At 46.5% G+C, this 72,089-nt stretch overlaps 1 pseudogene; it reads right to left on the minus strand.

Moving 5' to 3' along the window:
- On the minus strand, positions 20,688-48,446 carry LOC8083443 (annotated as a pseudogene).

The raw sequence follows: 72,089 nt of genomic DNA on the forward strand, positions 1-72,089 counted from the left end.
ATACCGATGGAAAAGTGGATGACTTACTTGCTTCAAGGCGATTTCCTGCCTTTGACTCAGAGAGGCCGATGGAGCTGCAGGTTGATCGGCAAATGTTGCCGATAGAGCGATATCGCCTGAAAGAAGACAGGAAGGATTATAAGAATAAATGAAAATAAGTTTATCGGTAGGAGTATTGTTGGGATATGTTACCCGGAGGAGGAACAACAGTTGTTTGAATTGAGGAAACCGCCGATGATATAACTGGACCTGCCGGGCCAGTTGTTTGTTCACCTACGTCAGCTGACGTACCTGCCGTTTGAGGTTCTTCTTGCTGAGGTTCTTCCATCTGTGGTGCTTCCTGTATTGATTGGGGAGATGGTGCCTGCTGTGCCTGGACTTCTGGAGGAGAAGGGGAAGATTCCACCGGGATTGGAGACACCGGAGGAGGAGGAGGAGTTGCCACTTTCTGACGCTTTGTTCCAGTCTTAGCACCTTGGACGCCTTTCCTCTTTGGCTGGCTAGACTGGGGGGGATCGGCACCTTGGCGTTTGGCTTTTGCCGATGCACCAGTTTGCTGCAACAACGATAAAGAGTTTATGAGCACAGATAACTGATATAAAGATAGTCAGCATAAATAAAAAAGGGTTTTAACAGATTGCCTTGAAAGCTTGCGCCAGAGTGGAAGCAGTTACCGTTGGTGATGTCTGAGTTTTCCTGGTGGTAACTTTCTTGAGACGCGCACCCCGGTGCACGATGGAAGCCAGAGTGGGAGCATTGTGGCCGATTGAGGAGATCGGGCCTGATGGGAATAAGCCGATCGGCTTGCCACTCCTGCTAACCGATGGGGGGGTGTTGTCAATCTGCAAAAAGAATACAGGGGTAAGTTACTGATGGGAATAGTATTGGAGAATGAGACATCGGTTTAAAATACTTACAGTGTCATCAGGGACTTCGTATTCGGGGTCGATCATGCCGCGGTATGAGAGGGCCGATCTGCAGAATAGATTCTCCTTCCATTCTGCCCACCATAGCTTGTATGCTTGAGTGATAAAGGCAGCTGGAACCCATTCTGACAGATCTACATCTGTATCGGCATTTGGTGGTAGCTGGGCTACTCGAGTCCACTCGAGGAGGTTAGCGATGGGTTCTCTGGGCTTTATTACATCGGCATAAGGAAGTGCGATCGGCAATTGGCCGAAAGCTAGCTGGCGAGCTAATGCCGATGGATTATAAAATTCATAGGTTTGGGGAGAGGTTTTCGTGCTGCCGAAGAAGTTCACTGGTATGGCTCTGGGAGTCACGATTGCCATCATCACCTCATTGTCCCTATCAAGAGCTTCGTCGAACGGATTGAAGGTCAGAGGGAGCATGCTATCTGGGTCGTCATAAGCCAGCCATGGTCGTTCATCTCTGGCCAGACCCTCATACAGCGTCTCGAAGAATCGGCCGATCTGATCCGGAGTGTTCCCTGAACCGGGTAAAACTATAACAGCTTCGCCAAAGTTCAGGGGGGCACGTGTTGCCGATTCCTCTTCACCCAACACATGGTTCTCGGCTATATCTCTTGGGAAGTGCTGAGAGAACAAGTTGAGATCGAGGCGCTTGTGCAGGTGCAAGTTGAGCCACATATTAATAAACCACCAAGGACCTCCCAAGTTGCCGATAGGTTGGCCGAGCAGGAGTTTCTGGGCCACCTGATGAAGAAGGTGATAAACAGCGCCGAGCAAATAGCGACCGAGAGGAAATTGACCACCGCTAGCCAGTCTTTCTGCTGCCGATAGATAGACAGAAGTCGGTCCTGCCGATCGACCACAGAATACAAACTTGTCTAGCCACATGTTCAGAAAGGTGGTTTGTTCCTTTATGGTGACAGGCCCTCTCCCGCGGTACTTCTGGATGTACCCTGACCAGCCGCCGATAGCGCGAGTCTCCACTTTGGCACTGGGGGCGGTATCAAAAAAGTGGGTGCTATCGGCAGAAGATATGTCTAACCCAGTAAGCATGGCTACATCGGCAAGAGTAGGAGAAGCAGGGCCGTGGCCAAAAACAAAAGCGTTGAGAGTGTCTGACCAAAAGTAAGATGCAGCTATCAGCAATGACTCGTTCCTGTGCATATCGGCAATGGACAGCCTAATGCATTGAGCTAATTTCCTCTCACCCCATTGAACTTCATAAGAGTTGCTGACCCTCAAGAACCAGTCTTTCCACCCTACAGTAGGGCTGGGCCAAGAGCGAAAGGTGTCCTTCCATAGATCTAGAGCGAAGTTTTCAGCTCTAAAGGGAATCCTGTTGGTTTCTGCGTTGATAAGGTCGGTTGCATCTGGATCCCCTAGAGGGCCGAGGCATTGAAGATGTGGTTGATCGGTAGGAATGACAATTTTGTTGGATAACTCCTAGTGTTTTGGGGAATAAAGATACAAAGAAAAAGGAGAAGGAAAATATTCGGTAAGGTAAATCGCAGATGAACAGGAATGCAGGAAAAAGGTACAGCAGATGAGATGGAAGTGTGACCTCAGGGACGACGAAGCCAACGGCCATCTTGTCGTGAAAGGGACGCTGGAAGACGCCGGAGTTGATGAAGAAGAATGCTTGTCGGAGATCTTGAGGATTGAGAATGGCGCCGCCGCTGGAAAAGTGAAGTTGGATGGCAGAATGATGTAATGGGGGAGGAGTACCCAAGAAGGAACTATTTATAGGGCAAGATGGACAAGGGCAAATCTGACTTATTTCTTTGCCGCATCCGAGAAATCCGAGGGTACTCAAGTGGATATGGTAACTGTTCGCACGATAATCCAGGGATTGTGCAGGTGATTTGACAGGAAGCGGTCATTATCTAAAGATATTTTACTGTGCGCGATCTCCTGGTCGGCCCATCGGTGATATTCTATAACGGTCATCCTGCCGATGGGCGGATAGAGGGGAAGTAACCGTTTTTTGCGAATCTCCTGGGCAGAGCATCGGCAGATCTTTGTAACGGTATTGTTGCCGATGTACGACTAAAAGAGATGCCCGTTTAGGAAGTTGGAGATTTCGAGGGATCTGCGGAGGATTAGGATCAGATGTGTCCAGGTTGAGGTTGATGGTTACCAGATTAGGAGCATTAATTGCGGAGGAGACATCATTACTGCAGAGAATTTCGGAGCATTAATAGTTTTATACTCCGAAACTGGGGGGCATGTGTTGACACCATTTTTGGGCGCGTGTCCAGGATGACAGGACAGGGTGGCAGTACGATGCGGGTTGCTGGTAAGGATGGTTGCCGATGAGGGAAAGGTTGAATGTGACTAAGTCCTCAGACAGTAATATGGTGCCGATGACCAAGTAAAAGGGTCTGCCAATGGCTATGGCAAGGGGATTGCCGATGACGCGAAGGAGGAGTCCGGAAGCTGCCAGTTGTCATGTGGAGGAGTTTCGGTTTGTCACGAAGGATGGTTTTATTATTTCCTTATGTTATTCGTATCGTTTTGTATACGGGTTCCGTGTAATTTGGAATTCGAATTCTAATCGTGTCTGGTCGTAGCTCTTTGAGTAGGGTATAAATATAAGCCCTAAGACCTTGTAATCAGGATATCTATCAGGAAATCAATCAAACATACGTTTTTTACTCATATTCCAACATCTACTTTTCGACGACTTCGTCATACTTTTTTTTCCTTTTATTACGAGTTCTTAGGAATTCGTCGACTTAAGCTCGGCGTGTTCTCGAGTTCCGCGTGAGTACCTCTTAGCCGTGACATCCGGGCGCATCGCTGTTGTCAGGACTAAAGTATTCGAGTTATCACCTTTGCCGATAGCAAGGTCAAATCGGCTGGCACGCCTTAACGTTTGAATCGGGTATTAGCCCTTTGTGTTTGCAGATCAATTTTGCAGAGGCGTGTTCGGTTTCAAGCCACCAAGTATGTACTCCTCGAAGATGAGTTATATTACCGAACCATTGACGGGATTCTTCTCAGATGTTTAGGTGATGATGAGGCTAGAAGTTTGATGGGAGAGATCCATGAGGGAGTGTGTGGTGCGCACCAGTCGGCTTTTAAGATGAAGTGGATGATTAGAAGAAATGGGTATTATTGGCCGACTATACTTGAGGATTGCTTTAAGTATTTCAAAGGATGTCAAGGGTGTCAGAAATTTGGCAATATTCAAAGAGCGCCCGCATCGGCTATGAATCCTATCATCAAACCTTGGCCGTTCCGAGGATGGGCTATTGATTTGATCGGCCAGATTTATCCGCCATCAAGCAAGGGGCATAAGTTCATTTTAGTTGCCACTGATTATTTCACTAAGTGGGTTGAAGCTATTCCTTTAAAGAAAGTTACATCGGCCAATATGATTGATTTCGTGAAAGAGCATATTATTTACCGATTTGGGATTCCTCAAACAATTACTACCGATCAGGGTACTATGTTCACATCGGGGGAGTTTGATGAATTCGCAATCGGTATGGGGATTAAAGTGTTAAACTCTTCTCCTTACTATGCTCAAGCTAATGGGCAGGCCGAGGCATCTAACAAAGGAATTATCAAGCATATTAAACGAAAGATTGAAGAAAACCCTAGGAGGTGGCACATATTGTTAAATGAAGCTTTATGGTCATACCGGATGGCTTGTCATGGATCGACTAAGGTTTCACCATATCAGTTGGTGTATGGGCATGATGCAGTGTTACCTTGGGAAATTAAGGCTGGGTCTAGGCGACTATCTTTTCAAGATTAGTTGGCTGCCGATGATTATGCTACTTTGATGACAGACGAGTTGGATGATCTAGCAGGGTATCGGCTAAGAGCTTTGATGAGCATAGAAGAGAATAAGAAGAGAGTTGCCAGATGGTATGATAAGAAAGTGAAAGCTAAGGAGTTTGCCGATGGAGACTTAGTATGGAAACTAATCTTACCGATCGGGACTAAAAGTTCAAAATTTGGGAAGTGGTCTCCCAATTGGGAGGGTCCCTATCGGATAAGTCGATTGGCTCCTGGCAACGCTTATATCCTAGAAACTCTCAAAGGAGTTGAATTTCCCAGAGCATTCAATGGCAAATATTTAAAGAAGTATTACCCAAGCATATGGGTCGATGCATAAAAGTTTAAGTGCCGATAACATTCCTATCGGCTGGATCAAAATGTATCTGGGGATGGACTTAATGTTTTAAAAGGTGCCGATAACAGTCCTATCAGCTAGACCAAAATACTAGGATTGTTCAAAAGAAAAAGAGCAAGTATGTTGCCGATGAAGAATTCACATGTTCAGCAATGCCTGGATCGCCGATATAGCGCAGGCGGATTTGGTTGGCTGCTTCTATCTCTTTGGTGTCTTCATCGGCAGAACCTTCCACCGGCTTCAACTTCTTCTTCATCTGCAGCGCCTTACGGCCATAGACATTGCGTTCTTGCTCGAGAAGCTTGATTGTCTCCGGCAGTTGGCTTTCTTCTTGTTGGGCTTGGGACAAGGCATCTTCTACTTGTTTGAGTTCTGCCAACAGAACTTCTCTTCTTGCCGATAGATCAGAAATCTTTTGTTTCAGTACATCTCCCGAGGATGTCAGGATGCCGATGCTCTTGTGTTTCTCATCGGCAAGCAGTTTTACCTTCATCATTTCCTCAGAAAGCTGGGCATGAGCAGCTCTATCGGCAAGACGTTGGACAGCCCTCTGGTACTGCAGCTGACGGCTCTCTAGATGTGCAGCTTGAAAGAGGATTTCTTCAGCATCGGCAGGAATTTGGCCTCTGAGGGTCTTGATCAAAGCCTTGGCTGGGTCGGAGTCATCAACCAGTTGGGCTGTGTCTTGGTGAAGGAGGGCCGATAATTCTTCCAATTTCGCCCTGATTTCTGTCGATGTGATCCCAACTGCCCGAGAGGAGCTTGCTTCTTCACCTTCGTCTTCAGAGATGTCGATGGAAAAAGAGAACAAGCTATCGAGAGAATCCTGTTCCTGAAAGAGAAATAAAGTGGGTCATTCCATGGTCAAGTATTGACAAATAATACCGATGGAGATTGGATGGCTTACTTGTTTCAAGGCAATCTCTCGCCTCTGACTAGAAGATGCCGATGGAGCTACAGGCTGATCGGCTGGGATTGCCGATGGGGCTATGTCAGCTGAAAGAATAACAGAAATAATTATAAGACGGAGAAAATAGGTTCATCGGCAGTAATTTCACAGAAAGTGTGTTACCTTGAGGGGGAGCAGTGCTTGTTTGGATGGAAGAAACCACCGATGCTATAATAGAGCCTGCTGGATCGGCAGTTTGCTCGTGTATGTCAGCCGATGTATCCTCTGGCTGAGGTCCCTCTGGTTGGAATTCTTCTACGTGAGCTTCTTCCTGCAGCTGAGGAGGAGATAGTGCCTGTTGCATCTGGACTTCTGGAGAGGAGGGAGAAGATTCCACTGGAATTGGAGACACTACGGGAGGAGGAGGTGTTGCTGTCTTCTGGCGCTTTGCTTGTGATGTGGTGCTCTTGGAGCCTTTCCTCTTCGCTTGGCTGGACTGGGGGGCATCGGCACCTGTGTTTCTGGTCCTTGCCGATGCGCCAGTGTGCTATACCAAGAATGAGAATTCGTGAGTACAAGTGTAACAGATGAAAGAATGAAATCGGTAAAGAAATTTGAAGATTTACCTTGAAGGCTTGCGCCAAAGCAGAGGCAGCTACCGATGGAGATGTCTTTGTACGCTTGGTGGTGACTTTCTTGAGGCGTACGCCTCGGTGCATTATGGCAGCCAAGGTGGTAGCATTGTTGCCGATTGAGGAGATCGGGCCTGATGGAAAAAGCTCAATCGGCTTGCCACTTCTGCTGACCGATGGTGGTGTATCGTCGACCTGTAATATAACACAGGAAGTAAGTTACCGATGAGAATGAAAATAAAAGGATTGAAATATCGGTATTGAAATACTTATAGTATTATCAGGAACTTTGTACTGCGGATCAATCATGCCACGATATGTGAGGGCCGATCTGCAAAATAAATGCTCCTTCCATTCTTCCCACCATTGCTTGTATGCCTGAGTAATGAAGAGGGCCGGGACCCACTCCGATAAATCTGCATTGGTATCGGCATTTGGTGGCAGCTGGGCTACTCGGGTCCACTCAAGAAGGCTAGTGATGGTTTCCCTGGGTTTTATCACATCGGCATAACAGAGTGCAATCGGCAGCTGACCGAAAGCTAGTTGTCGGGCTAGTGCCGATGGGTTGTAAAACTCGTAGGTCTGGTTGGAGGCTTTCCCACTACCAAAGAAATTTACTAGTATAGCTCTGGGGGTGATCAGTGCCATCATCACATCATGATCCTTATTGAGAGCATCGTTGAATGGATGGAAGACCAAAGGAAACATGGTATCTGGATCTTCATAAGGCATCCATGCCCGTTGTTCTCTGGTCAGGCCTTCGTACAGGGTTTGGAAGAATCGGCTGACCTGGTCTGCGTTACCACCTGTGCCAGGTAGGACTATGACAACCTCGCCAAAGTTTAGAGCAGGCCGAGTTGCCGATTCTTCTTCATCCAATTCATAGTCCTCGGCTATGTCTCTGGGGAAGCGCTATGCGAAGAGGTTGAACTCAAGATGCTTGTGCATGTGGAGACTGAGCCACATATTAATGAACCACCAGGGACCCCCTAAGTTGCCGATGGGCTCACCAAGCAGAAGTTTCCTAGACACTTGGTGGAGAAGATGGTAGGCAGAGCCAAGCAGGTATCGGCCGAGGGGAAATCGGCCACCATTAGCTAATCTCTCTGCTGCTGATAGGTAAACAGAGGTTGGTCCTGCCGATCGACCACAGAACACAAATTTGTCCAGCCACATGTTCAGGAAGGTGGTTTGCTCCTTTATGTTGACAGGCCCCGTTCTGCGGTACTTCTGAATGTACCCTGACCAGCTGCCGATAGCGCGGGTTTCCACTTTGGCACTAGGCGTGGTATCGAACAGGTGACTGCTATCGGCAGTGGATACATCTAAGCCGGTGAGCATAAGCACATCGGCAAGAGTGGGAGAAGCAGGGCCGTGACCAAAGACGAAGGCATTGAGTGTGTCTAACCAGAAATATGATGCAGCTATCAGCAGTGACTCATTCCTATGCATATCGGCAATGGACAACCTGATGCATTGATCCAGTTTTTGCTCACCCCACTGAACCTCATTTGAGTGGCTGACTCTCAAGAACCAATCCTTCCAACCCACAGTAGGACTAGGCCAGGAACGAAAGGTATCCTTCCATAGATCTAGAGAAAAATTCTCAGCTCTAAAGGGGATTCTGTTTGTTTCTGCGTTGATCAGATCGGTGGGATCTGGATTCCCTAGTGGACCGAGACATTGAAGGTGTGGCTGATCGGTAGGGATGACAATTTTATTGGACAGATCCTAATGGTTTTTGGGGTAAAAAGAAGAACAAAAAAAAGGAGAATGTTCAGTAAAATGAATTGCGGATGAACAAGGATATGATGAAAGTACAAGAGGTGGGGTGGTGAACTAACCTCGGGGACAGCAAAGTTGATGGCCATCTCCTCGCGGAGAAGATGATCGAAGACTTGAGGTTGGTGAAGAAAGGTCTTCGTTGGGGATCTTGGAGCTCTCAAACAGCGCCGCCGCCAAGGAAGCAGAGTTGGGGCTGTAGAATGATGAGATGGGGAAGGAGTACCCGAGAAGGAACTATTTATAGGACAAAACGGGCAAGGGCAAATTTGACTTATCTCTTTGCCGTATCCGTGAAATCCGAGGGTACTCAGATAGATATGGTATCTGTTCGCACGATGATCAAGGGATTGTGCAGATGATTTGACAGGAAGCGGTCATAATCCAGAGATATTTCACCGTGCGGGATCTCCTGGTCGGTCCATCGGCAGCGCGTTGTAACGGTAATGTTGCCGATGAGCGAATAAAGTGGATATGTCCGTTTGGGAAGTTGAGATATTTCGCTGTGCGGGATTTCCTGATCGGTCCATCGGTAGTTCCTTGTAACGGTAATATTGCCGATGGGCGATTAAAGTGGAGATGTCCGTTTGGGAACTTGAGGAATTCGAGGAATCTGCGAAAAATCGGGCCGAGACTATTCAGATTTTGGCTGTCGGTTGCCAAATTGGGAGAATTAATTGCGGAAAGGCATAATTACTGCAGAGAATTTTGGAGCATTAATGATTTCATACTCCGAAATTGGGGGGCATGTGTTGACACCATTTTTGGACACGTATCCAGGATCGGTAGAGTATAGATCGGCAAGATAGGGCGACAATAACTGGTCTGCAGGAGAGTTGCCGATGAGGGTGGTTGCCGATGAGGAGACAGCTAAACGTGGCTAAGTCCATGGGTGGTGATGTGTTTGTACCGATGGCCAGCTTTAACCTTTTGCCGATGACGCGGAAGGAAGACTTGAAGGTCGCCGATTGGTCTATGGTGGCCTCCCAGTTTGTCACGGGGGGGATAGTTTTATGTTTTCCTTAGTTATTTAAGTCATTTTGTATACGGATTCTGTTTAATTTAGGAGTTTGAGTTCTAGTCGTGTCTGGTTGTAGCTCTTTGAGCGGGGTATAAATATAGACCCTAGGGCCTTGTAATCAAGCAATCTATCAATCAATCAAACACAAGTACTTACTCATATTCCAGCATTTACTTTTCCGACGACTTCGTCATATTTTCCTTTTTATTACGAGTTCTTAGGAATTCGTCGACTTAAGCTCGACGTGTTCTCGAGTTCCGCGTGAATACCTCTAGGCCGTGGCATCCGGGCGCATCGCTATTGTCAGGACCAAAGTATTCGAGTTATCACCTTTGCCGATAGTAAGGTCAAATCGGCTGGCACGCCTTAACATTTAAATCGGGTATTAGCCCTTTGTGTTTGCAGATCAGCTTTTGCATCAACATGGATAATTGATGAAATCCTAGTACTAACCTCTATACTAAGTGTGTGTAGACTTAATGAGGTTGGTACATGCCAAGTGATGGAGCAAGTGATGATCATGGTGATGATGGTGATGACCACAAGATGATCAAGTGCTCAACTTGGAAAAGAAGAAAGAGAAAAATAAAACCCTTTGGAGATCAAGGCAAAGGTATTGCTTAGGGTTTTGGTTTTGGTGATTAAGACACCATAGAGGGTGTGATCACATTTAGGATAGATAGCCGTACTATTAAGATGGGTAATCTTGTTGTGAAAACGGTTGTCTAAGTGCCACTAGGTGATTGGATTCCTTGCATATGCATTAGGACCTAGTGAACTAATTTAAATAACCCTTGAAAAATGTTTTTGAAATATGCTAACACACGTGCACAAGTGTTGAGACACTTTGGTGTTGGCACATGGAAGCAAGGGAAGAAGTTGAGGATCTTTTCGTGCCACGCACACAGGCCGAACGCGTCCGGTATGAGGTTGGACGTGTCCAAGTTGAGGCACCGGACTCAGGAACAGTTTTCTCCTGGAGTCTGGTGTGTTTCGTCCGGTGAGTTCGCTTCTCGGTGAAAAATCTCTGAGTTTGCGTCAGGTGCACACACCGGACGCGTCCGAGTTAGCGTCCGGTGCAAACTCTTCGTGCAGAGCTCCCTGGGTTTTCGTCCGGTGCTCACCGGACGCGTCTGGTGTGACACCGGACACGTCCGGTGTGTGCGTCTGGTGTGGCGACCGGTGTTGGGTCAGTTTGCGACCCTTCCTGAGTTTTCGTCCGGTCGCTCGTGAGACTGTCCGGTGCATGTTAAAGCTAGAGTCCGGTGCCCTGTCAGTGTCAGAGGCAACGGCTACTTTCTAACGGTCAAAGAGCACCGGACACTGGTCTGGCTCATACCAGACGCGTCCGGTGTGAACTAGGACGCGTCCGGTGTGGACGTAGACAGTGGGATTTCCTGCCAACGGCTAGTTGAAGCTTGGAACTTCTATTTATATGCCTTGGCTGGTTCATGCTCACTCTCTTGACTCTCTAACTTGTTGATACACCTTGTGAGCATATTCCCACACTTCCCACTCACCTTGTTCAAGATTTGTTCATCCAAAGTGAGATTGGGAGAGATCCTAGTTGCATTTGTTTAGAGTTTGAGCATCTAGTGGCACTAGTGATCGTTGAGCAGCGGGTTTGCTTGTTACTCTTGGTGGTTGCCGCCACCTAGACGGCTTGGAGCTGCGGAGGAGCTTTGGCACGAGTTGGTGATTGTTCATGGCCATCTCCCGGTGATTGTGAGGGGTTTGTGCCTACCTCGGCGGAGAGCCGAAAGGTAACTCTAGTGGATTGCTCGTGTCATTGAGTTACCTCACTTGTGGGTAGGTTCTTGTCGTGTCCTAGTGAGGACGAGGTTCTTGCTACACCTCTTAGCCACCGAACCACCAAGTGTTGGTCGACACAACGGGGACGTAGCGTGCCGGCAAACACGTGAACCTTGGAAGAAAAATTGTTTGTCTCCATTGTGTTTGTTGCTTGGATTTCTCCCGGTGATTGGACTTCATATTATTGATTGGTTCATCCCCTCTACGCGGCGGTATAAAGATCAAACCATCTCTCTTATGTTCCCGCAAACTAGAGTAGCTTACTTACTTGTATAGAAACTTTAGGTAGCTTTCTAGTGTAGGTAGTGACATAGCTCTTCTGTGCCTAGTGATTATATCAACTAGAATTGTTAGATAGGTGGCTTGCAAACACCCCTTTAGAGCAAGAGCAAAAAGCTTCGCTTTGTTATTTACTAACCTCTTGCTCTAGTGAGTTTGTAGATTTTTTAATTAGGCTATTCACCCCCCTCTAGCCATATTAGGACCTTTCACAGAGGCATAGTCATAAAGTACGTGTCGGTAGCTCATCCTCGAGCAAACGGACAAGTCGAGCGAGCTAATGGCATGATCATAGACGCCTTAAAGAAGAGATTGTACAAGGAAAACGACAAAGCAGCAGGAAGGTGGATGAAAGAATTGCCAGCCGTGGTCTGGGGCCTCCAAACACAGCCTAGTCAGAATACTGGTGTATCCCCCTATTTCATGGTGTACGGGGCTGAGGCTATACTCCCATACGACATAATGTACGGGTCTCCAAGAGTCGAGCATTTCGATCTATCTTCAGCAGACCACGCGAGAGAACTTGAAATCAATTGCACAAAGGAAAAACGGTTAGACTCCTGCCTCCGAACAGCAAGGTACCTCGAAGCTATGTGACGATATTACAATAGGAACGTCAAAGAGTGTTCTTTCATGGTCGGAGATCTAGTACTGAAGTGGAGGACAAGCCTGGAAGGGATGCACAAACTATCCACGCCCTGGGAAGGACCCTTCATGGTCGCGGAGGTCTCACGTCCCACCTCTTACAGACTGACCTACCTGGACGGAACAAGCCTACCTAACTCTTGGCACATAGATAAACTATGGCGGTTCTACCCCTAGAAGCAGTACACCTTATTTGTATCTTTTTTCTTACGAATAATAACAAGTTTTGGTTTTTTGCTCCGTACCTTTTTATATGCAAAACATTTGACAAGAACGATTTTCTTTGTTCTCGGCATACTAAGAAACGCAATCAAGTAGGGCACTCGACAACCTCTATTCAGTGATACATCACTCTCATAAGTCATTCACAGCACTCAAAACCATGGTTTACAAATCCAAGCTTTATTACAAACTTTCCAAGCAAAGTTTACAATAAAAGCCCCTCTGGGCGGTTTCTAGTCTAAACCTACAGACTAAACTGGGGCTTGCTACTCGGGCTGCTCGCCGACACGAGCTTCTGGTGCCGTTGAAGAGGTCAGGGCCACCTGTGCCTCGTTGGTCGAGACCGCAGGTGCTGATCCCCCATCCCCTGCAGCAGACGCGTCCGACCACTCCCTGGTCGACCTCTCTGAACCCAGTTGATTAGGGGGAGTAGACGTCCCGTAGAGGTTGATGTCGCCGATCACCGTCGATGACAAGTCCAGCAAACTGACACGAAGGTCATCCGCCTCCCTTGGACCGACCTCCTTGGGGTACCCTCCCTCTAGGCGGGACAGGTCAATCAGGGGGTAGTGAGCACGTACCATACTCAGGACATGAGCTCCGGCGTACTCCCCAGCGTCCTTGACAAACTGCTGAAGCCAACTCCACGCGTTCTGCGCTTTCTCAATCGAGCTTTGCCTCTATACACGGGGCTGGTCTATGGGGAGCTTCGGACTGATGAGATCTAGCACCGGGGCCACTCCCTTCCAGATTTGGAGACAATTCCTCTTCCATGAGTCCTGGTCTTTCACCAGATCCTTGAGATGCTTCTTTGTGTTAGCTTTGAGCACTATGACAAGGTTAAAACAAGGAAAGTCAATATCGGGCAACCAAAATAAAAGAGTTTTCACTCATCCCGACAAACCTGATCTTACCAATTAGCTCCCGGTTCCTCATCTTCAGCTCTTCTCCAACCTTCCGCTCGCTCTCCAGCGTGCGAGCGCGTTCCTGGTCGAGCTGGTCCTTCTCCCTCCGAAGGCGCTCCATTTCTTCCTCTAGACCTGCAGCATCAATTGTTACACCAAAAGAACCAAACACACCGTGCATCATGGCTGGCGCCAACACCCAGCCTTACTCTTTCTCTCACGATCCTTGTCGGCTAGTCGCCAAGACAGGTCCAGCATTCGCTCCTCATGAGCAGCCCTCTCCTTGGCCTCCTTCTCGGCCTCTAGCCGAAGGCAGTCCACCTCCAATGTTAGGGCCTTGTTCTCGGCCACAATCCCTTCAATTTGGTTGAAACAACTTTTATGATATTTCGTCGTTTTCATTGCGTCCAATGGATTACAAACACATATAAACGTGTGACAAAGTTGTGATGAAACTATCTATTTTTCAAAGGTGGGAGGTCTCTTACCTTAACTTTGTTAACAAGCCGCTTGGCGGCCCGTTCCACTCTCTTCGCCTCTTCGACTTCTTCCATCTCCTGACATCGGTACTTGTTTTCTAGTTTGCCCAGGAAAAGTGGAATTGAAACCTGCCGCACGCGTTCAATAGTATGCGCAGCTGCTGGTCTTTCACTTGGAATGGAACAGGTATATCTCTTTGGTCCGGGGAATCGCGGCGATCTCCTCATGGCCAGCCCAGTGGTCCCCACGCTGACGCCAGACATAAATATGTTGGCGCCCATCGTGGGGGCGCCCCTGGATCTCCTCCACTTCATCGTTGGAGCTCGCCTGGGTCTCCTCGCCCTGGGTGCCCCTCTCCACCATAGCCGAGGACGTCATCAGGCTTTTCCCAAGACCGGGTGTGCCCTCCGGTGCTCTAGCTTCGACGGGCGGCTCTTCCACCCGAGCAGGGGATGGAGCTCTGATCTCCTCTCCTGCTCCACTGCTCCGTGGGGGAGTAGTCGTCGCGCCCTCCTCCCTAGTCGGGACAGTCGCATTGGTCTCCGCCCGGGTTGGAGTGTTTGTAGCGACTTCTTCAACGGTGGGAGCAGTTGCAGGCTGAGCAGTAGGCTGCTCTGGGGCAGTTTGGCCTACAGTGGTCTGCCCTATGGTGGTCGGCTCAGAAGGCCCCGAGCCCAAAGCGGTGCTGGGGTCAACATCCAAGGCGACACTACAAATTCCATCAAATCATAAAGTACAGGAATTCTAACATCATAAAAAATGTAGTTGTTTTTATCTTTACTTACATATTAGAGCTCCTGTGCGATGTCGAGAATACTCTCGCCTGGCGTGACCAGCCGCCGCCGCTGTTTCTGCCTTGTTCGGGCACGCCTGCTCGGCAGAGGCGTGTGCAGTGGGTGGATCTTCGGCGGCCCGTCCACCCTCTACCGGGAGCACCTCCGGGCGGCTACGCGGCTTGCGGACTAGGGTTGGGGCCGCCTCCTCTTCCTCGTCGTCATCGTCAATGACTCAGAGCAGTCATCGATGCTTCGGTGCCCGGGCCCCCAAAGCCGAGCATGTACAGTTGAGGGTCCTTGCGCCGATTCGCCCGGCGCTGCTCCAGCTCGGGATGACTCTCTGGCCATCGGTCTCTTACCGGCGTCCCTATCGTCGGTGGTCGGCGCTGGCCGACTGTCCTCGTCGTCGCTGCTGGTGTATTGGTAACACCGAGCAGCATTGTCCATGGGCGGGTCTACCTCTGCCGGGTGCTCCATGCCAGGCGCTAGTGACACATACACTAACGCTCAGTCAATATCTCCGATCTGCAAGGCGAGGGTGAAAAGATGTCAGAGGAAGAGATTGATGACTAACAAACGTTGCAAGTTGGGTAAGCTTTACCTTCGGAGCTGGTCAACCCAACTTATATGCGTGCATACGGTCATTGCTTCGCACAAAATTGCTATCCGCCAGGTTGAACAGCTCATTGATCCTGCTGGATCTCCAGCTTCTCTAGGTTATCCCGGTGCATCCTGGTCGAGTCCTGACTCCCCTGATACTCATACGGCGGATGGACTCTCCTCTAGCACGGCAGAACTCGTCGGCTGAGGAAGTTGCCGACCACGCTAGGCCCATCCAGACACGACCAGTCGATGAGGTTCATCAACTCTTCCACCTGGCCGGTGTACTATGGTCGGTCCGTCCAGCTGGCTCTCTTCTCTGGCACATTACCAACATCGCAAAACGTGGCGCTGCCAGGTTCTTCCATCATGTAGAACCACCTCTTGTACGACTCAGTCAGGGATGTGTTCCAGGGGCAGCTGAGGTAGTGGTTCTTCATCCTATCACGCAGATTGAGGTATACTCCACTTGTAATCTTGGAGCCTCCAACTGCTCCCTTCTTCCATCAGCAAAACAGGTACTGAAACAAATCGAAATGCGGTTCAATACCGACGAAGGCTTCGCAAAGATGAATGAAAGTCGCAACAAGAAGAATTGAGTTTGGGTGCAGATTGCAAATCCCAATTTCATAGTAGAGAAGAAGACCCTGAAGAAATGGATGCACCGACACCCCAAATTCTCTCTTATAGAAATCTTCAAAAGCTACGATCTCACCGGCTCGGGGGTCCGGATAGCTTTCTCCCTCTGGCGCCCTCCAGCCGCCGAGCTCCTGGTTGTGCAGCAACCCCATCTCGACAAGCTCGTTGAGGGGACTTGGGGGTGCACCGGGACTTCTTCCACTCCTTCGCCATCATTTCGGCCCTCTTCTTGGAGTCGCTCTTGGCCATTTCGCTCAGGACAGCTTCAAGCGGATCTAGCGCACTTGAGAGAGCGAGGAAGATGACGGCGAAAGGCTAGAAGGCAACTGGTGGGTGAAGTCTTATCATTACGCCTTTCGATTCTTTATAACAGAGGAACCACCTCCTCCACTTCCTGATTCCTGGGGAAACGTGCGGTTTATGCGGCAGAAACGACGTTTCGGTTTTCAATTACTATTGTAGTAAATTTGGTGCATTTTCTAATGATTAATGGGTTTCCTTTTTTGGGCCGCGTGATGAATGACTGTGCTATCAGATGGCACCCCTTTTCACGCGCCGAACTGACAAGATGGCCGGATGCCTCGTCGCGTCACCAATTAATGAAGGAATATGACATTTTCAAAATTTAAATAAGCAGATTTAATCAGGTTAAGAAGTTTGTTTGGACTCATCTAGGATCTGGGGACTGTACCGGCCACCGAGCACGGTATGCTCGGGGACTGGTCGACCAGTCTGCCCAATGAAGCTGGGGACTGTACCGACCACGGAGCACGGTATGCACGGGGACTGGTCGACCAGTCTGCCCAATGAAGCCGGGGACTGTACCGACCACCGAGCACGGTATGCTCAGGGACTGGTCGACCAGTCTACCCAATGAAACCGGAAACTGTACCGACCACTGAGTACGGTATGCTCGGGGACTGGTCGACCAGTCTGTCCAATGAAACCGGGAACTGTACCGACCATCGAGCACGGTATGCTCGGGGACTGGTCGACCAGTTTGTCCAATAAAGCCAGGGACTGCACTGATCATTGAGCATGGTATGCTCAGGGACTGGTCGACTAGTTTGCTCACGTAAGTTGGATCCCGTACAGACCAACGAGTGTGGTATGTCTGGAGACCGGTTGATCAGGCAGTTTTGGAAGCAAATGATTTATGTTGATTACTTACGAGTTGACTATACATTCAATTGGATGAGATAATTTTAATTTTTTAGACCTTGCTACAAGGCTCATACTTCGCCTTCCAGCAAGCTCGGGGACTACATCGGTACGATGCATCTGGCGATGCATCTCAGTATCAGATTCTCAGTTATGATTTTTCTTTTTGGACCCTAGCACCACGCGCCTACGTCACCTACTACCAGGCTCGGGGACTAAGTGGGCACACTTCACCTTGCGGTGAATTTGCTAGCTTTTTGCAAAGTTTTTACTTATCAGAAAAGTAAAGTGGGCACACTTCACTAGAAAAGAAATCTTTTTTGGTTAAGAGCACTATGTATTATTCAAAACAACCTGCTTCTTCGGTGTTGATATCGATCAACTATCTTTGAGTTGGTTAAAACATCGTTGTAGCTGTTCGCCCAACTCTCTCGCAGGTCGAAGACGTCAAGCCTCACTGGTCGAAGAAGCTCAAGACGGTGTGTTACATCATAATACATGGAGCTCGGGGACTAGTTGTAGGGGTATAAAACCCTATACCCTTACGGCTAGACTTGGACTAGGAGATTTGGCCCATCACGAGACACTTCAAGGCTTGATCCAACTGCTCGGAGTTTCACGCAAGGAAACAAGACGTGGAGATCAAGTAGGATTCTAGTCAGTTAGAATAGGAATTGATATCACGTTATCTATGGCAATTGTAACCGATTAGGATTAGTTTCCAGATCTGTAACTCTGCCCTCTGGACTATATAAAGAGAGGCAAGGGACTTCCCTAGGACAACTCAACACAATTCAACTCATCCCAGATCAACACAATCAGACGAAGGACGTAGGTATTACGCCCACACGGCGGCGAACCTGGGTAAAAACCTTTATTTGTGTCTTGCGTCACCATCAAGTTCGAAGCTTGCGCACCTGTCTGCCGATAAACTACTACCGTAGGTATACTCCAAGGTAGACTGCCGACTAGCTTTCGTCGACAATCCCCATCCTTATGCGTGTGCCGACGCCGCTGTCTTGGTGCCCTCCACCGCCGACAATCCTTACCTCATTAGGACTTGTTTAGATAATTTATGTCCACTTTAATCCACATGTTAGGAGTGGATTGGATTTGAAGCTACTTAAATCCACTTTAACATATGTAGATTAATATGATACAAGCACATCTAACACAAGGCCTTACTTGGTATCCATCACTTGTGCATCGCCTCCCAACCCATCATCTCTCTCTCCCTCGATTCATTCACTCTGCTTCCTCCTCACGGCACATCTAAAGAACACCGTGCAGCAGCGAGCCTCCCTCCTCTCCATCCAAGAAGCAGTCAAACGGCCACAAGTTGGTATTTTTGCCAATTTTTGTCATTTTTGCTATTCTATATATTAAAAATGATGACAAGTTCACACTTTCGTAATTCTTGCTATTACAGCCAGGCTTGATACGTGCGTTATTTTTGTTTCACTCGTTTTTTACCCAACAGTGTTACCACTGGGACGTGCTTACTGTGCAAAACGTGTCTGGTTTCCATCATTAGAATTAGTTACCACTTGGATGTGGCTACTGTGCAAAACTTATCTAGTTTCTACCATTGGAATTACCTTTTATGATGGGTGGATAGATGTGCGCCATGTAATTGCTGCATGAGTTTTGTTGATTGCTGAATAGCGTAGGGCAGGTACAACGGGTCTACAGAGCCGTTTGTGTGACGCGAGTTTTGCAAAAAAAAAAAAAAAAAGAAAAAGAAAACAAAAACACCCCACGAATACGTAGAGACGGTGCGCTCGTCTCCTGAGGAGACAACTTCGGCTCGTGCTCTGAGGTCTAGGCCCACTTTGGTTTGCATCAATAAATTTTAACTTCCGTCACGTCGAATATTTGGATATATGCATAGAGGACTAAATATAAACTAATTACAAAACTAAAAATACAGCTAAAGAGTAATTTACAAGACAGATCTTTTGAGCCTAAGTAGTCCATGTGTAGACACTAATTGTCAAATAAAAGAAGAGCTATAGTACATATTAAACTTTAACATCTCCAACCAAACACCTCCTACTTGCCGATCGAGACTATGGTGTACCATCCATTGTCGTCTCCGGGCATGGCACTAGGGTCCGGCTGCATCACGGGTTAGAAGGCAAGAAGCGCCAAAATCACATGCTCTAGGTATTATAAGTCATTTTAACTTTTTAAGAGAAATCAAAATATCTTGAGTTTGACTAATGTTATCAGAAATATTGTAAAATTTATAACATCAAATATGTATACTATAATAATATAATTAATGAAAAATCTAATATACTTTTTTTTATAAATCTTACTATCTTATTTATATAAATTTGATCAACCTTGAGATATATTAACTCTACAAAAAGCTATAATTTAAGAGGGGAAGAGGGAGACAGCTGCGGTGAAGCTCTGCCACCGTGGCTACGGCGACAGGGTCGAGCAAGCAGCGTTTGAAGGAAGAAGAGACTTTTATATGCATGTTATTATAAAAGTTGGTAATTACCTACAAGCCTTTAAAAAAATTGAGCTCTCACAAGTGTTACTGCTTCAAACTCTTTTACCCTCTACGCAACTTCCGTCAGATTTGACTCTAACAGTGTTAAAGTGCAGTTATGAAAAGTCAAAAATACCCCATGTCTAAATATCTAATTAATTTTTTGAGCATTTTAATGATCTCAAATGAAAAAACCTCAAAACTAGAAAGTCATAGATCTCATCGAGATCTACAATATTTATATAAAAAATATTTTAATTTGATTTTGTATAAAAAATATTTTTTCTAAGACATATTAATCATATCAAATCATATATTTTTTTATGAAATTCAATAAAAATAATTTTTATACAAAACTTATAGATATTGTCGAGATCACAACTTTATAGTTATAAGTTTTTTCATTTGAAGTCATTAAGATGCTCAAAAAAATTAATTACATATTTAGTCTTAAGGATATTTTTGACTTTTCATACTCACGGTTTCACACCGTTAGAGCCAAATCTGACAGAAATGACATAAAGGACAAAAGAGTTTAGAGCAATGACACTTGTGAGAGCTCAACTTTTTTAATGACTTATAAGTAATTATCAACTTTTATAATAACATACATGAAAAAGCCTCAATGAAGAACAGCCTGAGAAAGAAAGAGGACAGCCATTCGATCTAGGATGGCTGAGGTTGCCGTCTGAAAGAATGTCAAATTTTAGGCGCATGGCACATGTAAAATATCTGATTTTTTTTTCGTTTCAGACGCTTAGAACCGTAATAGCCTCGGTTCATGTACCTCAACCAGTAATTTTTTTTTTCTTTTGAAAGATTGGTATTTTTTTCTCAAAATACATGTCGCCCCTCCTGAATCTTCATTTTTAACGTGGTAAAAAAAATGTGCGTGTTGTTTGCTGATTTTCGTAAATGTTCAGGGAATATACCCTTCATTCTACCTTTCATTCCATTTCTCATTTCTATAAATACACTGTCTGCATCACATTAGCATATACATACATTCAATCGATAGCGTACACTGCGTCACTGCCTGGTCACCTGACATGCTTTGGATTTAGCATTTGACTAATTTATTAAATCTAAAACAATATCATTAGAAATATGGAAAACAATCATAATCATATTAAATTAACAAATGGTTTTGAATAGTGTACCAAATTAATTGGCTTGAAAAAAATAAGTACTAAAAGTGTTTTCCATAAGAAAAAAAATGTACAAAAATCTTGAGATTAGATGCATATTCATCGCATAGGGGACACTTTGCATATTCACACATGCATATCAGTTAATAACCATTCTGGGCATATGGAATTATGTGGAGTGCATCTCATAACAAACAAACAAAAAAATGAGTAGAATTTAGAATATACTAAAAACTCAAGTTTGGGTATATATTCATCCAGTCCACACCAAACCAGAAGCTCCAGGTCAGCTCCTTCCGGATTGAGAACCTATTGTCAGGCATGAACTTTATATAAGTTTCTATCTTTTAACAACACACGTTAGATATACTGTAACATACCAAAAATAAGTGCAAACTGCACCAGTAAAAGAGCCATTCAAAATCAGTACATGTTTAGACCAAAGGCATGGCCCTGCTTGTATTGAAAGCAAATACCGGGTTACTGGGAACACCAGTTTACAAGACAAACCAGCGAAAAACACAAAGCAAAAGAAACCATCTCAACTAAACAAAAAAAGAAGCACATATCCAAATAATATCGTTAGCCACAAAAACTGTTTTCCTTGCAGTAAAAAAGTAAAATAAAGACTAATGGGACTGCATAATAAAAAGAACCCTCACCAAATGGGGCACCCATTCTTGGACGCTGATTTTTCTTCACATTCAACGCTGCAAAATCATGCAACAATTTCAGGTGCATTTATTTTAGAAACTTTAGTAACCTACTTATAGAAAGCAACTTACCAAAACTTATTTTCGGCTTCTTAGCAGGAGCTGCCATCTCTGCAAGAAATGAGGAGTTGTCAATTGGCTGCCTACAATTCGTCATGCTAATCCAAAAATAAATCATGTATGAAAGCATACCTTCAAGATTCTCAGTGCCTACAGAATCTTTCTTGCGCTTCCTGTCAGCAACATGGTCACCAAGCCTAAGGAGGAAAATACATAAACTTTACTACACGAGAAGATTCCAGTAGTGGACTCCCCAGCCTCACCTCTCAGCGCCTCCTCCCATCCCAGACCCATGCTGGCAGCTACTCCAGCCCAGGTGACCACCTCCTCAGTCGTGCTCGTGCCTCGCTCCAGGCCAACCTCCCCTCCTCTACGCCTGGTTCCCCTTCCTCTGCCCCTTTTTATCTCCCCCCATTATTCGCCCTTTCTCTCCAACAGTGACTACATGTAAGGTCTAAAGCAGCTAAAGTAAATGTTATGAACCTAGACACTACACACTAGGATGCACCTAGACATAAGATTATTTCCAGCACTCCAGTCCAGTGCCCCTTCCGGCGGCTCTTGCCACACTTCAGGGGCAGTCAGCTACCGTGACGTACTGCTTGCCAAGCCTGCTGACGCGCTTCACACAAAGTCTGTCTACCGTGGTGGCGGTGGCTGCGCATCAGCCCTCCTTGGATTCAGGTGGCTGGCACAAGGTGGAGAGCCAGTCAGCTCACCAGCGCCGCCTGTATTTGCAGCATGGGCCTCACGACCATGATTTATTTTGGTCATGGATGCCCTAAATTCTTTGGTTAATCATGCCTGTAGAGAGAACCTCATGCCGCCACTTGCTGTCCAGCAGACACAGTTGCATCTCTCTTTATGCTAATGATGTGGCTCTGTTTTCCACCCCGCAAGAGATGATCTTCTCATTATCAAGGACCTGCTGGATATTTTCGGTCATATTTCTGGACTCAGAACTGTTGGAGTATGTGTAATGCAGGCCCATGTGGCTAGGCCCATGAGGCCCATGTATCCCTAATTATATGGCACCTTGGTTAGGGTTAGCCCAAGTAATGAGAAACCCTAATTCTAACATGGTATCAAAGCTAGGTTTTCTTCCCTCCCTCTCCTCCCCAGCCGCCGCCGCCTGCTGCCAGCCACCGGCTGGCCGGCGTGCGCCACTGATGGCTGACCACCCTCCTCCCTTCTCCTCCTACTTCCACAGCTTCCCACCTCTTTCTTCCTCTACCTGGGCACAGATCACAGCCGCCGCCGCCGATCCAACTGCTGGCGGCCGTCCACTGGGAGCCGCGCCCAGGCCTGCGCCCGCCCGACTGGCGGCGGATCCATCCGCTCTGGGCCTGGCCGCGCCTGGCGGCGTTCGCCTGCTGCAGGGGGCTGCGCCCAGAGGCGTCCGCCCGCCCCCGGCTGCGTCCGCTCTGGGCCTGGCCGCGCCTGGCAGCGTTCGCCCGCTGCAGGGGGCTGCGCCCGGAGGCGTCCGTCCGCCCCCGATTGCGCCCGTACCCGGAGACCGCCCGCCTGGAGCTCCCTCCGCCCGTCTTCAGGGGCCACCTAGCGCCGCCGCCTCCCTCATGGCCGTGGGCGCCGGGGCAGACATGGGTGCCCTGCCTACGGATGTTGCTGCTGACGCCATAGGGGCCTCAACCGGTGTCGACGCCCTGGTCGTGGAGGTAGGGCCTGCGGCCATGGCTGCAGGGGCTGCTGCTGCCATGGCCGCCGGGCTGGGGATGCCGGCCGGCGCCAACGACACGCTCCTGCACCTCACCGCCTCGACTTCCGCCCCGCCTCCAGCTTCCCACCTCAACAGCAGCGCCGCCGCCCTCGCCGCTGCCCGGGCCGCCGTTGCGGAGGGCATGGCCCGCGTCCGTGAGGCCGCCATCGCCTGGGAGCGCGAGCGCGACGCGGCCGACACCCTGGCTCGCCAGGTCGCCGAGGCGGAGCAGCTCCTCGGCCTACCTGCCTCGCCCGACGTCGGAGCCACGTCCTCGGCCGGTCCCCGCGTGGCTCACACCGCGGCAGCCGGTCCCCGGGTCCTCTGGCACGACCCGGCCGATCCGCTTGTGACGCAGCTCCACTACCAGGCTGGGGGTGTCCAGAACATCCGCCTCCTCGTTCCGGTCGTCCTCGAGCCCGAGTCGCCCTCCTACGCTCGCTGGCGGGACTTGGTCCTCCTCACCCTCCGTCGCTACGCCCTCGACGACCACGTCCTTGTCGACGCCTCGGTCGCAGTCCAAACACCCGCGTGGCTGCGTCTCGACAGCATCGTTCTCTCTTGAATCCTCGGGACGATCTCCCTCGACCTCCACGACCTCGTCCGCAACACTCCGAGCGCTCGCGGGGCCTGGCTAGCGCTCGAGGGCCAGTTCCTGGGGCAACGCCGAGGCCCGGGCACTGCGACTCGACGCGAGCTTCCGCACCTTCGTCCAGGGCGATCTCTCCGTCAGCGAGTTCTGCCGCCAGATGAAGGGCATGGCGGACTCTCTCGGCGACCTCGGCTGGCCCGTGGAGGACCGTATCTTGGTCCTCAACGTCCTTCGCGGGCTCAGTGACCGATACTCCTACCTCCGGACGTCGATCACCCGGCAGCGGCCCTTCCCCACCTTCCTGCAGGTCCGTGACGACCTTGCCATGGAGGAGCTTACTCAGGGCCTCCAGCCTGGGTCCTCAGGGTCCTCGTCCTCGACTGCTCTCGCTGCCACTCCTCCGCCCCGTCTTGCCCCGCCACCACAGTCGTCACTTCTTGGCCCTCTTCCCCCCGGGCCAAGCGGGGGTGGAGGGGGCCGTGGCGGCCGCCGTCGCCGTGGTGGGGGACGTGGAGCAGGTCGTGGGGGCAATACAACGCCGCCACCTCCACGGGGTGCAACCTGGCCATCCTTCCACCACCCATGGTCAGGGCGTCTCCATGTGGCCGTTCCAGGCTTCCGGTGGCGAGCCTCGCCCGCCGGCGGCCATGCTCGCGGGTGCTCCCCCGGGGTTCCTCTCAGTGACCCCGTGGGTGGCCCCGTTCCCCGCGTCCTCGTGGGCTACTCCTCTGGCGACCTTGCCCGGGTCTGCCGGCTGGGACCAGGCGGCCTTGGCGCACTCCTTCAGCACCATGGCCCTGACACCTCCAGTCGGGCCGAAGTGGGTCGCCGACTCTAGGGCTACTTACCACACCACTCCTAACCCCGGTATACTTTCTTCTGTTCACCCTCCTTCTCCATCTATCCCTTCATCCATTATGGTCTCTAATGGGTCTTGTCTTCCTGTCACCTCTGTGGGTGCCGCCGGCCCCCATGGTTCCTTTCGTCTTCCTGATGTTCTTGTTGCTCCTTCTATGGTTCACAATCTTTTTTCTATTCGTCGTTTTACAGCTGACAATTCTTGTTCTGTGGAGTTTGACTCTTCTGGTCTTACTGTGAAGGATTTGGCTTCCCGGCGTCCTCTGCTCCGATGTGACAGCACGGGGCCCCTTTACACTCTTCGCTTTCCGGCATCTGCCTCGCCTTCTTCGCTAGTTTTGTCAGCTGCCTTCGCCACCACTACCTCCACTACTTGGCACCGGCGTCTCGGCCATCCTGGACGTGATGCTTTGATGCAGCTTAGTCGTAGTTCCGATATTCGATGTACTCGGGCTCACGATGAGCATTTGTGTCATGCGTGCCAACTGGGCCGTCATGTTCGTCTTCCTTTTTCTAGTTCTTCTCATGCGGCCCGCATTTTTGACCTTGTACATTGTGACTTATGGACCTCTCCTGTCATCAGTATTTCTGGATACAAGTACTATCTTGTGGTGGTGGATGATTATTCTCATTATTCCTAGACTTTTCCTTTACGTGCAAAGTCTGATGCTTTTTCCGCGCTTGTCCACTTTTTCGCTTGGGTCTCCACACAGTTCGGCCTCACTATCAAGGTTGTCCAGTGTGACAATGGTCGGGAGTTCGACAACTCCACCTCCCGCGCCTTCTTTCTCTCTCACGGTGTCCAGTTGCGCATGTCTTGCCCGTATACTTCCTCTCAAAACGGCAAGGCTGAGCGCATGATTCGCACCACCAACGACACCGTGCGCACTCTCCTGCTCCAGGCCTCTCTTCCTGCTCGCTTCTGGGCCGAGAGCTTGCACACCTCCACTTACCTCCTTAACCGCCTTCCTTCCGCTGCTTGTCCAGCTCCCACACCACACCACACTCTCTTTGGTACCCCTCCTCGCTATGATCACCTTCGAGTCTTTGGGTGTGCGTGTTACCCCAACACCACCGCCACCGCTCCTCACAAGCTGGCACCCCGTTCGACTCTCTGTGTCTTCCTTGGGTACTCCCCGGATCACAAGGGGTACCGATGCTACGACCTTACCTCTCGTCGAGTCCTCATATCTCGCCATGTGGTGTTCGACGAGTCGATCTTCCCCTTTTCCACCACTACCACTCCTGCTTCCACCTCGGAGCTTGACCTCTCCTCTGTGTTTCCTACTGACCCGGTGGTCGAGCCACCTTTCCCGGTGTTTCCTGCAGGTACTGCTACGTCGCCTGTCGCCCGTGACACCTCGGGGCCTCTACCCTGCCCGGGTCCCGAGGGGTCACCTTTCGGCCCGGCCCCTGCGCCTGATGCGGGTCCCGGGTCGGCACCTTCGACACCGGCCCCACCGACACGCTTCGCCCAGCCGGTGCGTGTCTACCAGCGACGTGCTCCCGACGTGGGTCCCGGGTCGGCGTCTCCGACTCCGGCCCCACCGGCACGTTTCGCCCAGCCGGTGCGCGTCTACCAGCGACGTGCCCGGCTGGCGCCGCTGCCTCTGGCAGCGCCGGTGGCCCCCTCTTCGCCGGGGTCACCTGCGCCACCGGCGACGTCTTCCCCGCCGGCGACACCGACCCCGCCGCCGAGGCACCCAGCTTCTCGGGCCGCGACGCCGGTTTACCACCCACCGCTCCTTCACCGACACCCGCGTCATGTTCACCCGATGGTGACGCGACACGCGGCTGGGACCCTGCAGCCCCGGGCTCTTGCGGCGATGCCCGGGGACTCGCAAGTCTCACCGGTACCCTCTTCCGTCCGCGAGGCCTTGCTGGACCCTCACTGGCGCCGCGCGATGGAAGAGGAGTACGCGGCCCTCCTCGCAAACCAGACATGGGATCTGGTGCCACGACCGCCGGGCTCCAACATCGTCACCGGCAAGTGGATCTGGACCCACAAGCGCCGGGCTGACGGCACCCTTGAGCGGTACAAGGCTCGCTGGGTTCTCCGGGGCTTCACTCAGCGGCTCGGTGTCGACTACGACGAGACCTTCAGCCCGGTGGTGAAGCCGGCCACCGTCCGCACGGTGCTCTCACTGGCTCTCACGCGCGGGTGGCCCGTGCATCAGCTGGACGTCAAGAATGCCTTCCTGCATGGCGTTCTTACTGAGACAGTCTACTGCAGTCAGCCGGCGGGGTTTGTTGACTCTTCTTGTCCCGACATGGTGTGTCGGCTCAAGAAGTCTCTCTACGGCCTCAAGCAGGCCCCCCGGGCGTGGAACCATCGGTTTGCTGCTTTTCTGCTGACTCTGGGGTTTGTGGAGGCCAAGTCAAACACCTCTTTGTTCATCTATCACTATGGGGCTGAGACTGCATATCTGCTGCTCTATGTTGATGACATTGTCCTCACAGCCTCCGGTGAGTCCCTCCTTCGACGGATCATCGCATCACTTCAGCAAGATCTGGGTCGGCTCCACCACTTCCTCGGGGTCACTGTTGAGCCTCACCCCGCTGGATTACTCCTTCACCAGCGACAGTACACTCTTGACATCCTGGAGAGAGCTGGGATGACTGACTGCAAGCCCTGCTCCACTCCGGTTGACACACAGGGCAAGCTATCGGAGGCTGAGGGTACCCCAGTGACCGATCCCACTGCATATCGGAGTCTTGCCGGGGCACTTCAGTACCTCACCTTCACCCGACCGGATATCACCTATGCAGTTCAGCAGATCTGTCTTCATATGCATGATCCCCGGGAGCCACACCTCACCGCTCTCAAGCGGATCCTTCGCTACCTCCGCGGCTCAGTCGACTTCGGTCTCCTCCACCGACGGTCGTCCTCCACCGAGCTCGTCGTCTACACTGACGCCGACTGGGCCGGGTGTCCGGACACCCGCCGCTCCACCTCCGGCTACGCCGTCTTCCTAGGCGGCAACCTGGTGTCTTGGTCGTCCAAGCGCCAGCCGGTCGTCTCCCGCTCCAGTGCCGAGGCGGAGTACCGCGCTGTCGCCAACGGCGTGGCTGAGGCTTCCTGGCTCCAGCAGCTCCTCGCCGTGCTCCACAGCCCTCTCTCCCAGAGCGCACTGGTCTACTGCGACAACGTCAGTGCGGTGTACCTCTCCACCAACCCTGTGCAGCACCAGAGGACCAAGCATGTGGAGATCGATCTACACTTCGTCCGGGACCGGGTCGCTGTCGGCAATGTTCGGGTCCTCCATGTCCCGACCACCTCCCAGTTCGCCGACATCTTCACCAAGGGCCTCCCGTCCTCGACCTTCGCCGAGTTCCGCTCCAGCCTCAACATCACTAGTGGCTAGTTGTGTCTGTGGGGGGGCTCGTGTGTGTGATTCTTTTCGAGTCCAGTCTGCAACTCCGCTGCGCCGGTAGTTCAGACTGCAGGGGGTGTTGGAGTATGTGTAATGCAGGCCCATGTGGCTAGGCCCATGAGGCCCATGTATCCCTAATTATATGGCACCCTGGTTAGGGTTAGCCCAAGTAATGAGAAACCCTAATTCTAACAAGAACCAATATGGTGAAGAGCTTGGCATCCACCATCTAGTTCAGTGCGGAGGACGTTGAGCTCACCTCAGAAATTCTATCATGTACCATCAGAAGTTTTCCCTGCATCTACCTGGGTCTCCCTCACCATTCACAAACCTACCAAGGCTGATCTGCTGCCACTAGTCTATAAAGTCGCTGACTACCTATCCGGGTGGTAAGCCTCACTCATGAACAAGGCAGGGCACTTTTATGGTCACAGAAGGGACAGGCCGACGGGTGAGGCATCCCACTTTTGGCAAGACAGACGGCCTGGAATTCATAAACTTGAGGGTGGGCACTCCAGATACAATGGTTGTGGCTGCAAAAGATAGATCCCTTGGGCTGGTCTGCCAATACAGGTACCAAGGAATGCCCATGCACTCTTCAAGGTTGCTGTGGAAACCACTGTCGGCAAATGGGAAATCAACAAAATTCTGGGTTGGTAGATGGTTGCAAGACAAGACAGTTGCTGAATTGGCACCTAATTTATTCAAGCTGATCCCTAGCACAATTATCAAGAAGACAGTGGCTCAGGCTCTAAATTATCAGGGTCAAGCTGATCCCTAGCAGAATTATCAAGAGGACAGTGGCTCAGGCTCTAAATTATCAGGGTTGGGTACCTGATATAAGAGGGCCCCTTAAAGTACAAGTATTGGTTGAGTACCTTCGAATTTGGGACTAGTACATGGCCTGGTCCTTCAGCAAGATGTTGATCAACATCGATGCAAATTCTCCTCTTCTGATTACCATAGCAGCAAGTCAGCCTACCAAGCTTTTTTCTCAGGACTATCAAATTTTCCCCTTAGAAAAAAATTCAGAAAAGCTAGGCTCCTCTCAAATGCAAATTTTTCATTTGGCTGACTGTCTTGCCAAAAGTGGGATGTCTCACCCGTCGGCCTGTCCCTTCTGTGACCAGGCTCAGTATATTCTCATCTCCTGTGTATTTGCACAGCAGGCCTAGACCACTGCTCTTTAAGAAGCTTAACCTGTCTGCGGTGGCACCACATATCTCTACAACCAGTTTCTCCCGGTGGTGGGAGCAATGCTATTAGAGGTCTCCCTAAGGAGATGCGCAAAGGCCTTAACTCTGTAATCATTCTTGTTGCCTGGTAGATTTGAAAACACAGGAATGCCATTGTCTTAAAGTGCCAGACCAAACATTCAGACTCTCCTTCTCACAGTAGCTAATGAAAGCAGCCTGTGGTGTTTGGCTCAAAGTTCAAGAAGGCGCTAGGAGGTTTCTAGGCGCTGACCCATAGCAGCCTAGGCATTTCAAGGCGTTTTAATTTTTATAAATATATATTACTTTAAATTACCTTAAGTTAAAGAAGAAATAAGAGACTAACTACATACAAATCTATATACTATGTATATGTAAGTGACTAACTATGAATTAAACACTAATATGTGTGTGTAATTATTGTTGCTACAGTATCAGCGAGGAGGTTATGAGTGGAGAAATGACAAATAAAAGTATATCTAATAGTTTCTTGTGAGAAAATAGAACTTCTATGGGGCAGAATGTAAGAAATCAGTTAAGAGAATCAGAGTAAGGAAGTTTCTAGGAGTTCTTACAAAAGTAAGGGACCAAATCACCGCCCTATCATCCTTATCTTGTAAGCCGTCCTGACTTCTGAGCACATCTCTCTATGTCTCTTGTGGGCTCTCCTTTCCTTTCCCTTTGTCTCCCACAGCCACACCGCCGTGCTTGAGCCGCTCCCTGTCGCCTGATGAGCTGCCTCCGCCGCGCTCCCGCCTCCTCTGGAGCCTCTCTTCCTCCTCAGAGACGGAGGTGGAGGTGCTCCCACTGCCGTGTCCCTCCACAGGCCTCCTTGGGACGCTCAAGCAGCTCTTGCCAGGGTCATCGCTGCCGTGCCACACGGGAAGGGCGAGGACAGGAGCAAAGGTGGAGGGAGGACAAGGAGACCGCACGGCAACGGATCTAGCAGCGCGACACCCTCCCTCATGCATTGCGGCTCTGGATCTGGAGGGACATCATCTATCCCTCCGCCTATCCCCATAGGCGAGGCGGCACCCCTCCGCCCAGCGCTAAGCACACCTAGGCGAGCGCCTAGTAATGCCTTTTTGAACTTTGGTTTGGCTAGCACCTCAGCCCTCCATGAGCGCCTCTTTTTAGGTCATTAGGCCCCAGCCCATAAGGGTGGTTGGAGGTGGGCTGGTTGTGGTCGTTTTTGTGTCCCTTAGCTCGCACTCCTTTGTAATCTCTTGTTTGTGTGTGTGTGCAGTGGGATTGGGAGGGGCTTCCTTTACCTTTTCCCTTTTCTGTATGCAGTTTCTACATTTTTCCCATTCTAATAAAGGTGTTCAAGAAAAAAAAACATTACTGAACTTGCAGAATATAAAACAACTGAAAAAGTAAACTTAAACTTACAATTTTGGAATATCAAATGTTGAAGGTCCTTTAAATCTCTTGACGATGCGTCTTAGTATCAAGGGTAGGAAGTTCTCCAAATTCAAAGAAAACGCAGCTTCAATTTTCAGCAAAAAAAGCTATGCATAACAAGAAACATTTACAATCAGATAATTATATCCATATTTGACCATATTGCCAAACAAAAAAACATCCACTTACATCGCGTTTTGCATGCCTGAAATAGTTTCTAGCAAATGTCAAGCAACTCCTTGGGTCCTCGGAGTAGTAAGTGTTTTCTTCTTCTTGACCAGCTTCTGAATTAGCATCTTTACCTTCACTGGCTTCTGCATCAGCATCTTTACCTTTACTTCTGAAATGTAGAATCTCAATCATTGCCGTAACATTTGAAGCTACTTCTCCCCAAGAAAACTCAGATCCAACAGCAGCGACAAAATCAGACATTTCATCTGGAGTAAGCCTCTTGACCATGGAATCTAGCATACTGCATTGTGCCATCCGTTCCACAAAACTTGTCAAAGCAGGATGATTCACCAGTAATGCAATAGCCTCAGCGCTATTTGAATTGACACCCAAGGGACATGACAATAAATACTGAACCAGGTCACTAACATAGAGAGGATATGATCCATCGTTAAAAAAGTAGAGTCTAAATAGCTGTGCAATCACAAGATAATCTTTTCTGCATCCCTCTTCAGTAAATGTTTCCTCTTTGCAACTCTGGGCGAACACAGCTCGACCCTCATGAAATAGGATCTGAGTTGAATTAAATTTTCCGTTGAAGCACTTTTTTCTAAAGTGCACTCTGCACAATGAGATGAGTACTTGCTGAGCAAGATATTGGCATCCCTCAGATAAGAATGTTGCAGCCTCTGCTTGGGTGACTCTGTTTTTTAAACTCTTGGGAAGTTTGATCACACTAATTCGATCAATATCTTTCATTTCATCATCGAAAGTTGTGCAATGAATTAGTCTTTCCCTAGAGATAATATTATAAGTTACAAACTTATAGTAAAGAGTACTCAAGAGTGACTTGTCAAGATAAATGTACATTGCATGTTAAATTTACTTACATGCCAGCCCGGCCCCTGACCCTGACTTCAATTGTACAATTACTGAAAACTTTGTAGTCCGAGAGTAATTTATCTTCACATAAGACTTTTCCATGATAAACAGCAAAACAATCACAATTCCTTATTCCTTTCACTGAAAGAGCATGATCTACCAACATTTTTGTGGTCATGGTGCTCAGGTCTTCCCGGACAGGGATAGATGTACCCTCAACCTTAACAAAAAACTGTTCACAAGAAATTAATTAGACCAAAACCAAACACCCCTAGAGCAGATAAAAAAGGTTGAAAACAAACACTGTATGGAGCAAGTTACTTACAGTAACAATGTTATGCTCCCGCTGCTTCTGCTTTACCCTTTTGTTATCCTCCCCGATATATGCCTGAAACAGTATGCAGACCATGATGAATTGTTATCAGAATGGGAAACAAGCTCAACAACGGCTTCAGTCTAACAAACCTCTTCTAATTTGCCAGTGATGTCTTCAAGAAATTCTTTGTCTGGACGCACAACCATCATCTCCCTGAAACTCAAATCAGTCACCACATGACACAATCGAATGCTATAAAATGCAGCATGCATTTTTCCCCTTTTTTATTTTAAATATCATGAAAACAAAATTTAGTATAAAACTCAAATACTGTATTTACATCTGACCTTCAAGTAACATGTACAGAAGTGCAAAAACACAACTCAAATTATAAACCTTATGAGCTACAGCCAAAATTCCTCACATTTCATGATTAAGATGATATATTATATAAGCATAATCTGCCAAAGTGATTCACATCATCACAGAAAACATACACATGCAAAAATTTAAGGAAATTTAGGCATACCTGAGTGGTGTTTTGAGAGCTTTGTTATGCCGCTCACGAATATTATGTGCAAGATCAATGATGGTCACCATCCTATTTACACTTTGCTCAACACGATCATGTCTCTGGCAATGTAACAAAATCAATGAACAATTAAATCATAAGCCAATCTCATAATGTAAGACACAATGGAATGTTTTAGATGAACAATTACCTCGCCAGTTGTGGAAGGGAACTTGCAAAAGTGAATGCTCTCCTCAGATTTACTTGACACTTCCACAGATTCTGATAAAAAACTTCAGTAAAGGATGGTGTAAATGGAGCCATCACCACGCAAGTTGTTACAAGAACCTGCATTTTCATAATTGATGAGGTATCTTAATCAACTGGAGAAAGAACTACCAAGAAATGAAGTGTGCATGACTGGGAGCTTTGAATATTTAAAGGTACATAAAAAATGAAATGGGTGATATTTGGTGTCCAGGATTGTTTCAGATGTTCAGATTAACATATCACAGTAAAGCAAAACAACAGAACCATCACAATACCACCCCGAACTATATAAATTATGTAAGAACTTGCTTTAAAATACCATTTCGGTAATATATACACTTCGCAGCAGCATTGGCCAGATGAAGTGCATGCTACTGGAAATATACTTACATGGTAGAGTGTTGAAAGAGAAACTCTGCAGTCTTCGTCTCCAGTACGTCCTTTGAACCGTCTGCGGTTCAAACGCACATATATGTAAGTAAGATAGTCAATGTATTTTACCAAATACAGCACAGCCTGCAGGGTTAATTACATCAAATTATCATAACAAAGAAAGAACTTACAAGGGAACTAATATCCAGAAAAACTGTGAAAACATTCAACCGTGTAAAGCCGATATGCATCCATCTCCTGGCGAACAAAGCTGACTAGACTTTCAGTTTGATCCAAAACACTGGCTGACTTCAGAAGTACTGCTTGTTCCATCGGAGAAAATGAGGCAAGACCCTCTACTTCCAATCTCTTTGCATATTGGACAAAGAATCTGTACGCATTATACCATGGAAGGAAGACATATTTCACCTGATAAATTAGAGCGTGCTAAATCAGGGGTCATGTTCTTTTCCTAAATAAAGATAACAGTATTGATAGCTTTGGCTAATTGAAATCATGTGATGTATGCAGACCTGTAGACTTGCCAAAACATAATAAGAAGCACTGAGTTTTCAAGAAATCAACTTACAACATAATAGACACCACTACTTCTGAATCGTAGAGATTCTGCACGTACAACTGGAGAGTTTATCAAATATGGTCGCAAAGAATCCTGAAACAGAACAGATTTCATTCTAATTACAAATTGCAATGTATCTTCCGGTAATAGTCATTGACTTATTCAATGCAAGCAGCCAAGCACAACATACCGCTCCATACTTGTCAATGAAATCTTTTGGTGAAGGATAGTTATTTTTGCTCTTGCTCATTTTCTTACCATTACCATCCTCAGCCAAGACAAGACCATTTCATATAAGATTTTTAAATGCAGGCTTCCCAAACAGTGCTGTTGAGAGAACCATCAGAGTATAGAACCTGCAGTATGAAAGAACATCATAAAGGCGAAATACCCATTATTAAATAAGTATGGCATAAATCACAGTGCATTAGTCATGGTTACAGGCTTTCAGCACCATATACATTCAGACCAAAATAATTGAGATTCTATTCTTAGCAGCCTTGGGGGAAACTATATATACAGGATTAAACAAAACAGAAGTATTAAGAACTAGACCAGATTCACAAGGGTAGATCAATACAGGTTAAGGTTACACATTTTGTAATAAGGACATGAAGTATACAGGACATAAGTATAAAGTGGAAGAAATTAGGGGGCCTTTTAGTGAGAAAATTTTGACGTCCAAGACAATAAAGAAATGGAGTGAGGTCAAGCACATAGTAAATTATTCATGTTTTCTTCACAGACAAAGAAGCAGAGTTTTGTCAGCAATGTGTGCTTGTCGTGAAGATGTCCAGGTTCTTGCTAGTGTCTAGATTCATAGACATTGGTGAACAGAGTTCTGGCTAATAGTTAATGAGAACAATAGGCTATGACCAGGTGATGAAAATACATGTATTAACTGAGGCTATCACAGCCATGTTTCTTGCCATAACTCTGCTATATAGAGTGAGCAAAACAAGAAAAGCTGCAGCAAATCATTAGGTAGAGCCATAGAGCAAGTTCTAGGAAGTCTAAATGGCTTCAAAACAAACAGAAAGCTCTTGATTCATCTCTCAGGATCCATACAAGTACGCCATAAGTGACAAGGGTTAGCCTAGTGTTAGCCAGTTACCTTTTACTTTGCTGTAATTGAGTTTTTTTCTTTACCTAATATAGATTCCTTGGCAACTAAGCTGAACATGGCGCCTTGAGAACCAAGTTGCTGTTAGACAGTTTTGCTTTAGGCAGTTAGGAGTGGTCAGGGTATGTTGGGGTGCTGTCTGCCCTCTAGGCTATATATGCAGCAGCCCCCTCTCCCTTGTATTGTGTGAGAACTTGTTGCATTTCAATTCAATCCAAGCGGCCTCTGGCCAAGCTGCCCTCTAGCAGTTCAGATTCAGATTTGCAAGTTGTTCATGCCAACAATTGGTATCTAGAGCCAGGTTGAGAGTGCCCAGGGGCCATGTCTACCTCAAGCCAGAGAGCCAGAGCAGCAGCAGCTGCCACCGGCGTCGCCGTGGACGCCTACCTAGAGGCAGGCGCCGTGGTGAACCCAGGGGCCGATCGCACCAGGCGCTTGGCAGCGGCAGAGGCCGCAGCCGCGCAGGCAGCACAGGCGGCGCGGCAGGCAGCAGCTCAGGAGGCGGCCGCCACGGCCGCGGCTTTCCGCGCGGAGATGGACGGGGAGCCGCACGCGCACGGGCTTAGGAGCCCTGATCCGCGCCACGGGAACCCGTCGCGGAGCCCAGAGAGGCATCGCTAGGCTCAATCCCCATCGCCTGCTCGCTGTCGTGGACGCAGAGGCCGTCACGGGTCTCCGGCGATTCAGACGGTGTACAAGGACGGCGGCGTAGGGACCCCGTGGCCGCAGCTGACGAAGTCCAACTACCACGAGTGGAGCACGTTCATGCGACTAAAGATGCAGGCGCACCACTCTGGGACGCCGTCGAGTACGGCGACCTCCCGTACCACGACGACCGGCGCACGCAAGAGGCTATCATCGCCGGAGTTCCGCCGAAGATGCCGGTGTCGCTCGCGGACAAGCCATCCGCCAAGGAGGCGTGGGACTCCATCTCCGCGGCACGCATCGGCGTCGACCGTGTCCGCCGCGCCACGCTGCAGCGGCTGCGCAAGGAGTGGGAAAACCTCTCTTTTCATCCTGGGGAGCAGATCGAGGATTACGCCCTCCACCTCACCACGCTGAAGCAGCAGATGATCCTCCACGGCGAGAGGAACCTCGACGAGGAGCGAGCGGTGGAGAAGCTCCTTCGAGCCAGCCCAAGAAGTACGCCCAGCTCAAGATCACCATCGAGAAGCTGCTCAACTTCAGGACCTCACCATCGAGGAGGTCATCAGGAGGTTGAAGACGGTGGACGACCTCGACGACGAGCCTGCGCACGAGCCCGTGTCCGTCGGCGGCAAGCTCATGCTCACGGAGGAGCAGTGGCTGGCGCGCCAGAAGAAGAAGGATGCGGGCGGCTCTGCTTCTTCCAGTGGCGAAGCACGTCGACGACCGCATGGCGGGAAGAAGCAGAAGGGGAAAATCGCCAAGGGAGGTGATCGCGAGGGCGACGGGCAAGGAGGAAAGGCAGGAGGCGACGGCAGTGACCACAAGGCCAACCACGACGACCTCTGCCTCAACTGTCGCCGCCTCGGTAACTGGGCAAAGGACTGCCCCGAGCCTCGATGCGAGCGCGACGTGAGCAGCGCATGTCGCGCAGGCCGATGATGGCGACGCGGCCCTCTTCCTCGCCCACGGCTACCTCAAGCTGGACGCGGACCGCGGATTCTGCTCCAAGGCCGACGTCAACATCAGCGAGCCCAGAGCACGCGCGTTCCTGAACAACGGCTGCGAAGACATGCTCAACGGCTGGTACCTCGACAGCGGCGCCACCCACCACATGATCGGCCGTCGCGAGCTGATCTCCTACCTCGACACGTCTGTGCGCGGCTCGGTGCAGTTTGGTGACGCGTCAAGGGTGGAGATTCAAGGCGTCGACTCCATCGTGTTCCAGGCAAAGAACGATGAGCATCGCGTGCTGCAAGGCGTCTACTTCATCCTGGCGCTGCGCAACTCCATCATGAGCTTGAGCCAGCTTGATGAAGGCGGGTCCAAGGTGGAGATCAACCATGGCGTGTTGCGCATCTGGGATCCACGCGGGCGCCTCTTGGTCAAGGTGAACTGCGGGCCTAGCCGCCTCTACGTGCCCCACCTCGACGCCGCGCAGCCGGTCTGCCTCACCGCAAGGAAGGACAACGACGACTGGCTCTGGCGTGAGCAGTTTGCCCACCTCAACGTCGAGGCGCTGCACCAGCTCGGCCAGCAGTCCATGGCGCGCGGCCTACCCGTCATCAAGCACGCGGAGCAGGTCTGCGACACCTGCGTCGTCACCAAGCAGCGTTGGCGCCCATTCCCGCAGCAGGCGTAGTACCGCACCGAGGAACCTTTGGAGCTGGCTGTGCGGCCCGGTGACGCCAGCGACTCCTGGCGGGCGCCGGTACTTCCTCCTGATGGTAGACGACGCGTCACGCTTCATGTGGGTTGCTTTGCTGCCCACCAAGGATTCTGCTGCTGATGTTGTGAAGTTGATCAACGCGGAAGCAGAAGAGAGTGGCCACGCGCTGAAGGTCTTGTGCACTAACAACGGCGGGGAGTTCACCGTCGCCGAGTTCGCGGAGTACTGCGCCAACGAAGGTATTCGACGCCACTTCAGTGCGCCTCACTCGCCGCAGCAGAATGGCGTGGTCGAGCGCCGCAATCAGACTGTGGTCGCCACCGCCCGCGCGCTGATGATGCAGAGGAGGATGCCGGCCAAGTGCTAGGGAGAGGCGGTCATGACGGCGGTGCACCTGCTCAACCGGTAGCCGACAAAGAGCTTGCTAGGCAAGACCCCATACGAGGCTTGGCACGGCGTGCGCCGTCGGTGAGCCACCTCAAGGTCTTCCGCTGCGTTGCCTACGTCAAGGACTTGGGCCAGCTGCGCAAGCTCGATGATCGCAACAAGCCGAGCGTCTTCATCGGCTACGCGGAAGGGGCGAAGGCCTACCGGATCCTTGATCCGGCTATGCAGCGGGTCAAGGTAAGTCGTGATGTGGTGTTTGATGAAGGTCGCGGCTGGGATTGGTCATCCCTGGCTGCAGGGAGTTCGATGGCGGCAAGCAGCGACTTCATCGTCGAGTACAGGACGGCGGGAGGTGAAGAGGGAGCACAAGGCGACTCACCGTCGATGGACAGCGCTGCATCGCCGTCACCTCTAGCTCCGGGGGAGCCTGAGCAGAGCGTGGCCACCTTGCCAGCTTCCACTGCTCCAGGGTCGTCCTCACCGGCGCACGCGCTGCCGGCCACGACTCCGCCTGCACCATCACCACCAGCCACCGCTGGCTCTGCTTCCCCTGCATCGCCAACTCCATCACCGACTGAAGCAGAGGACGACAATCACGTGGAGTTCGCCACCCCGCTTGACGACAATGAAGATCGCCTCGACGCATACCACGACGACGAGCCATTGCAGGACCGCACCGTTGGCAACCTCATCGGGTCTGCGCCCACGCCGGAGCCGCCTCCACGCCTCTTCGCCAAGGTTCATCTGACGCATGCCGGAGAGCCGGCCAGCTATGCTCAGGCCAAGGATGACCCCGCCTGGCGCGCTGCAATGGAGCAAGAGCTCGCGTAGGTGGAGCAGAACAGGACCTGGGAGCTGGTCAATCTCCCTGCTGGTCACCGCCCCATCTCTTTGAAGTGGGTGTTCAAGCTCAAGAAGAACGAGCTTGGCGCGGTGATCAAGCACAAGGCCAGGCTCGTGGCGCGCGGCTTTGTCCAGCAGGAGGGGATCGACTACGACGATGCGTTCGCTCCGGTGGCGCGCATGGAGTCTTTTCGTGTCGTCGCCCTGGCGGCTCAAGAAGGGTGGCGTGTCCATCACATGGACGTTAAGTCGGCATTTCTCAACGGCGACCTCAAGGAGGAGGTGTACGTGCAACAGCCGCCGGACTACGCTGTCGCCGGAGAAGAAGGGAAAGTCTACAGTTTGCACAAGGCTCTCTACGGCCTGCGGCAAACCCCATGTGCGTGGAACACAAAGCTAGACAACACCCTAAAGGCAATGGGCTTCCAGCATAGCGCCCACGAAGCGGCAATGTACAGGCAGGGCAGTGGGCGCACTGTCCTGCTTGTCGGCGTCTACGTCGACAACCTAATCATCACCGGCGCTGGGTAAGATGAAGTGGAAGCGTTCAAGGCTCAAATGAAGCAGACCTTCGACATGAGCGACCTCGGCGCACTCAGCTTCTACCTCGGCGTCGAGGTGCACCATGATGCCACCGGGATCACTCTGAGGCAGACCCACTATGCCAAGAGGATCCTCGAGCTGGGGGGCATGGATGGCTACAATCCTGCCAACACTCCCATGGAGGAGCGTCTTCGACTCAGCAAGAACAACACTGCTGCTCCGGTCGACCCCACTCACTACCGGCGCCTCATCGGAAGCCTGCGCTACCTAGTGCACACGCGCCCTGACCTGGCTTACGCCGTCGGCTATGTGAGCCGGTTCATGGAGCGGCCAACCGTCGAGCATCAAGGGGCGGTCAAGCAGATCTGCGCTACCTCGCCGGCACGCTGGACTACGGTCTCCACTACACCAAGGCTCCGAGAAGTGCCCGCTTCATCGGCTACACTGACAGTGATCTTGCCGGCGACGTTGACACGAGCAAGAGCACGAGTGGGTCACTCTTCTTCCTCGACAGCTGTTTTGTCAGTTGGCACTCCATCAAGCAAAAGGTGGCGGCGCTCTCTAGCTGTGAAGCTGAGTACATTGCTGCCTCCACTGCTGCTACTCAAGCCCTGTGGCTGTCATGGCTGCTAGCTGAGCTCCTTGACAGAAATGTCGAGGTGGTGGAACTGAAGATGGACAACAAGTCTGCACTTGCTCTAGCCAAGAATCCAGTCTTCCATGAGAAGAGCAAGCACATCAGGATAAAATATCACTTCCTCAGAAGCTGCCTGGAAGATGGAACCATCAAGGCTGAGCATTTGTCCACCACTGATCAGCTCGCTGACATCCTAACCAAGTCTCTAGGCAAGGCAAAATTCCAGGAGATGAGGGGAAGAATTGGCTTGAGGCAGATCAACCCCAAGGCACACAAGGCTAAGGGGGAGAATTGACAGGGGTTAGCCTAGTGTTAGCCCAATTACCTTTTACTTTGCTGTAATTGAGTTTTTTACTTTACCTAATAGGTTCCTTGGCAACCAAGCTGAACATGGTGCCTTGAGAACCAAGTTGCTGTTAGACAGTTTTGCTTTAGGCAGTTAGGAGTGGTCAGGGTATGTTGGGGTGCTGTCTGCCCTCTAGGCTATATATGCAGCAGCCGCCTCTCCCTTGTATTGTGTGAGAACTTGTTGCATTTCAATTCAATCCAAGCGGCCTCTGGCCAAGCTGCCCTCTGGCAGTTCAGATTCAGATTTGCAAGTTGTTCATGCCAACAATAAGAAACAACATGCATAGCATAATCATGAAACATCACCACCGGCCATAATTGAAGAAACTTAAGGAAGAAAATGGACCCTCCAATCATCACTCTAATGAAACTAATTATATAACTCATACTATTCTGAAAGAGAGTAACAAACCATCCAAAGGTTTGATCCAAACTCTCTGCCACAAAATTGCCAGGAAAATTCTTTTCAAATAGTTCCCAATTCTCAAATGGATAATGAATGTAGGCATATGACATTGACCCACTTTCAAACCAGCAGTCAAAAACCTGGGCAACAACCATAATTGCTTAGTGAACCATTTCAAAACTGAAGACATTGATATGCTCCAATATTCACGTCAATGGTATTGACAAGCCAAGTTTTCACACACAATAAAAAAGGGTACAGTGCTGAAAGCTCCCACACAAGATGGGCCAGGGAAGGGAAATTCTTAAAATGAAGAGCTCTGATTAAGAAAAGGCCAAAATGGATTTAACCTAATAACACAGCAGAGATTAGGTACATTGTTTCAGCCATCTTATCTATTGGACATCACTGCTTTCAATCAAATTCAAACTTGAAAAGGGAACTTCCATACTACCAACGATTTCAGCGAAACCAAGGTAACATCTGATGCTACAGCAACCTAGGCAAATAAGAGAAGGCATTTTTCACCTAGACAACTAAAAATCTTGATTGATATGTATCTGGTTAATACTTAGTACTCCCTCCAGCCACTAGTATCATCAACTAGTACCGTTAGGAGATGCTGGTTAGTATTTTTGCACTTGAACCTCCTAACGACATGTATTAGTGACTGGAGGAAGTATTTAAAACAACAGAATTTTGTTTTCTTGAGACCAAATTGCTACAGCTGATCATATTACATATTCCTAGAAGCAAATGTTTTGCGCTTGAATCATCTCGAGTCTATTACGCCAAAACCTCATTTCCACCTATCTTCCATCTAAATATCTGAATGCGTAATGGAAAGCTATTATCAATAAGTAAGAAAATGTACCAAAACATCAGTGTAAAGTAAGATGTACAAGTTCGAATAAAGTAAGATGTACAGCACATGCAAATAAGAATCAGTATGGTTATGGTTCCAATGAAACTTACATCGTCAACACGTTTGAGCACCCCAAATTCAGGTCCTCTCTTTGAGAGAATTGTAATATCATCAACATAGTGTCGGTGAAGATTAGTGACCTGATAATATGTTTAGAAAGAAAAATCAAAGGTTACTAAGACAATTCTAGAGAGATATCAGAACAACCTTGAAATAACAACAACAACAACAAAGTCTTTTAGTCCCAAGCAAGTTGGGGTAGGCTAGAGTTGAAACCCAACATGAGCCCCTAGTCATGGTTCAGCTTATTCCCGTGTCTTCCAGCTACTTTATCCCCAACTTTGATTTCACGTTTCTGTAAAATATATACACGAACCATTATGTCAAAGGGGTCCCTCTAGATCCATTTCACATCGATAATGCGCCCTCTTCCACCTATAGGTAGTTTGAGAGAAGTTTCTTTTGAAGTGGATACCTGAAGACCAAAAATAGCCTGTAATAATCCAGCTTCCGCGACATACGACGATTCGCTCGCTATCTGAGGCATTAATTTACGTACTAAAAAATTGCCAGTTTCTACCCAGGATCCTCAAGGAGTGCCCATATTCAACATGCTATTATAAAAAAAAAAAGGTTTATGCACACAAAGAATCTCCTCCGACAGTAATCCTATCCAACATTTTAAATTTAGTGGCACCCTAAATCATCCTCCTACCTCCAAGTCACTCTCCCCATCCACCCTATCTTATCTTAAAAAAAGCATTGAGGCAGATTTTAGAGAAATTGCTGTGGATAGAACCGATTTCGGGTGGATTATGAAACATAGAATATCTAATTTTATGTGGACTTTTGGAAATGCTCATAGGCAGATCCTGATCTAGACTGAAAATTTTCAGGTACTGACCAGTTATTCCTAATGGTTCATTATGTTGAATCCCTGATCAGAACCCTCCTTGTTTTTACGACTACATCTACATGTAGACAATCCGGACTTAGTTTCATTTATTTACAAAAAAGCCAGTGTGATACTTAAGAATTGCTCCTGCAACAATTCATCCAGTATTCTCCTGCGACAATTCATCCACACGTGAATTTTAGATGAAATTTAAGAATTTCATCCACATGTGAATGTTAGATGATACTTAAGAATTGAACTTGCGACTAGATAGCTCCGACAAACACTGCACACTACCAAAAGATGGATGTTTAAGACTGGTAGCAGAACTTGTGAAAAGAAACTAGAATAATTCATTCTTTACATATAGAGCTAGCCTAGCAATCAAATAACTCAAACGTAAATGCTCAAATCTACTCCCTCCGCTTAATTTTTTTCTCAAACATACAGGAGAGCTGTGTATCATTATATTAAGAAGAACAAGGATAGGTGGCTCATACAACCCCTTAGAAGGGCATGCCCAGAACAGCAGAAAATCACCAAAAACAAACCAAGTATCCTCCTCTCAAATTGGTAGGCGTATTTCGTTTCATTAAGACAAGACTATGAACAACAATTACTCTATTAGTATGCCATTAATGTGATACACATAATCACAAGTATTTTTCGTACAAAACTAGTGCATAAATTTATATTGAAAAATTCATTTACTGATAAAGAAATTGTTGGTCAAAGACTCACCCTAACGAAACAAAATACAACTACTAATCTCAAATGGAAGGAGTAATCTGATGCTCTTGGTTAATCGTATCTTATAAGAAGAGTAAAATCCGTAATTAAGGAGCTACTATATTTGGTTGCTAGTTACTACACACCTACTTGGCCTGGTTTAGCCTTGACCCGTGCCATGGCATACATCACAGGTCTTTCAACGAGCACATTCCACATAACTTTATGCTCCGAAAAATAAGCCTACTAACCCAATGTAATGAGCGTAAAAAATGCCCTTCCTACTTATCTGTGTGCCTTAAATACATGTCTCCATGCAATATACTTCGATAATCACAAAACACAGAACCTCTATGGAGATATAGCCAATGTGAGATACTCTCATAGCCATCTAAATTCTAATGTGGGTCTCAAAATACGGTTAAAGGCTACAAGGAGTGCCTGCACACAGCGTTTTTCATACAATGTTATCTCCTCATGGCACTGTCAGGACTCAGGAGCAGAAAGCCATAAAATACCTCAACAAAATCGGGCACCCAGTAGGTCTCCTTGTTACATTCCAGCAACTTGTCCTTAATCTTCTCAACCTTGACAAACCTACAGCAAAGCTCTTTCACGGGTAGATCCCCCAAGTAGAAACAAGTAATACAGAAGGAAGAGACTATAATGAATGTAAAGGGAAGATGAGCTGAAGTAACATGGTAACATACAACAATAATAACAAAGGCATTTAGTCCCAACCAAGTTGGGGTAGGCTAGAGAAGAACCCAAACATGAGCCACAAACAACAACCACCACAAAGCCTTTTAGTCCCAAGCAAGTTGGAGTAGGCTAGAGTTGAAACCCAACATGAGCCCCTAGTCACGGTTCAGGCACGTCAACAGATGCTTTCCAAGCACTTCTATCCAAACAAAGATCTCTAGGTATATCCCAACCCTTTAAATCACTTTCTATTGCCTCCCCTTGTCAGCTTCGGTCTTCCTCTACCTCTCCTCACATTGATATCTCGACTTAGGACCCCACAATGCACTGGTGCCTCTGAAGGTCTCCTTTGGACATGGACAAACCAAAAATGAGCTACAAACTAAAAAAGAAAAATTCATATAAACCACTGTGTATAAAGCATTGGTAATGGCAATATTCCTAGGGAATAAAGAAAACGAAAATCGTTCAAAAGAATGGTTTATTGTGTATACACTATAACATGAAAAAAAGAATCATAAAGTGATCGATCATGTCGTAAGAGAAGTTGGTAATGGACAGGTTTGTCAGGTTATCAGAAAAAGAAGATGAATTGGTACTAACTTGAAATCAAGCCAAATAGCAAAATCATAAATTATCAGCATATGAACAAAATATATATGTACAGTAGTAGTAGAAGGTTACCAGCTTGGAACAGCTCGATAAATAAGAGTACCCAATCGCCAACAAAATGGATAAGAGTGCTCAATACTTCCCTTACTAACAAGTCTTCCTTTATCCTGTTCATATAGTTTATCACTTTTCAGAGTAGCCCTCAGGGAAATCAGCATTGAAACTTGGCATATTTTAGTATCTTAACTAGTGTATGAAATTTGTAGATGAAGGGATGCTGGTTGGGGAACTAGAAGCAGAAGCGAAGGTCATTGAAAGACTGGGATGAGATATCAGTCCATGGAGAACTAAAACATCAACTTGCCTTAACAGCACTGATGATATCCTTGTCAGCTGCCTTGATATATCGCCCTTTAAAATCAGATATTTTATCAATGAAGCACCCATCATCATCATCAACAGAAACAAGTCCAGCAGTCTGCATGTGAAGCCATCAGAAAGGAAAAAATTAGAAAGGAAAAAAAACTAAAGCAAGGTCATGCTTGCATAAGCAGGAACAGTTGGCAAGAGATACAACATACAAAAAGATGCAATAAAGCAAGTCACACTAGATGATGACCATTCTTCCAAAATCCAATTTGTGAAATAAGAGCAAGAAATCAGATAGAACCATTGCTAGCCATCACCTAAGAGATGTTTGCATAATCAAAGCAGCATGACAAGTATATCCTTCAAACAATGTTGCGGCAAAAAGGGAAATGAATTAAGTCCTCAAATTCAAGGCAAACTGTGAACATTAGGAAAATCAAAGCAGCATGGCAAGTACATCCTTCATTGATAATTAACAATGTTGTGGCAAAAAGGAAAATGAATTAAGTCCTCGAATTCAAGGCAAACTATGAACACTAGGAAAATACTGAACTAAGCTCTAGCTCTATAATCAGATTCAAATGTGCATAGTAAGTAGTTCACTGATCGAAAACAAGAGTTTAGGGGCAACAGATAAGTTAAAGAAAGGAGGCGTTAGAAAAAATGAGCGCTCTCCTTAGAATTGCAGCATGCTGATGGATGCGCTCCTAGTGCCACTGCCAATAGTGGTAAAGGGTGGACCGGTGGAAGCAAGACACTACCATGCCCCTCTCCCAAAATTGTCCTACTGTCAGATCATCATTAGGTGTCATTTTAATTAAATAGATAGCAGTATTCCCCCATGTTTCTAAAAGGAGAATGCTGGTTTACCGATTTTTCTCAACCCTGAAGAACTTAGCCTTAGCACCCACTGGATTGCTTGGAGAAAATTTACCACAGCTAAGAGCTTGGAGTTTCTGGGGTTCAGAGATTTAAAACTATTTAACCAAGCCTTGCTAGCTCGGCAAGCGTGTGGCGATTATAGTGGAGAAACCAGAGAGCCTGTGTGCACAGATTTTGAAAGCTAAATACTACCCAAATAGCTGCTTGCTGGATACAGCATTTCCAGTGGATCAGTCAGTTACATGGAAAAGCATTGTGCATGGGCTAGATTTGCTCAAAAAGGGTGTTAACTGGAGAGTAGGGTCTGGTGATCATATTCGGATATGGCGAGATCCTTGGATACCAAGGAAAGTTACATTCCGTCCCTTGGGTAGAGTGAGGTCATGTCACCTCAAGTGGGTGGTGCAGCTGATGGACAAAAGGCGAGGTGCATGGAAGGAAGACGTGCTGCATCGCTATTTCTGGCCTACAGATGTTGAGGAGATTCTGAAAATCAAGCCTTCTGGTGGAATGATGTCATAGTTGTCTGGTTATATGAAAGGACTGGTGTGTTCACTTAGCCTTAGCACATCACTTAGTGAGGATAAACATGAACTAAAGAAGGATAAATCCAACCTCAATTATCCCAGCAGCAAGGCAAAGATGATGATTATCTTCACCAAAAGCAAGAGCACAATTACTTCAAAAAAAAAAGCAAGAGCACAATGTACATCACCAGTTCCACTACCGTCCATGACATAGTTATCAGCAATCACTCTAAAGGCAATCTCTTGAAGTTCAATGAAAAAATCAAATAGAGGAGTATATCTGTAACCAGAAAAAAAAAAAGCAACAGCCATTAGAACGAAAAAGCTCCAGATACATGCTCTAGTAATTCTGCGCCATCACATGAATTTGAGATTCCCAAACAATCTTCAATAATTAAGACTGAAGAGTGGTAGTGCTTGGTAAATGAATAATGTCCAGCACCTACAATACTTCAGTAGACTATGGAGTGGAACTGTTGTTGGGGTGGATGCTAACTATATCAATGCAAGATATCCAAATGCAGAGAACTTTTCTTAAATTCCAAATGAATGTCCAAGTCAAAAAGCTATATGAAGTTATGAACTTAGCTCAGAGCAGCAACACCTTACAAAACAAGCAAGTGGCTAACAAAAGGAAAACAGGAAGCTTAGTCTATGGAAGAGCTTTGTATTCCGGCCACAACTTCAGTAAATAGAACTGGAAATTCTAGTTCACAAGTTCTACGAAGTGGCGATACATGTAATGCAAATTGCATTAACACAATGGTGCGGAAATCATATGAGATGGAAATAAGGCCAACGACAACATCTATAAAAATTTGAAAGCATACTCACTTTAAGCCAACCAAGGATGACCCAGAAATCTTTGCCAACAGCTCATATGTTTCCTTATCCAAACCGTCCTGAACAGCTTCATCATTGCTTCTCTTTGAAGGTGTCTGCTTCTTTCCTGAAGCTTTGGCCTTAACTGGTAACTGCCCAAGCCTAGATTCCGCAATAACATATATTGCTCTATTTGACTTGTCTTTAACCTGTTTGTACACAGTAAGCATCTTCAATGGAATATAATAAACAACAGCTTACAAGTACCAACCTTTGCATATGTGAGATTGGCATTGACACACAACGCTAGGTTACTCAGAAGCGTCCAGGGTGTTGTAGCCCACGCAACAAGAGCTGAATTATCCGCATCAGGGAAGGATACCATCACCGCCAGGTCAGGAACAGTCTATGATACACCTTAAAAATCAGTTACTATAAACAGCAACAATAAATAAAATTAGCTAGATCATCTAGGAAGCCAATAACCAACCATATATTTCAGTGTTGCCTCAAAGTTTGACAGTGCAGTTTTGCATCCTGTGCTGTATGGCATGACCTATAACAAAAACAAAGAGTTCACAAAGTTTTAAGGAATTCCCTGCAATACAGTGAACAAAAATAGAACTTAGATGCATTTCCTCATTTTATATAGAGAGAATAATTTGTAGTTTTGTATTGCCAGATAATTTATTTGTTTCTTGTTCTTCTCTTCTTTCAAGAACGATCAAAACGCAACTTGTACAAAAATAATATTTTCTGTACATTAGCAGCAACTACAGTGCACAGATTACCCTACAAGCCAGTAAGCCACACATAATTCCTAAGATCACAAGGCCAAGATCATCAAATTATAAATGACATTCTCTTGCCTTATTGAAGCAATATTTAGAGCGAGCTAAAAGTTCATATATAAAATTATATAGATCAAAACAATCAAAGCAGCATGTCAGCATATAACAGTAAAAATATGTAAGGAAATGTGCTTCTCACTGAATGCTAAGCTTGTCAAACTACATTCACTGAATCCTAAGCTTGTCAAGCTTTGTACAACTCAGAATTATGGGAATCAGCAGACTCGAAAATTGGCTGAGTGAGATTAGAGATGAGACCTTGAAGCCCTTATAGACGAGGTCCTTCTCCCAGAACTGCGCAAACACCCACCGGACGCTCTCCATGAAGTTGAGATCCATGGGCTTGTAGCCGTTCTTGAAGTCAATCCGCCTACCCGAGCGCGTGACGACGGTTTCCCATTCAGAGACGTACTTGGTGACGATACTGCGGCAAGTCTCGTTGTACTTGTCGATGCCGAGGTCGAACATCTGCCGCCGGTTGGTGATGCCGAGCGCGTCGATCTCGAACTCGACAGGGAGGCCGTGACAGTCCCACCCGAACCGTCGCGAGAAGTCGCGGCGCCGCATCGACTGGTGCCTGGTGACCACGTCCTTGATGGTGCCGGCGAGTATGTGGACGTAGTGGGGCAGGCCCGTGGCAAAGGGAGGTCCGTCGTAGAAGACGAACTCCTCACCGCCCTCGGTGCGTCGGAGCTCCTCGTGGAATGCGAGCTTCGCCCACAGCGGGAAGGAGAAGTCCTTCCCCTCGCACACGTCGTCCATGGCCTCTCCGGCGGTCGCGGCGGCGACGAAGGGGACTGGGATTCCGAGCGACGCGCCCAATGGGGCTAGGGTTTCGAGCGATGATGCGGTGGCGGGATTGGCTTGGGAGGGGAAGAAGAGGGTTTAGAGCTCTGAATCTCACGTGCTACTGACGGCGCGAACGCAATTTTCACCTTTATCCCTCGAGTCTCGTGCGCAGGTGTGTTTTAGACGAGTCTCAACGGAAGTTTGAAAGCAGTTTTTTTTTTTTCATGTCCTCGTACCGTCGACCACACAATTTGCTCTAAAATTTGTATCTACTAGGAATTTTTTATTGTCTCTCTCCTGCTAATCACGAATCTCGTGGCAAATCCTGTGGTCTACATTATAAGGGCATATGCCCTTAAGAGTAAATTTTACTTTACCATAAGAGTTTTATGTGAGTTTTATTTGTATTAAATAGGTTGCCACATAGACTTTTTTTATGATATAGCGGTGTATTTAAGAAGAGAGAGAAAAATTGAGTTTTATCTAGATTATCAACTCTCTATGAGTCTTGGAATTAAATGCCTATGAGTTTCATCTAGATTACCAACTCTCGATGAAACTCTATTGGCACGATTATCAACTCTCTATGAGTCTTAAAATTAAATATCTATAAAACTATGAAATGAAACTCTCTATTAAGAGTGGGTGTTTCATTCTAGTTTTATTAAATTTCACATGACATAGTGGTCTTGGAAACAACGTCATGAAACTCTCCACTGAGACTGGCCTTATGGGCACAGTGTTGGAGCAGGTACTCGTGTATTTCTCCGTGCCAGTTGATACAACTCCATCCGTACAAGTAAGGACCTATTTGGCATGGCTCTAGAGCCAAACTCCAGGCTAGAGTTGGGTGGAGCTAGCCAAATATCCCAACTTCAAAAAATGTTGGAGCAGTCCAACTCCACGAAGCTTATGTTGCTCTATTGTATTTTTCGGAGCACCTCTTTCCCTACTCTAGAACTCTCTAAAATAGATCTAGACATGGAGTTTCTAAAAATTACCCCGCAATTGCCATTGATTACACACTCGAACCGTTATTTTTCTATTTCCCGTCCAAATAGCAAGTCCCCTACTCGACCCAGCCACTTGACCCTTCCGCGACCTGAGCACCCGACCCTACAAGTCGCGATTCACGACCCCTGCAAGCCCCCTGCGTGGCCACACCCTGCAAGGCCCCTACGTCGCGACCCGTGCAAGCCCCCTGGAAGTCGCGACCCTACCGATAGTCGTGACCCCTCGTCGGGCGGCCACCGCGCTAGACGGCCACGCCCCCGCTACTCCCTCTCCTCACTGGCCTCCATCTCCTAACCCTATCCCTAGAGAAGAAGGAGAAGAAGGGCGCCTCCATCCCCCAACCCTAATCCTAGAGGAGTGCCTTCCTCAACGACGGTTGGTGCCCCACTGAAAGGTCCTAATATGGCTAGAGGGGGGTGAATAGCCTATTTAAAAATTCTACAAAAACACTAGAGCAAGAGGTTAGTAAATAACAAAGCGAAGCTTTTTGCTATAGCTCTAAGGGGTGTTTGCAAGCCACCTACCCAACAATTCTAGTTGCTATGATCACTATGCACACAAGAACTAAGTCTCTACTTACACTAGAGAGCTACCTAAAGTTTCTATACAAGAAGTAAGCTACTCTAGTTTGCAAGAAAGTAAGAGAGAGAGTTTGATCTTTATACCACCACGTAGAGGGGATGAACCAATCACAATATTATGAAGTCCAATCACCGGGAGAAATCCATTCAACAAACACAATGGAGACACAAGATTTTTCTCCCGAGGTTCACGTGCTTGCCGGCACACTACGTCCCCGTTGTGTCGACCAACACTTGGTGGTTCGGTGGCTAAGAGGTGTAGCACGAACCTCGTCCTCACTAGGACACCACAAGAACCCACCCACAAGTGAGGTAGCTCAATGACACAAGCAATCCACTAATGTTGCCTTTGGCTCTCCGCCGAGGTAGGCACAAACCTCTCACAATCACCGGGAGATGACCACGAACAATCACCAACTCGTGCCAATCCTCCTCCGCTGCTCCAAGCCGTCTAGGTGGCGGCAACCACCAAGAGTAACAAGAAAACCGCAGCTAGAACGATCCCCAAGTGCCACTAGATGCAATCACTCAAGCAAATGCACTTGGAATCACTCCCAATCTCACAAAGATGTATAATCTATGAAGGAGATGAGTGGGAGGTATTTGCTTAGGCTCACAAGGATGTCAAGTATGTTAGAATGCCAAGAGTGTGAGCCCTAAGCCGGCCAACAACTATTTATAGACACTTAAACAAATAGAGCCGTTGGCTCTCTCACTGGGTCTAACTCGGGGTCACCGGACGCTCAACACCAGCGTCCGATGCTCCAGCGTCAGCCACGTGTCGCCTTTTGAACTTCTCGTGTCAGAGTCTAACGGTCACCTGCAGTGCACCGGACGCTGAGCAAGTTGGCACCGGACGCGTCCGGTGCACACCGGACCCGTACGCAGAGAGCTCCGCAAACTCGCAGGGTCATTGGACGCAAGCCACCGGACGCTCCCTGAGCGTCCCTGAGCGTCCGGTGCTCACCGGACTCACACCCAGAGAGGTTTGCAAAACGCGCGGACACCGGACTCAGACCACCGGACGCTCCAGCTTGCGTCCGGTGCCTGGCGTCCGGTGCCTAACCCTAGCTGAGCCAGGCAGCCTGCACACCGGACGCTCAGACACAGCGTCCGGTGCTTCTACTCTGGAAGTACGCATCCACATACATCCACTCCTTTCCATCTCCAGATTCACCCAAAATTATTCTACTCCTATCCGGGAGAGAATAGCCAAAAACATTATCCCATTCCTGTTTTTCCCTGTGAAATAAATGCTCAAGCTATTTTGGTTACTACCACTTGCTACATTATTCCAGGAGGGTGAGTGCTCTGAAAAAAAAAGAAGAAAAATACGAGGAAATAAAAAGGGGCAAGTGCCCGGAACCTCGAAAGAAAAAAGAAAAAGTGAGACGAGAGGTAAAAATGGACAAGTGTCCGACAATAGAATTAGGGGTACAAGATACCCACTTGAGAGAAAAGAAAAAGAAAATATAGAGCATCTCATTCTCCTCAAAAAGCTTCAAAGTGCAAGAAAGGTATGTATCCCCTCAAAAGAGCAAAAGTAGAATTAGACTTTCACCATTGTTTTCACCATTATCACTATCATCACCATACACCATTCATTCACCACACATGCACATCTTGATTTGACTTATTGACTTGTTTCTCTGGATCCATGGTTTGACTATGCAATAAATGTCTTGTAAGTATGTATTAGCTGTCTCCCACCTATGAGCTCCAGATATCAAAACCTTATTAGAGTAGGGTGAGAGAGAAGGCAATATCACTATGCCTCATACCACAAATACCACATACTTTGAGAGCAGGCATATACCATTACTACCTTGGTAAGGATCCAGAAATACCACAAAAGAGAGACTAGAGAGAGAGTCATACAAGGAATCTCTGAGTTTTATTTGAAAATCTGCAAAAACTCCAGAGCTATAATTGATCAAAGAACAAGATACATGGTGCTTGACTTGACCGTTCTATCTTTTAACTGCTCAAGACACAAGTGACGGTTGCAAGCCCCATGGTGGAAGGTAATATGAGTAAGTTTAAATCTTAACAGTTTACTTTAACTTAGAGATGAGATCTTGTTTGAACACATGAGTACCTTTAAGGCGTAAAACCACTGCAGAAACTCTTGAGTCCATCGTTGCTCAGGGACGAGCAAGAGGTAAGCTTGGGGGAGTTGTTGACGGTCCTTAAGTACCAAATATAATCATCAAATAAACAAAGAAAAGGATCCAAATGAAATCAACATCTAGACTTAGGGTTTTATCTGACAGAATTCCATGAGTTTTGGTGTTTGTCTATTTCTGCAGGGGGTTATCAGGAAATACGGAAGAAAGGCCCACATGTCGGGATTACATAGAGATATCAACGTGCCGCGCAATTATCTTACATCTAGAAGACTCCAGAAGCCACGGGAAGGAAGCGGAGGCCGAACGGGGCCAGAGGCAGGGCGCCCGCCCTCCTTCGCTGGGCGCCCGCCCTCTTACCGAGCCCAATCAGGACTCTCTTTGGGGATTACTCTCCACCGACCTAAAGGATCAAGGATAACCGTCCAATCAATGTCGGTTTGATCCGACGGCCCAGGTTCACTTGAGGGGACTATAAAACCAGACCCCCTGGCCCCTAGAGGAGGCACCCCTTGATCATTATTCATTATTCATAAACAGAGCAAAAGCTAGGGTTTAGAGATGAGAGCTCTCCTCTCTTCTCTAAACTAGAGTAGATCTAGATAGTAGCGAGATGGAGAGCAAAGGAGGATTAGAGGAGAGGCCGGCCTGTCGGTTCTTTCTCCGGTTGTACTTCGCCATGATCAAGCTCTAATCAAGCTTGCTCATGGGATGACTCTGGTAATCTACTTCTAATTCATTATGCAATTACTAATCATGTATGTTCTGGTTCACAACTCTTTTGAGTATTTCTAATCTATAGGACGCTATAGGTTAGAGTTGTAGTATAGGTGTAAGCGTGGTGCTTAGACCTAGATTACTTGTGGATATCCCCTGTCTAGCTGGATCGTGTGGTAGGCCGCGTAGGTGACAGTTACGTTGGTCCTCTGTAGTCCACCTCTCGTTAGCAGGACGGGTAGGGTTTATCGGCCTAAGGATAAGCATCCTTTGTGGTGTACTCTTATCACGTGGTTCGTCCCAGACATAGACATACCCCTTTGAAGTAGAGAAACCATAGTTATCCTCTCTATTCTGCTACCATCGCACATATACTAGATTGCTCTACTCTCTATTCCCATATTATCACTCACTGTTATCTTACCTTTAATATTGTTCTTATTCGATTCTACCATCTTTCCTATTTACACCTATTTACTTATCTTGGTTAAGTTAGAGCGTAGATCAGTTCTCCCGTTTCCCTGTGGATACGATAAAACCTTTGACCGGGTAAAAAGCTATAACGGTATCCGTGCGCTTGCGGATTATCTGTGTGCGTATAAATACCATAGTACACTCTAGTGCCATGCTGGGGATGACAACCTAGTATTCAAGTGGTGTTAGCAAGTGTCAACAACTATCACTATCATGTTCATGTTCACTTTCACTTTCACTCTCATCATATTGTACCTTGTGGCCCTTGGCCATGAAGCATGAAGGAGTGTCGAAGAGTGATGACTTGTTGATAGCAATGCTTGCAAGAGCCTTCTTCTTGGATGCCTTGTCATCATCACTAGAATCATCATCCAAACAAGCATCACTATCCCATGTCACAACATAGGATCCACCCTTCTTCTTCTTCTTGAAGACCATCTTCTTGTCCTTCTTTTCTTTCTTCTCCTTCTTGTTCTTCTTCTCATGCTCATCATGATCACTATTGTATGGACAATCCGCCACAATATGATCGGGGCTCTTGCACTTGTAGCATAGCCTCACATATTCCTTGTTCTTGGAGTTGTCCCTTCTCTTTCTTGTATGGTAGCCCTTCTTCTTCATCATCTTGCCAAACTTGCGGACAAAGAGTGCTAATGCTTCATCATCACTATCATCATTGGAGCACTCCTCATCACTTGATTCTTCTTTCTTGGCCTTGCCCTTGTTCTTGCTCTTGGATGAAGAGCTAGCTTTGAATGCTACACTCTTCTTCTTCTTCTTGTCATCCTCATCCTTCTTCATGACCTCATCATCATCATCATTGTCATTATATTGATCTTCGGTCAAGACATCTCCAAGTACCTCATTGGGAGATACACCGGTCAATCCACCTCTAAAGATGATTGTTCTCAATGTCTTGAACCTCTTGGGCAAGCACATCAAGAACTTGTGAATGAAGTCTTCATCTTTCACTTTCTCACCAAGGCCCTTGAGATCATTGATGATGACTTGGAGCCTATAGAACATCTTCGGTATAGACTCATCATCCTTCATCTTGAAGTTGGATAGCTTGTCCTTGAGCATATACAATTTGGCACTTTTTACTGTTGTAGCGCCCTCATATGTTTCTTCTAGACTTGTCCACACTTCACTTGCTCTCTCAAGATCTTTGACTTGTTCAAATACCTTTGAATCAATGCCATTATAGATTGTGTTGAGAGCCATTGTATTGCATTGCTTGTTTGCTCTCTCATTGTCGGTGGGGTTGGCGGGGTCAAGGATCACAAAGTCATTCTCCGTGACTTCCCACACTCTATCATTGATTGATCCAAGGTACATCTTCATTTTTCTCTTCCAATAGTCAAAGGAACTTGTGCCATCAAAGAATGGTGGTTTGCCCCCAACATGGTTGAACACTATTTGAGCCATAATTTGAGCACCGAGGTTGTTAAGCCTTCACAAACGGTGACCACGGCTCCGATACCACTTGAAAGGTCCTAATATGGCTAGAGGGGGGTGAATAGCCTATTTAAAAATTCTACAAAAACACTAGAGCAAGAGGTTAGTAAATAACAAAGCGAACCTTTTTGCTCTAGCTCTAAGGGGTGTTTGCAAGCCACCTACTCAATAATTCTAGTTGCTATGATCGCTATGCACATAAGAACTAAGTCTCTACTTACACTAGAGAGCTACCTAAAGTTTCTATACAAGAAGTAAGCTACTCTAGTTCGCAAGAAAGTAAGAGAGAGAGTTTGATCTTTATACCACCACGTAGAGGGGATGAACCAATCACAATATTATGAAGTTCAATCACCGGGAGAAATCCAATCAACAAACACAATGGAGACACAAGATTTTTCTCTCGAGGTTCACGTGCTTGCCGGCACACTACGACCACGTTGTGTAGACCAACACTTGGTGGTTCGGTGGCTAAGAGGTGTAGCACGAACCTCGTCCTCACTAGGACACCACAAGAACGCACCCACAAGTGAGGTAGCTCAATGACACAAGCAATCCACTAATGTTGCCTTTGGCTCTCCGCCGAGGTAGGCACAAACCTCTCACAATCACCAGGAGATAACCACGAATAATCACCAACTCGTGCCAATCCTCCTTCGCTGCTCCAAGCCGTCTAGGTGGTGGCAACCACCAAGAGTAACAAGAAAACCGCAGCTAGAACGATCCCCAAGTGCCACTAGATGCAATCACTCAAGCAAATGCACTTGGAATCACTCCCAATCTCACAAAGATGTATAATCTATGAAGGAGATGAGTGGGAGGTGTTTGCTTAGGCTCACAAGGATGTCAAGTATGTTAGAATGCCAAGAGTGTGAGCCCTAAGCCGGCCAACAACTATTTATAGACACTTAAACAAATAGAGCCGTTGGCTCTCTCACTGGGTCTAACTCGGGGGTCACCGGACGCTCTTAAAGGGGCACCAGATGCTCAACACCAGCGTTCGGTGCTCCAACATCTGCCACGTGTCGCCTTTTGAACTTCTCGTGTCAGAGTCTAACGGTCACCTGCAGTGCACCGGACGCTGAGCAAGTTGGCACCGGACGCATCCGGTGCACACCGGACCTGTGCGCAGAGAGCTCCGCAAACTCGCAGGGTCACCGGACGCAAGCCATCAGACGCTCCCTGAGCGTCCGGTGCTCACCGGACTCACACCCAGAGAGGTTTGCAAAACGCGTGGACACCAGAATCAGACCACCGGACGCTCCAGCTTGCATCTGGTGCCTGGCGTCCGGTGCCTAACCCTAGCTGAGCCAGGCAGCGTGCACACCGGACGCTCAGACACGGCGTCCGGTGCCTCTAAGCCAGCGTCCGGTGAGTGTTCCTCAGCGAGAAACACTCCCACGACTTCTCCAATTTTCCCACCGGTGCAATAGAAAATATGCACTTCATTTTCTCGAAAAGCGCCGAATCCCGCCTCGCAAGCTCGGCAGGAGGGAGAGAGGAACCCATCCTCTTTCTACCCTTCAAACTCCACCTCCTTCTCAAAGTGTGCCAACACCACAACGTGTGTACCAACAAGTGCACGTGTGTTAGCATTTTCACAATCATTTTCTTCGAAGGAGTTAAGTTAGCTCACTAGGTTCTAAATGCATGCACATGAACAATGACACCTAGTGGCACTTGAAAACCGTTTAGCCAAAGAATTCCCCTCTTTATAGTACGACTATCTATCCTAAATGTGATCACACCCTCTATGGTGTCTTGATCACCAAAACCAAAACCCTAAGTAATACCTTTGCCTTGATCTCCATAGGGTTTTGTTTTTCTCTTTCTTATTTTCCAAGTTGAGCACTTGATCACCTTGTGGTCATCACCATCATCACCATGATCATCACTTGCTCCATCACTTGGCATGTACCAACCTCATTAAGTCTACACACACTTAGCATAGAGGTTAGTACTAAGGTTTCATCAATTATCCAAAACCAAACTAGGGCTTTCAATCTCCCCCTTTTTGGTAATTGATGACAACCCTTTTTACAAAGATTTTCAATAAACTTTTCTTGGATTCATGTTGCTTGCCCAAGCATTTTACCATGTGTAAAGGTTATGGACAAGTTTCATAAACCCAAATTGGTAGCAATTGCTCCCCCTACATATGTGCTAAGAGTTTGGATTTGAAAGCTTGCACATATGCTTGAATAGAAAACATAGGAGTCAATTTCTACGAAATGATGCTAAGGTGTAAAGAATGGACCTTTGAAGCGTGATACCAATCGGAGTTGCCAATGTACACCATCCTTAGCACCATTAGTAACTAGACATTTACAAAACTAGAACACCCCGTGAGATCAACATTATAAACAAGGTTCTAGTACCACTTGTGAAACAACTAAAAGGTCTAGTTACACTATCTATGCATGCTAGTTCTTCATTTCACCAAACAAACTTACAACTAGCATACACCACACAAGCAAGGCATTGGAGAGAAAGCTTCTAAAGCTAATGCAAATGCAAGCAAACATATGTGATGCACATTCAAATGCAACATACAAGTTTATGAGCTTGCTCCCCCTACTTGTGTGCTTCAAATTTTAATTTGACCCCCTTCTTTTATTATGTTATTCCCCTATCTTAAATCTTTGGGAAATTCTCTCCCCCTTTGTCATCAAAGACCACAAAAGGTGAGCTCAAATTTTAGATAGGTTAGTGTGAAACCATGTGAAGTGAGACCATTTTCCCAAATTTGGTCCAATCTAGATTACTTGCCTAAGATATTTAACTCGGTTTGATCCAAGGACAAGCTTCTTCACACCTCCAAATAAGGGTTATCTTGTACCATGTTGAGTTAAACACTTATAGCTCATATTCTAGATCAAACACTAGGATTGCAAGCCCACAAACATGTCATATGCTACCACTAGATCAAGTCAAGCATAGAGGCAATAGTGGTACCATATAAGCATCAAATTTATTTGATTTTCATGAATGATCCTAAGATATGTAAGGAATGACTAGATGCACTACACAAGTCCTTAGCATAGGATGGATGACATGTCAAACAATTTTTCCTTGCTTTGCTTGAAGGAGAGGCATGTCATATAGTGGGGGTGCATCAATACATATTTGAGAAGTCAAGTATGTTCAATTCATTCCTTAGCTTGCAAAACCTCTTCTCATCAAATGGCTTGGTGAATATATCGGCAAGTTGATCATCGGTACCTATACTCTCAATGCAAATGTCCCCTTTTTGTTGGTGATCTCTTATAAAGTGATGGTGGACATCTATGTGCTTTGTTCTTGAGTGTTGAACCGGATTGTTGGTGAGCTTCACGGCACTTTCATTGTCACATAGCAATGGCACTTGCTTGAAGTTGATTCCAAAGTCCTTCAATGTTGCCTTCATCCATAGGATTTGTGCACAACAACTACCGGCCGCAATGTACTCCGCTTCGGCGGTTGATAGTGCAACACTATTTTGTTTCTTGGATGACCAAGAGACAAGTGATCTACCCAATAGTTGACATGTGCCCGACGTGCTTCTTCTTTCAACTTTGCATCCCGCATAGTCCGAATCGGAATATCCAACAAGTTCAAACTTTGCACCTTTGGGATACCACAAACCAACATTTTGTGTATGCTTCAAGTACCTCAATATTCTCTTTGTTGCTTTCAAATGACTTTCTCTTGGTGAGGCTTGGAATCTTGCACACATGCATACACTAAACATGACATCCGGTCTTGATGCGGTCACATAGAGTAGGCTTCCAATCATAGATTGATACAACTTTTGATCCACCATATTTCCACTTGTATCGTTATCTAAGCTTCCATTTGTTCCCATTGGAGTGCTAATTGACTTTGCATCATCCATACCAAACTTCTTGAGCATGTCTTTTATGTACTTGCCTTGACTCACAAATGTGCCATTCTTCAATTGCTTGATTTGAAGACCAAGGAAGTAGCTAAGCTCTCCAATCATTGACATCTCAAACTCATTAGCCATCATGTTGCCAAACTCCTCACAAAATTCTTGATTGGTTGACCCAAATATGATATCATCAACATAGATTTGCAACACAAACAAGTCTTTGTCAATCTTCTTGGTGAAGAGAGTGGTGTCAACCTTGCCCATCTTGAAACCTTTAGAGAGTAAGAGATCTCTCAATCTCTCATACCATGCTCTAGGTGCTTGCTTCAAACCATACAATGCCTTTCTTAGCTTGTAAACATGGTTGGGTTTCTTGTCATCTTCAAAACTGGGAGGTTGCTCAACATAGACTTCTTCATTGATATAACCATTGAGAAATGCACTCTTGACATCCATTTGGTATAGCTTGATGTTATGAGCACAAGCATAGGCCAACAAGATCCTAATTGCTTCCAATCTTGCAACCGGGGCATATGTTTCACCAAAGTCAAGACCTTCAACCTGAGTATATCCTTGTGCTACCAATCTTGCTTTGTTCCTTACAACTATCCCATCTTGATCTTTCTTGTTGCGAAAGACCCATCTAGTACCAATGACATTATGATCACTAGGCCTCTCAACTAATTCCCATACTTGATTTCTCTTGAAATTGTTAAGCTCTTCATGCATAGCATTAACCCAATCAACATCTCTCAATGCTTCATCAATCTTCTTTGGCTCAATGTGAGACACAAAGGAGAAATGCTCACAAAATGATGCTAATCTTGATCTAGTTTGCACTCCTCTTTGAATATCACCTATGATATGATCCAATGGATGATCTCTTGCAATATTTGTTGGTTGGAGTATTTGCACTTGATTGCTTGCGCTTGGTTGATCATGAGATGATGTACTACTTGTTGATCTTGCACTTGAGTACAACTTGTACTAGCTTGATTTTGATCATGAGAACCACTAGCTTGCACATTAGAGGTAGGAAGCACTTGATCTTTGTCATCTTCAACATCAATCACTTATCTAGGCCTTAAATCACCAATGTCCATATTCTTCATTGCATCGGCCAATTGAGTGCCTCTCACATCATCTAGATTTTCTTCTTCCTCTTGAGAGCCATTTGTTTCATCAAACTCAACATCATGCACCTCCTCAAGAGTACCACTAGCCAAATTCCAAACTCTATAAGCTTTGTTAGTAGTTGAGTAACCAAGCAAGAATCCTTCATCACATTTCTTTTCAAATTTGCTCAATCTAGTGCCTTTCTTCAATATGTAGTATTTGCAACCAAAAACCCGAAAGTATGCAATGTTGGGCTTTCTTCCATTCAAGAGTTCATATGGTGTCTTCTCCATCATTGGGTGACAATAGAGTCGGTTGCTATAGTAGCAAGCCGTGTTGATTGCTTCGGCCCAAAAGGAATGACTCACATTGTACTCCCTCAACTTTGATCTTGCCATGTCAATCAAAGTTCTATTCTTCCTCTCAATAAGACCATTTGATTGTGGAGTGTACTTGGCCGAGAATTGATGCCTAATGCCAAAATCATCACAAAGCTCATCAACTCTTGTATTCTTGAATTCACTTCCATTGTCACTTCTCACTTTCTTGATGGTTGTTTCAAATTCATTGTGTATTCTCTTGACAAATGATTTGAAAGTTGCAAAAGCATCACTCTTGTCACTAAGAAAGAATACCCATGTATATCTTGTGAAATCATCCACTATCACAAATCCATATTTATTTCCACTAATGCTTGTGTATGTGGTTGGTCCAAATAAGTCCATGTGCAACAACTCAAATGCCTTGCATGTACTCATGATGCTCTTCTTTGGATGAGTGTTTCCAACTTGCTTTCCGGCTTGACATGCACTACAAAGCTTGTCTTTCTCAAATGTGACATATTTCAAGCCTCTAACAAGATCATGCTTGACTAACTTGTTTAATTGTTTCATTCCGACATGAACAAGCCTTCTATGCCATAACCAACCCATGCTAGATTTAGTGAGCAAGCATGTTGATAATTGAGTTTCACTAGCATTGAAATCAACCAAGTATAGATTCTCATATCTAAAGCCTTTGAATATCAAGTTAGAGCCATCTACACTTATGATCTCTACATCATCAACTCCAAATATGCATTTGAAACCAAGATCACAAAGTTGAGCTACGGATAGCAAATTAAAGTTCAAGCTTTCTACTAGTAGCACATTGGAAATGCTCAAGTCATTGGATATAGCAATTTTACCAAGCCCTTTGACCTTGCCTTTGCCATTGTCACCAAATGTGATACTATCAACACCATTGTCATCATTTGGATTGATTGAATTGAACATTCTTGAATCACCGGTCATGTGTTGTGTGCACCCACTATCAAGCACCCAATGCCTTCCTCCGGCTTTATAGTTTACCTACAAAACAAATCAATGTTTCTTAGGTACCCATACTTGTTTGGGTCCTTAGAGGTTAGTGACTAAGCTCTTTGGTACCCAAATGGCCTTCTTCTTTGGACCCACAATTGGTGTACCAACAAACTTAGCGTGCACACCCTTCTCACCCTTGGTAAGCACATAACAAGAATCAAAAGGAATGTAAGGTACATTGGCAATTTTCTTGTTCTTGTTCATTTTATTGCAATTAAGCTCTAGGTGCCCAACTTGCTTGCATTTGTTGCAATACCGACCATTGCTCTTAACAAAGCTAGGCTTGTGAGTTGCAAAAGCTTTCTTGCCCTTCTTGGGGGTATAGCCTAATCCCTCTTTGTTGAGAGAAAACCTTTGGCTACCCAAGCACTTTAGCAAGCGGGCCTCACCACCATAGGCTTTGCCTAAGGCGTGAGTGAGCTCATCCACCTCTCTCTTGAGAGTCTCATTCTCAACCTTTAGTGAGGTGTCACAAGTGACACTAACACTAGAAGTGGAGGTAGAGTTGGTGGTGGTGGATGAAGACCTACAAGAAGAGTTAGTGGCAACAATAATAGGTTGGTTGGGTGATTCTTTAATTAAGTCACATGTTATGCCCACATCACATGATACAACAACCTTTTCCTTGTTCTCTTCTAACAACAAGGAGTGAGCTTTCTCAAGCTTGGTGTGAGCTTTGCCAAGCTTCTCATGGGCATCCACTAGCCTCTCATGATTAGCATTGAGCTCATCAAAGGATTGTTGTTGAGTTGGTATAGATGCCGAAAATTGATTGGAACGTAGAGAACACTCGGGTTCTTTGTGGTTTGATGGCCGAGCAAGTTGAGAAAGGAAACCGGCCAAATATATTCTTGAAGTCAGTTGGTTATGCTGTGGTTGAGAAAGGATTCAAAGATTGGATGGGTATTGAATTGAACAAGGGCCAAATAAAGAAAAAGTGGGACAAATTGAAGGAAGATTTCAAGGCATGGAAAAAGCTAACGATGAGGCAAACAGAAATTGGTGGGAATAATGGCACTATTGATATGAATGATGAATGGTGGAAGAAAGCTAACGATGAGACAAACATGAATCGGTTGGAATAATGTCACTATTGATATGGACGATGCAATGTAAGTGAATGCGCAAGTCTTCCCGCATCCTTCAGAAGGTAAAAAAATAACAAACACTTTATAGAGTTGTTGACATTTCTTAACGCAATCACCAAAGATAGACAAAAAGCCTAATCCTCGGCAACGATGCCAGAAATGCTTGTTGGTATTTCTTAGCATCACCTTAATACTAGGTTGTCATCCCTAGCAGCAACACTAGAAACACAAGGGGGGTGGTATTGGATAACTGAACTCTTGAAATAATGATATACTATAAAAGGTAATCCGCAAGCGCACAGATCAAATACATTGCAGCACTTCACAGGGAGTATTCTAGGTATCGCATTTATATTTTAGCTTAGGAAGGAGCTAAGGAGTAAGCTCAGAGATGGATTTGTCAAATATGATTACTAATGAGGAAACCAATCACACAGTCACTTGCTAAGGCAGGGGTAAGCCAATAATAATAATGATATATATGATAAAACCATGATAAACCAGAGATTAGAGATAGACTACTCATCATATAGGTAGGCAAACAAGTGATTAGTCAAGAGATTGAACTCCTATGTAGCAACTAAGTGATAGGACTACCAATATGAATCGGTAGGAGGTTGGCCCGATCTTCACGACAGTAGATCAAAAGAACAAGGATAACTTGCTGCGAACAGCGGATAACTAGCTTTATACCTGACAAAGGTTGGATGCGACCAAGCGACGGGGAGAGAGGCACCGAAACCGTGAAGACTTTGACTCGATCTCCGAACAACCGCAGAACCACAATCCGGAACTAATCCACACAATACGGCGCAGCCGAACGGAAGCCGTAGAGCACGAAGTAGGGGAACCCAGAGGATTCACTTCACAAGTCTGTGAAGAACAAGGAAGAACAAAGGTTGAGTAAGACACTCAGCAGCGCGGCTGCAATATCATGTAGTTTATCAAAATGATCAAAGGTTGCTAATAGCTTAGAGGTAGGGGATATGTATACTAGGAAAAACCCTCCTAGATAGGTATGAAACGAAATAGAGTTTCTGAGGGAAGGCAATGTGAAAGGTCCCCTCGGAATGGATTCCCGAACTAGCTTCGCGTGACTGTTGGCCTCCAGAGTAGACTCGACAGGCTTTCCAACAAGTCCTCATGGGCATTCATAGCTCTTGTGACTAAAAGGTTATGAAGATTTCTTTGCACTGGTCTGTTCTTGACTTTCACTGGTCCGTTTTTGACTCTCTGGTCCATTTTGTAGTGTCTTCTAGGACTTGCATTGGTCCGTTCTTCAGGGTCCAATTCATCCTTCTCTTCTTCTATATACCTGAGTATAATCAAAGTAGAACACTTAGGTAGTATATAATTCTCATTAATGTTAAAGTTAACCTCACAAAGTAGCGCGTGGACCTCTTGTTGTAGCTTCTTTGCATGACTACGTGTAACCGGTCCATCGATGACTTGGGCTGGTGTCGGTGTAGGTAAAACTTCAGTGGTTGTAGCTTGAGTTGGAGCTTGTGACATCTTGCTTGCTGGCATGGTCATATCATCCTCACCCTCTTGAAAAGGAGTCGTCCTCGACTCTAACTCTTCTAATCCAAAGAGTTGTGCTAGGCCGGTTTGTAATGTTGAGATAACATCGCAATCTTCTCATTCCATGATAGCAAGGTGTTTTAATCTATAATCATATAAACCAAGTAGTAGCCTTGTATATGGAAACCTAAATGATTTGGAATTAAGTTTAGCTCTCACCTTGAGTGGATGCTTGAATGTTGATTGCCTTAGTATGGTCTCCTCATCCTCCCTCCCTTCAAGAAAAGTCGTCCACGACTTTTGTTCACCTGAAAATAGCTTAGACAAAATAGAGGGTGGATGTACTTGATAATTCCAATAATCATTCCTTTTGTTCTGTTCATTTGTTCCATTATGAATTTTGCATTATTTCATTTTCCATGTAAGAAACATTCTCTCAACTTTGGTAAACCTGCAAACATTTTAGAGGATGGTAGCACAAATTTTTTTTCCAATCTAATCATTTGATTCATGTTATCATGTTTTATCTTTAGGAGATCAAACTTTTCATCAAATGGATGTTGAGAACTAATGTTATTCCAAAAATTATTGTGGCAGCAAAGTTTATTCAAGGGTTTAGAAGTATAATTTTTAAACTCAATGCTCCAAGGTGTGGATGAATAACTTTTCAGTGTATAGGCTTTGCTTTGCACAAGATTTCTAACTTTAAGTGGATGGTACGAACATGCTGACAACATGAATTGATCGAAACCATAAGCACCAAGCATTTGTTGCATCTTAAAAGATTTCTCACTTTGTTTGTCTTTCAATATTTTTGAGTCTAAATCAACAAGCTTGTTATATGTTACACAAATGCCATGAACCTGGAATGTATCTACAACATGTTCTCCAATCAAGACAAATGTAAACTGGAAGCTATGAGTAGTATTCAATGAACCCAAAGATGTTATGTTAGAAATTTTCTCACTTATTTGTTCAATATTAATAGGCATGTTAAGCATAGTATAACACAAACATTCAAGAGGAGATATCCTTGTAAATAAATCAGCACAAGTAACCGACTGGATGAGGTGTTGTTTGTTGTTATATGAAGTGTTGCAAGGATCATTCAAAGCACAAAGACTCTCATCAAAAAGAAATTCAGCACTTATATGAACATGAGTTCCAGTCAAATCAGCACAAATGTTTTGGTTATGTTTTATTGTTGAAACAGTGATATCACAAGTACTCAGTATGTGTTGAATATTCAGATTTGATTTATTTTTCATGTATTTCAAATCCAATGATTCTACATGTACCAAGGTTTGAATCTCTGAATTTTTACCTTCATTGTTGATCTTAGATGGTTTTGATGAATTAACTAAAGGGTTGAGAAATGTGCAGCCATCTCTAAGATGTATGAGCATTGAAACATAATGCATCGTATCACACATATGAATGCAAATCATCATGTATATGAACCATATCAAACCATAGAAAAGATCATGTATGATTGAGCTTTGGTTATCAACTTGCAAAATTTCAGCACACGGGTTAACATGTGAAATAATCAAATCAGTGCAAATATTTTGTGTATGGTTAATCCCTTTTGAACCATATGTATTATCAGAATTACTTGCCATTTTATTTTGCAAACTCAAATCTGATTTATTTTCAATAACTTTTAGACTTTTTGGTGGTGCAAGTACCAAGGATTGCACCTCTGAAATCTTACCATTATCCATGACATGGTTCAGGTTTTGGGCAACACACAATGGGTTTAGTTGAATGACTACCTTCTCATTTCTCTCAACAAGTATGGTGTTGTCTTGAGCATCCATCTCTTCCCTATTCTTATCACCAACCTGCACATTTGGAAAGACAAAACTAAAAGTAGAGATGAGAGTGTTAGTTTCAAAGATATCCTCACTTGGCCTGGATTCTAAATATCTATTTTTCTGTGGTGTATCCCTCACACTCTCATTGTTGACACTCTCAACCTTATAGTGGGTGGAATCACTCAACTCACTTTTGTTTTCACTCTCTCTCATTTTGGCAATGTGGCTCTCATTCTCACATAGATTTTGATGCACAATTACTTCAACGTCTTGTGATTGTGAAGCCACATATGCATGTGTATCATTGTCATTGACAATCACTTGTTCTTCCTTATCGAAGATTGGGGCTGATCATAGTTCACAACATCATTTTCTTCATGAACCTTCATCGCAAAAGGAACAAGAATAGAAGGTATTTTGATGTTAGAAGTAAATAATTCCTCACATGATTCATCTCTTTTTTCTCTCAATTTTTATGGATCACTCTCACATAGAATTTTGTGGCTCTCCTTAAATATTGTGGAATCTCTCGTCTTCTTATTTTGAACCCTCTCACTGAATTTTGGTTGGTGCCACTCTTTCTCACGTATGGTGGAATGTTTCATCTTTTCCTTTTGATTTCTCTCACTCAATTTTGGTTGGTGGCACTCTTGCTGAATTTTTCTTTTGGAGGACACACAGTAATCTTCATCATCAATGAGCACACGGGGGCGAATGCTATGCCCATGATCACCTCCTCCATGTTGTCAACTATGGCCAAATAGACCACGGCGAGAGTTGGCTGAGCTATGTTGTTTAGCCCGACCACGCATCACAGGAAGACGTTCATCAAACATCTTCTCCATGGCCTCCACTAGTGAGTTTTGTAGTTGGCGTAACTCAGCCCGTGAAACTAATGTTTCTTTTTCTCCATATCGACCACCACGAATGCTCGAATTGGATCCTGGCATATTAGCACTTATGCAAGATATACTGGAATGGGTAAATTTGTGGAATCATACAACCTCACCTCTTACTTACCAATGCTCTTTCCTGTTCTCAAGGACAGTGAATTGTGCTAGTGTAGCAGCTCAACAGAAATGATTCCGAGGTCGCAAGGATTACGAGTCAAATGTCCCGGTTTCAGTTTTTGATGGAGCTATAGGTGGCTAAACAAGAGAGGCTACGGTATTGAAAATCAAGTGGCTTGATGTGCTCACAAGATATAATATTGCTGGTATATAAACCACCAAGAATCTGAATGTGTAAACTGAATGTTCAGTGAGCAAACCGCAATATAACCCCTTTCCTCTTCTTTTACTTTTTCTGTTCTTTCTCTTTTCTTTTCTCTAAATTTTTTTCTCTGATTTTTTAGAACTCTTTTTTTATACTAACAGGGGTGCAGATAACAAATGAAACACAACACAATATATGTAAAGAGGGTGACTAGCAACTTGATGAACACAAAACACAAGATAACAGTACCGTCAAAAGGGCTCTAGGATTTTTTTTGGCTTTTTCAGTGGACTATAGGTGATGAACAAAACAGTAACAAATGATAGATAAGCTAAAGGTAGATATGTGGATGATTGTGAGACCTACCGTGACAACGAAAGCTTTGATACCAGTTGATAGGACTACCGATATGAATCGGTAGGAGGTTGGCCCGATCTTCACGACAGTAGATCAAAAGAACAAGGATAACTTGCTGCGAACAGCGGGTAACTAGCTTTATACCTGACAAGGTTGGATGCGACCAAGCGACGGGGAGAGAGGCACCGAAACCGTGAAGACTTCGACTCGATCTCTGAACGACCACAGAACAAAAATCCGGAACTAATCCACACAATACGGCGCAGCCGAACGGAAGTCGTAGAGCACGAAGTAGGGGAACCCAGAGGATTCACTTCACAAGTCTGTGAGAACAAGGAAGAACAAAGGTTGAGTAAGACACTCAGCAGCGCGGCTGCAATATCATGTAGTTTATCAAAATGATCAAATGTTGCTAATAGCTTAGAGGTAGGGGATATTTATACTAGGAACAACCCTCCTAGATAGGTATGATAACGAAATAGAGTTTCTGAGGGAAGGCAATGTGAAAGGTCCCCTCGGAATGGATTCCCGAACTAGCTTCGCGTGACTGTTGGCCTCTAGAGCAGTTTCCAATAAACTGACCATAACTTCTTATTGGGAAGTCCAAATGACGAACTGTTTCTTGGGTGTGAAACTAGACTCCAAGAGCTTTCCAGCAATGTATGCCATGCACTATGAAACATTGTAGATTGGTACAGGATTGCATGGCAATTTGTACCAATATTCTGTCATGACAGACTGTTGACCTTCTGAGCAGTCTTGCCTAATCCAAGCATAACTCTTGATTGCGACGTCCAAATGAGATGAGACTTGAGGCATTGGAAAGCAGACTCGACAGGCTTTCCAACAAGTCCTCATGGGCCTTCATAGCTCTTGTGACTAAAAGGTTATGAAGATTTCTTTGCACTGGTCTGTTCTTGACTTTCACTGGTCCGTTTTTGATTCTGTGGTCCATTTTGTAGTGTCTTCTAGGACTTGCATTGGTCTGTTCTTCAGGGTCCGATTCATCCTTCTCTTCTTTTATATATCTGAGTACAATTAAGGTAGAACACTTAGGTAGTATATAATTCTCATTAATGTTAAAGTGAACCTCACAAAGTAGCGCGTGGACCTCTTGTTGTAGCTTTTTTGCATGACTACGTGTAACCGGTCCATCGATGACTTGGGCTGGTTTTTCGGTGTAGGTAAAACTTGTTGATGCAAAACTGATCTGCAAACACAAAGGGCTAATACCCGATTCAAACGTTAAGGCGTGCCAGCCGATTTAACCTTACTATCGGCAAAGGTGATAACTCGAATACTTTAGTCCTGACAACAGCGATGCGCCCGGATGTCACGGCTAAGAGGTACTCACGCGGAACTCGAGAACACGCCGAGCTTAAGTCAACGAATTCCTAAGAACTCGTAATAAAAAGGAAAAAGGTATGACGAAGTCATCGAAAAGTAGATACTGGAATATGAGTAAAAACGTGTGTTTGATTGATTGATAGATGTCTCATTACAAGGCCCTAGGGTTCATATTTATACCCTGCTCAAAGAGCTACAACTAAACCCGACTAGAATTCGAATTCGAAATTACACGGAATCCGTACACAAAACGACTTAAATAAATAAAGAAATAACAAAGTTATCTCCCGTGACAAACTAAAATTCTTCCATAAACCGATCAGCAGTTTCCGGACTCCTCCTCCGTGTCATCGGCAGACTTGCCATGGTCATCGGCAAACTCCTCTATTATAGCCATCGGCATAAACACATCACTGCCCATAGACTTAGTCACATTCGACCTCTCCTTCATCGGCAACCATCCTCATCGGCAACTCATCTTGTAAACAGCATACTTTGCCACCTTATCCTGCCATCCTGGACACGTGCCCAAAAACGGTGTCAACACATGCCCCCCAATTTCGAAGCATAAAACTATTAATGCTCCGAAATTCTCTGCAGTAATGATGCCTTTTCCCGCAATTAATGCTCCTAATCTGGTAACCAACAACCTCAACCTGAACAATTCCGATCCTATTCTCCCGCAGATTCCTCGAAATCCCCAACTTCCTAAGTAGGCATTTCTCTCTCAACCATACATCGGCAATATTACCGTTACAAAGATCTGCCGATGTACTGACTAGGACGTTCGTACAAACGGCTACCTCCCCTTTATTCGCCCATCGACAATATGACCGTTATAGAACGCTGCCGATGGACCGACCAGGAAATCTCACGCAGTAAAATATCTTCGGATAATGACCGCTTCCCGTCAAATCACCTGCACAATCCCTTGATTACCGTGCAAACAGTTACCATATCTACCTGAGTACCCTCGGATTTCCCGGATGTGGCAAAGAGATAAGTCAGATTTGCCCTTGCCCACTTTGTCCTATAAATAGTTCCTTCTCGGGTACTCCTTCCCCATCACATCATTCCACCACCCCAACTTCACTTTTCCAGCGGCGGCGCCATTCGAAACTCCCAAGGTTTCCGACAAACACTCTTCCTCATCAACCCCGGTGCCTTCAAACACTCTCTTCGCAGCAAGATGGCCATTAGCTTCGTCGTCCCTGAGGTCAGATCTCCATCTCGTCTCCTGTATATTTTCCTCGTATCCCTGTTCATCCGCAATTCATTTTACTGAATATTTTCCTTTTTCCTTTTTCTTTTGTGTTTCCTTTACGCCCAAAATCACTAGGAATTGTCCAACAAAATTGTCATCCCCACCGATCAACCACACCTTCAATGCCTCGGCCCTCTAGGGGACCCAGATCCAACCGACCTTATCAATGCAGAAACCAACAGGATCCCCTTTAGAGCTGAAAACTTTTCTTTAGATCTGTGGAAAGACACCTTCCGCTCTTGGCCAAGTCCTACCGTAGGGTGGAAAGACTGGTTCTTGAGGGTCAGCAATTCTAATGAAGTCCAATGGGGTGAAAGGAAGCTAGCCCAATGCATCAGGCTATCCATTGCCGATATGCACAGGAACGAGTCGCTGTTGATAGCTGCGTCTCATTTTTGGTCAAATACCCTTAATGCTTTTGTCTTTGGCCACGGCCCTGTTTCTCCCACTCTTGCCGATGTAGCTATGCTTACTGGTCTAGACGTGTCTTCTGCCGATAGCACCCACTTCTTTGATACCGCTCCTAGTGCCAAAGTGGAGACTCGCACTATCGGCGGTTGGTCAGGGTACATTCAGAAGTATCGTGGGAAGGGGCCTGTCACTACAAAGGAACAAACCACCTTTCTGAACATGTGGCTGGACAAGTTTATATTCTGTGGTCGATCGGCAGGACCGACTTCCGTCTATTTATCGGCAGCAGAGAGACTGGCTAACGGTGGCCAATTTCCTCTCGGCCGATACTTGCTTGGAGCTGCTTACCATCTTCTCCACCAAGTAGCCCAGAAACTCCTGCTTGGCCAGTCCATTGGCAACTTGGGAGGCCCCTGGTGGTTTATTAATATGTGGCTCAATCTGCATTTGCACAAGCGTCTTGACTTCAACTTGTTCACACAACACTTCCCAAGAGATATAGCCAAAAATCATGTGTTGGGTGAAGAGGAATCGGCAACACGTGCCCCCTTGAACTTTGGCGAAGCTGCCATAGTGCTACCTGGTTCAGGGAGTAATCTGGATCAGATCGGCCGATTCTTCCAGACTCTGTATGAGGGCTTGGCCAGAGATGAACGACCATGGTTGGCTTATGACGACCCAGGCAGTATGCTCCCTCTAACCTTCAATCCATTTGATGAAGCTCTTGACAGGGATAATGAAGTGATGACGACAATTGTGACTCCCAGAATCATACCAGTGAATTTCTTTGGTAGCACAAAAACCTCTCCCCAAACCTATGAATTTTACAATCCATCAACATTAGCCCGTCAGCTAGCTTTCGGCCAGTTGCCGATTGCACTTCCTTATGCCGATGTGATAAAACCCAGAGAACCCATCAGCAACTTTCTTGAGTGGATTCGAGTAGCCCAACTACCACCAAATGCCGATACAGATATAGATCTGTCAGAATGGGTTCCAGCTGCCTTTATTACTCAGGCATACAAGCTATGGTGGGCAGAATGGAAAGAGCATCTATTCTGCAGATCGGCCCTCTCATACCGCGGCATGATCGACCCCGAATACGAAGTCCCCGATGACACCGTAAGTATTTCAAACCGATGTTTCATTTTTTTCAATACTATTTCCATCGGTAGCTTACCCTTGTATTCCTTTTGCAGGTTGACAACATTCCCTCGTTGGTTAGCAGGAGTGGCAAGCCGATCGACTTGTCTCCACCAGGCCCGATCTCCTTAATTGGCCATAATGCTCCCACTCTGGCTTCCGTCGTGCATCGGGGTGTACGCCTCAGGAAAGTCACCACGAAGAGAACCCAGACATCACCAACGGTAGCTGCTTCCACTTTGGCGTAGGCTTTCAAGGCAATTTGTCAATCCTTTTTCTTTTATACTGACCATCTTTATATCGGCTATATCTGTGTTTATAAACCCCTTTTCGTTATTGCAGCAAACCGGTGCATCGGCAAAAGCCAAGTGTCAAAGTGCCGATGCCCCCCAGTCTAGCTAGCCAAAGAGAAAGGGCACCAAAGGTGCTAAGGCTGGAACAAAGCGCCAGAAAGTGGCAACTCCCCCTCCTCCTCCGGTGTCTCCAATTCCGGTGGAGTCTTCTCCTTCTTCTCCAGAAGTCCAGACACAGCAAGTACCGTCTCCCCAACCAATGCAGGAAGCACCGCAGATGGAAGAACTTCAGCAAGAAGAACCTCAGTTAGAAGCACCCCAATCAGAAGATGTGCCAGCCGACGTAGGAGATCAAACTACCGATCCAGCAGGTTCAATCATACTATCGGTGGTTTCCTCACTTCAGACAAGTATCATCCCTCCTTAAGGTAATGTACTCTCCTCAAAATTGCTGTCGATGAGCTTCTTCTCTTCGATCTCATAACCTTTTCTGTTAACTTTCAGCTGACATCGTCCCATCGGCAACACTTGCCGATCAACCTGTAGCTCCATCGGTATCTTTCAGTCAAAGGCAAGAAATTGCCTTGAAGCAAGTAAGTCATCCAAC

This window comes from Sorghum bicolor, chromosome 6, assembly GCF_000003195.3.
Source record: "Sorghum bicolor cultivar BTx623 chromosome 6, Sorghum_bicolor_NCBIv3, whole genome shotgun sequence".
Taxonomy (NCBI): domain Eukaryota; kingdom Viridiplantae; phylum Streptophyta; class Magnoliopsida; order Poales; family Poaceae; genus Sorghum; species Sorghum bicolor.